This window comes from Tetrao urogallus (assembly GCF_951394365.1).
Source record: "Tetrao urogallus genome assembly, chromosome: 4".
Classification (NCBI taxonomy): domain Eukaryota; kingdom Metazoa; phylum Chordata; class Aves; order Galliformes; family Phasianidae; genus Tetrao; species Tetrao urogallus.
Genome location: NC_136817.1, coordinates 60,949,923 through 61,022,011, shown reverse-complemented (window position 1 = coordinate 61,022,011; position 72,089 = coordinate 60,949,923). Strand labels below are relative to the sequence as shown.

At 38.3% G+C, this 72,089-nt stretch overlaps 2 protein-coding genes across 2 annotated transcripts in view; one reads left to right on the top strand and one right to left on the bottom strand.

Annotated features, from left to right (window-relative positions):
• TRMT44 (tRNA methyltransferase 44 homolog) overlaps positions 1 to 12,099 on the bottom strand; it is a gene marked incomplete at both ends in the record, with an annotated part of 13,762 nt that extends 1,663 nt beyond the window's left edge. Inside the window, 9 exons of the mRNA XM_079534368.1 lie at positions 370 to 754; positions 1,273 to 1,456; positions 2,000 to 2,106; positions 5,896 to 5,967; positions 7,106 to 7,213; positions 8,811 to 8,879; positions 9,918 to 10,137; positions 10,416 to 10,533; positions 11,730 to 12,099. Coding sequence (XP_079390494.1) covers positions 370 to 754; positions 1,273 to 1,456; positions 2,000 to 2,106; positions 5,896 to 5,967; positions 7,106 to 7,213; positions 8,811 to 8,879; positions 9,918 to 10,137; positions 10,416 to 10,533; positions 11,730 to 12,099 — 1,633 coding nt within the window. The remainder of the gene's footprint in view (positions 1 to 369; positions 755 to 1,272; positions 1,457 to 1,999; positions 2,107 to 5,895; positions 5,968 to 7,105; positions 7,214 to 8,810; positions 8,880 to 9,917; positions 10,138 to 10,415; positions 10,534 to 11,729) is intronic.
• A 4,326-nt stretch (positions 12,100 to 16,425) lies between these two features.
• On the top strand, positions 16,426 to 45,738 carry ACOX3 (acyl-CoA oxidase 3, pristanoyl; the record flags this gene model as incomplete). Its single annotated transcript, XM_079534968.1, has 17 exons — positions 16,426 to 16,593; positions 18,584 to 18,817; positions 19,916 to 19,987; positions 21,257 to 21,346; positions 21,944 to 22,087; positions 22,799 to 22,887; positions 30,779 to 30,875; positions 31,270 to 31,452; positions 32,876 to 32,998; positions 34,508 to 34,628; positions 35,348 to 35,467; positions 36,109 to 36,222; positions 36,849 to 36,964; positions 39,650 to 39,824; positions 40,299 to 40,366; positions 40,971 to 41,057; positions 45,619 to 45,738. 17 exons carry the CDS (start codon positions 16,426 to 16,428, stop codon positions 45,736 to 45,738), a joined length of 2,121 nt encoding a protein of 706 aa, XP_079391094.1.
• Between the last annotated feature and the right edge of the window lie 26,351 nt (positions 45,739 to 72,089).

The following is a 72,089-nucleotide window of genomic DNA, read 5'->3' as shown; positions in this document are numbered from 1 at the left end:
CAAGGATCAGTGCTCGCTGAATGTTCCAAAGGAGGTGATCAAGGTAGATCAAGGTACTTCCAAGGAGGTAACCAAGCAGAGATGCTTCCCCTGTGGCTGCCAGCCCTTAAATGAGGTTAAGGTGGGTGGATCCTGGGTCCTTCCAGTCACACAGGTGAATTGCTTCTACCTATGCTTCCAAAGGCTGGCTACATTCTTTCAAGAGAATCATTGGCTCAGGTCGTAACCTAACTGTTCCTACACACTGTTCACAGTATTTCCTGAAGTCTATCTCACTTGCCAAATTTACAACCATAAATTCATCAGAAAATACATCCCCCACCAGCAGAAGCAACAGGCAATGGAGCAATGCTAGAAACACTCTCTCACCTCCTTGATTCCAGGTATTGTTATTTCCACCACACGTATTAGAACATGATCCTGCAGGGACAGCATTTAACAGCAAGTTTGCCACATTCAGAACAACACCATCTACAAAATCCCGAGGGAGGGCAGCACAATTTCTGGTTTGTTCTATTTTTTCTCTGGGTTGAAATCCAGGCATCCAAATTCCACTAGCAGTCTCCATCACATTTTCAGGGAGTTCTGAGCTTGCTCCTCTGCACACAGAGTGATCGTTATGATTAAATCCATCTTCTTTGTCACGTGCAACCACAGCACAGGTCTGACGATTACAAATAAACTGCTTTATCTGCTCACCCATCAAAGAATGTTCTGTAGGTGGATAGATCCTGTTTTTTCCAATAAGGCACACCTATCTTAGCAGAAACAGACACATCTCTATTTATACTGCAGCATTTATACAGTCTAATTCCTACATCAGAGTATTCAGTCAACAACCAAAATATGTTCTACAGGTTTCTACACCTAACTGCCAGATATCCATTGGAACTCTATGCTCATTAACATCTGAGGGTTTTTTTAAATTATTTATTTAGTTCTAGTTTTTGCTTTTAAACACTGGTGACACAGAAGAAACCCAGTAGCCAAGCCATAATACATTTTGCCATACAATCACAGCCCCAAACATTTAAATGATCTGACAGATTATTAAAAAAAAATGAAGCTGAACACCTCTTTCTGCTTTTCACTTTGAAATTCTTGATAAGAAAACCTACAAAGCTAAGTGCAAGTAACGAATATTGGCAGATGGAAAAATTAAAGCAGAAAGTGGAAGAGTTTTCCATCCTTCAGAGAAGTATATAGTAAATAACCATAAACCATTTCATTCTCTCTTGTATTTCAGATTGTAACCTGTCAGTCCAAAATTACCCTTTTTGTTGATGGAATTCTAAGGCAATCTTCTTCCACATGAAAACCACAAACACGTCCCACTTCAGCAACAAAATCAAGATATTCTCTGTACTGAGTCTTCTTGCTTTGTCTTCGGCTGTATTTTCCATGGAAATCAAAGAAGCAACATGGCAGCACAAAGTACCTACACGAATAGGAAGACCTACAAGAAGGACAATGAACTGCTAAACGGAAAGTTATTTTCAAGAACACACAAATTTAAGAAATAGCCTATCAGATAAAAGCATCGATGTAAAGTTTTATGAAGTGATAGAGCTTCAAGAAATTATATTTACGTGACACTACTTCAGGATATTTATTGGTATGTTATTTGCTATAGTAAGTTACTGTGCCAACTTTGCAGGAATAAATCTCTAGGCATCAAACTGCTACAGCAGAACAAGGAAATGCAGATCAACAGCAATTAATTTATTTTTAAACAAACTTCACATCTGAGAAATAAATACAAAATTCATTTTGAAATTTGAAAGCAGAATGCTACACTGAATTCTATGATAAAATAAATACAACTTCCATGTTTCTCCACAGGAAAACAGAAACATTTTGTAAAAAACAATCAATTGCCATCATAAGAAGCAAGAACAACTCATGGGGTTACAAAAGAAGCAGTCTTCACCAAGCATGCATAGCAAATAATATTTCTATTAAATTCCACCCCTCCTTCTTCCCCAGGACCACCAAATACCTGGCAGCAATTACAGGTATCCATGGTGTTAATTCATCTGAATGGTTTCCTATCAGCCAGTCAGTATCTGGAAAGAGATGACTGTCACCTGGCACGATAGAAGATTCCTTTAAAACAAACAAACAAACAAACAAACAGAAATTTATTGAAAGTTTAATTCTATTTGTTAATAAAGCACTAAGCAACCATGTAAAATCCTAAAAGCAGAAAAACACAGGGGGAATGAGAACCACAGAAGAGAACAGTATTTTCTACAATTTGTACTTTTGCCAGGCACTAGTTTTTTAGAGCTACAAAAGATGGATCTGGCAACAATAATCCACAAAATACTAGTCACAGAGCAGAATAATAAGTCTGATGAAGAAAACTGGCATCTTAAATATATGTAAACAAATATCATACATCACTTATGATTTCTTGCTACTTTCTTACTACATTCATTTCTGCTACATGTATTTTCAGAGTCCTTCTCCCTTTGCTATGTCTTACAGACCTAGGTCATTTATTAATCATAGCTTCCCTACTATCTTCTCCTCTTTCAAAGGCATTTCCTAAATTAAATCTCACTATACAGAATACCACGCTTCATGAATAATAGAACTAATCCAGCCTAACACCTCTTGTGTATATGTTGCCAGCGCGTTCTTGTCCAAGTGGTGTTAGAACTACCTTATGATACATGTGATATCAGGAGCAAATATAGGAATCAATATGTTAGGAAAGAAAGTTTCACTGGTGATCTTTACAGTAGCATTCCACTTGTGAGAATTCAGTGCACAGAACCAAGGAGACACCACCTGTTGACACCAAATTATTGACTCAAAGAATAGCTGCTAGTATCAAAAAATACCCTATTCTGCTATTCTTTAAAATTTAAAAACAAAAACAAAAAATCCCCACAACCACAAAACTCACCAAACACAGGACAAGTTCCTCAGTTCAAATTTAAGAAGCTCCGAAGTGCCTTTAGCATCGTAGCTTTAGTCTTTAGCATCTTAGCTTTAGCCTTTAGCATCTTAGTCACTCACAGGAATTCAAAAAAGTTAACAGGGAATTGCAGAAGTATCAGACAATTTCTATTCCATTCTTATTCTACTCATCAGAAGGCACTGGTTTGGGTGTTGTTAAGTATCAAAATGGTGCACTGTTGTATACTTTAAGCACCAACTCTATCATTTTTTATTTATGCATATAGATGTCCAGATAATATACATAACAAATTTCTTTCCAGCAAATTGGTACACATTAAAACAAGTGTTTGACTAAGCATGATAAACACTTGTCAAACAAGTCACTCCTACATTATATTTCAGTTTTGATTATTCAGTTTAGACATAGCATCAATGCTGTACTCTGCATTTTGACAGTGACCCATAATTAAATTTATATTCAACATATCTCACAGAAATTTGGCAATACAGAGTGACACTTGTTACGTTCCTTTATACTGGTAGTATTGGCACTGATTGCCAGGGATGGCAATACCTGAGGCCTGGAGCACCCTTCCTATGAAGAAAAGTTGAAGGAACTGGGCTAGTTTAGCTTGGAGAAGAGAAGGGAGACCTCATTGTGGCCTTCCAGTACTTGAAGGAAGCATATAAACAGAAGAGGGAACAGCTGTTTACGAGAGTGGATAGTGATAGGACAAGGGGGAATGGTTTTATACTGAGACAGAGGAGGTTTAGGTTAGACATTAGGAGGAAGTTTTTCACAGAAGAGGGTGGTGACGCACTGGAACAGGTTGCCCAAGGAGGTTGTGGATGCCCCATCCCTGGAGGCATTCAAGACCAGGCTGTGATGTGGCTCTGGGCAGCCTGGTTTGGTGGTTGGTGACCCTGCACATAGCAGGGGGGTTGAAACTGGATGATCATTGTGGTCCTTTTCAACTCAGGCCATTCTATGATTCTATGATCTATTCTGCAACTTGTGTTTTAAATTAAAATCAAAACAATATCAACTTCTGATGGTAAAAGGCTGTGAGCAGGTTCTTTCTCCTTCTGTGGGTACTGTGGCTGGAGAAGCAATTCAAAATCATCATTCCTGCTTACTAGGCCACTCCCTCCCACATAAGTTAGTAGTTTCTTCCATCTACATTCTGAATATTTTTGTTTCTATATGGCTTTTTAAAGTGTTCTGTACAAATTCCATTTTTCTCCCTTACACAAGACAAATAAGACCCACCCTCTTCATGCTGCAGAGCGGTAACTGTTGCTCAAGAGTTTTTCGTGTGCCAGGTAATCTGAGAAACTGTAAATAGTCAAATCCTAATATAAAATGGATGTACAAAATTCAAAGATTTCCACCATTCAAAAAAAGGGGCAGAAAAAGTATATATAAAACAAACAAAAAGAGAAGACACTGTTCAGTACGATCAAAAGTAACTTAATATAGCATAAAAGGAATGAAGGAGCACTACAGCTTCATGTTTTGGATTGCTTCTTGAAGCTGTTTGTAAGATCTAATTGCAGACTGTAAGAAAGGAATCTGGCAGTTTTGGTAACCTATACCTAAAATGACAGTGACAAAGAGAAGACTCCAACGAAATGAATGTGACAGTTCCACTTCCAAAGCAAGAAAGCTGCTGCTCCCTCTGTTGATCTGAACTAAGTTGTCAGAATTTGAAAACTTGTTGAATGAACTTTTAAGCAAAACTACTAGAGAACAGCTACAGGTTGTATTTTTATATAGGAAGCTCACAATCTTTGACAGAATTAGATGAGAAACTCTGGAAATTCAGAGAACAAGAAGCTAGGAACATCTCATTTCCAAAGGACAACTGTTCACCACATTAACAAGAATTACAACAAAATCAGACAGAGCTCAAACAAATGATGTTGTGCTCAAATTGTTCCTGTCCTCATAAAAAAACGGATGAGGAACTTTAAATACAATCCCTCTTTCAAACTGATTTTACTTTCCAGTTTTTTGAAGATTGTGATTGCAATGAATTACCACGAGGCCAGTACAGAAGACAGTCACAGAATCATGAGTTGGAAGAAACCTTTAAAGGTCATCTAGTCCAACTCCCCTGCAATGAACAGGGACACCTATAGCACTACTGGGTGCTCAGAGCCCTGTCCAGCTTGACCTTGAATGTCTCCAAGGACAGCACATCCACTACCTCTCCAGGCAACCTGTGCCAATGCCTTACCACCCTTATAAGGAGAAACTTTTTTTTTTTTTTACAATATCCAACCTAAGTCCAGTTGAAACTATTTCTTCTTGTCCTGTCACAATAGACTCCGCTAAAGAGCCTGTCCCCTTTTTCTTATAGCCTCCCTTTACACACCAGAAGTCTGCTCTCAGATTTTCCCAGAGCATTCTCTTGTCAGGCAGAATAGTCCCAGCTCTCTCAGCCTGTCCTCCTAGGGAAGGTGTTCCAAACCACCGATCGTTTTTGCAGTCTCTCTCTAGACGTGTTCTAAAAGGTCCATATCTCTTCTTTTCTGTTGAGCCTCTTTTGAGGTTCAGCACTTTTGTTCCAAACAGCACAGTGCAACACAAGATCAGAGTTACACTCCGAGTGATTCTGCTATTAATCCACAACTTTGGATATTAACATATTTTATCAAGTACAGCATTGCAAACAAAGCTGTCTGCAATTGTACTTCCAGTAAAATCAAGGATTGTCTCCTAGTGTTAATGTTTGCACAAATAATAGGAAATCACTGTTTTAAGCTGCAAATAAGCAAACTGCAAATATGCAATAACATGATACAGCATTGCTCTATTAATACTCCCTTATAGCTACCTCTAGTACGTATGAGTGGCACTATACCAAAGTCATATAATGCTTTAGACAATTGTCTACAATCCACTGTGTTTAATTATATTTTTTATCAACACAGTCTGAAGCAATGAACAAACAAATAAAGTTACATACATTTGTATAATACCTCTAAATGAGTTTCTGGTCCATACATGTCCCATATTTTTCTTCTCCTCACGTCAATTCCTCGACCTAAGTGCTGAAATATTTGACCAACAAAGTATCATTTTTAAGCACCATTTTTAGTAGAAATTCTCAAACAAATCTACATGTTAACACTGACTTCTTCAGTCACACAACAAAATACAGCTTCATTTCAGGCAAAAGTCACTAGTCCACACAGTCCTTGCTGGAAAAAAAGCCATCTGAACCACTGATTTATTGGAGTCTAAATACACTTTCTCTTGCACAAGCTGATATGAAAAGGAATAACAGGAAATTAAGTTATAAACAAAAAAATCCATTAAGTAACTGTATTTGAAGTTAAGAATCCTGTGTAGTAGTAATATTTACTGCAAATTAAATACTAATGTGTCTCATGAAATTTTCAGACATAATTTTTGATAGACAATAATGTATTTGTCAATGAGGTAGAAAAAAGAAACATCCACAGGGAAATACAGTATCCAGTATTAGACCAAATTTTTCTGGTCACACAAGAACATAAAAGTTTGTTTAATGAACACTTCCTCTGCAATTTTACTAGGTTTTCCCAGAAGTTCTAAATGAAATTTAGTCAATTGAGTCACTGAGTTCTGTTGAATCACAGAGAGCTTCTTTGCTGCTTTTGTTTCAAAACATGAGCTTCAAGAATCAGAACCTTGCTGCTGCCAAAAAAAGCAACACTACCAGAAACAAAGCTCATTGGTTAGACCTTTCAATATCAGAAATCTCTGAGCTGCATTTTACGTACAAAAACATTTTCAGGCTTTAATGAGTGGACTTCAGTTTTGATAAAATTCATTTAAAAAATCTGCTCTAAAAGATAATGCAAAAGAGGATCTCTACTTTAAAACTACCCATTTCTTTCTGATAAGTTTACAACAGGATTAAATTATACTGCTACTTTTCCTTTTCCTCCAATTTCCTTCATTTTTTCTTGCTTCAGAAAGATAAATAGCTTTCAGGACAACCCACTGCACTAATAAAAACAGCTGATTAATCTAAAGTTTCTAAAGCTTTGCTAAGACTTTTTCTTGGTAACTAGAGAGTAACAAAGCCTTGTTCTAATAACAAGAATTAACTGAATTTTGGCTACTTGCATGCCAGATTAAAGAAAAGCAAAACAAGAATATTGAATTACATTTTTTCATTATTGTAAAATGCACTCTATTTACCCCTTCATTGCTAAGAATATGCACCAGTAGACCATTTCCACATCCCAGATCTACAAATGACTGTTTCTTGGCCAATCCTTTTTCCTTTCTCTCTTCTTCCCAGAGAACCTAAGACAAGAAAAGAAAGCTTTTTTGACTTACACTCTCACATTTCCCTAGCAAAAAGCAGACAATGAATGGAAAACGCTGGGAGACAAAGATGTGACAGAACGCAGTTGCTGTACTTGCAGAGAAAGCAACTTGAGGAAGAAAGAAAAAAAAAAAAAAACAAAAAAAAAAAAACACAAACTCTAGAACTGCTTATGGAGAGAAGGAGATCATATTTTAGAGTATCAAGCTTTTTTTTTTTTTTTTTAAAAGTGCTAAGCAACCTTCACTCACTCCTGAGCATCTGGAAGTAGAAACTGATCAAAGAACACAGAGATAAAATAAGGTGATAAAACAGATGGCCCAAGAGATTAACATTGGGAAGAAAGGGGGATTAGCTAGCAAACTTCCAACAGTGTATGTGCAAGACTACATAATACTACGGAAGAGCTTATATCCACTGTATAAAAGAAAGAACTGATGACAATGCTGAAAATCAAAACCAAAATTCTTTTTATAATGAACTGGCTATAAACTTACGTGTGTGCAATTTCCCACCAACTTGGTAAGAATTTTTCATTTACTTTGCAAGAGTCAGCTGCCACAAATTCTGAATCAGTTGAAGGGATCCCAGAGCTTTCAGCCCAGTCCTGGTCCCTGCTCTGTAAATAGGAACTTACTCCCACATAATGATGCTATTTTGAACTTGTTATCTTAATAACTGCATGTCTGCCTGCAAGACCTGGAGTAGATCCCTGCTGTGTCTGTCAAAAACTTTTTCCCCTTCAATGATGAATGTGTAGCTTCTTAACACTTCCCTTTTATTTTTCCTATGAGTAACAAAAATTGTCAAGAATATTTACCTATGGAAATAAATATTTGGTACATTGCTGCTTATTAATATGCCAGTTTAGCTAGGGGAAAAAGTTGCAGAAACACCATAAGATCATCAGGTTGTGTTTATATTTTTAAAATGTAACAATCATTGCACTTTTGCACTCCAGGCTGTAAGCTTAAATCAGAACAAAAGCAAAAACATCAAAAACAAACAACCACAAGCACACACTCACACCCTTTTATCACACCTCCTCCTTTTTCTTTTTATACCTTCAGGTCAATCGAAAAACTGCAACAACTATAAAATGAAAATACTGATTTTCTTCAGAAAGCTTCTTCTGTTAGAAGACACAAGCTTGTAAATATTAGATGAAACAGGGTGGGAGAACTGACGTTCTTTACTCCAGGGAAGACTCCGGGGAGGCCTTATAGAGCTCTCCAGTACTTAAAGGGATTTACAGGAAAGATGGGGAGGGAATCTTTACCAGGAAGGGCAGTGATAGGACAAGAGAGAACAGCTTTAAACTAAAATAGGGTAAATTTAGATTAGGTAACTGGAAGAAGTTATTTACAACGAGAGTGGTGAGGCACTGGAACAGGTTGTCCAGAGAAGCTGTAGATGCCCCATCCCCAGGTCAGGCTGGATGACGCTTTGAGTAACCCGGTCAAGCAGGAGGTGTCCCTGCCTATGGAACTGGGTTGGGACGAGATGGTCTTCAAGCTCACTTCCAATCCAAACCATCCCATGATTCTGTGATTATTGAGCAAAACAGCTCCTTACCAGCAAGTAAGTGGCAATGGCAACATCTTCATAAACAAACTTCTCAGGATCCGTCACTTCAGGCCATACCTTCAGAGGAAAAATAAAAATAAAATCATTTTAAATACTTCAAGAAGTGCTCATTTAAAGAAGATGCATATCCAGAGCTCTTTAACGGGATTCTGCACTTGACAAGTTTTGCATTTTAACCTGATTAAAATATAGACAGAAAACAAATATAAACTGCAAGATTTTGTGATTCACAGAAAACAACTGCATAAAAAAAAAAAAAAGTCCGCTATTGTTCAATCAGTAAAGTTTCCAAGAATTTTAAGGCTCTCAAGTAAACTGCTGTATCTGTTCATTAGAGTACACATCATTTTGCTTATTCTAATTCTGACAGCAAAAATACTAACATTATTCCTATTAAACACATAAATAAAATTAGTATTCATAAATTTATTTTCAAAACATATGGGGCATAGAATTACCCTGGCACAACAGAACAGTTCGTTCTGTTCTCGACGTTTTACAAGATCATTTACTAATTTCTTCATTTATAGCTAGACTTTTGTCTCTACTAAATTATGCCACATAATATTTAAGATTGTCATCATCATTTTTCGGTGTTTCCAAGATAAAAAACTAAAAACACTGCTCCTCTGACTCAGACATATATATCAATGCACCTACCTTAAATAGAGTACTAAATGTTTAGCCTACTTACTACTATTGGTGCTTCCTGACCCTTTGAGGCTTTGAAGGACATACCATATTTATGCTTAATTGTGAAATTCATTTAGTATTTCCATCCACTGATCTGCTGCTAACTCCTTACATGAAGGCAAGCATTACGGTAAATGTCTGACTCCACATGATATTCAGCGCAAATTTGGCTCAGAATTCTGCATTTCCAGTTTAGTTCTTCCAAATACTATGAAAATTATTATTTTTTCCTTTACGTACACAGTAAAAGATGAAAAAACAACGCAACAAACTATACTGCGTACAATTCAAGTAGATTACTTTAAAACAAATAGCGACAGACACAGTTTCATAAGACAAGAAACAACAATAAAAAGCAGTGACAAGAAAGAATGAGGTCACCACATTTGTCACCTAACTTACCTTTACCATTTCCTTGTATTTTTCTTTAAGGTCTTGATAAACCTTGCTGTATTTTGCTACAGGAATGAGTGACAGCGTACTTCTGAACTCACTGCATTTTTGCTCCACAGACCACTTAGCCAGTTTGGACAAAAGTACATCTCCAAGCCATGATAGTTTGGGGTATGTTATTCCATCTGAAAACCAATCTTTTGAAGATGGAGCTATAATAGACACAGACCTTAAAAAATAAAATAAAAACTTTAATGAAGTAGAGTGTACTTATACATCTCACTACCTCAAATGTAAAAAGATAATAATCAAAACTGAAAAATATTTCTTCTACATTGATTTTAGTATTTCGTGTTTAATAGAACACCACGCACTCAGATCACACCACTAGTCATTTATTAATTACACAAATTATGAAAACCAAATCACCTAGATTTAAATATTAAAATACGATGTGATCCTTGCAATAATTCAGGATTTCCTTTCTCTCTCACTTGCAGCACTTACCATTCCTCATCTCTTATGTGTGTAAATTGGATTTGATATATATTGCACTTTTTAATTCGGTATTTTCCTTCGCTGTTTTCCTCCAAAGGCAGAAAGGTTACAGTTCCATTGCAAACATCTGAAAATATACGTAAATAGCGATATATCATTCCATGGTACTAACTACATTGTTCAGCACAAAAAATAAATTCATTTCCTTGCTATATTAACTGCAAACTATTGAGGACAACGCTTTATTGCTGCTTTCTCTTACCACAGTAAATCTGGAGTTCTGGGATGCACACTTCAAATTAACAGAAGCGCAACCTCCTGCAGAGGCTGAGGATGCTCTGTTCCTCAAAGTGTTCACGGCTGGGCTGGATGGGGCCCTGGGCAGCCTGGTCTAGTACTAAACGTGGAAGTTGGTGGCCCTGCCTGCAGCAGTGGGTTGGAGCTTGATGATCCCTGAGGTCTCTTTCAACCCAAGCCATTCTATGATTATATGATTGTATGTATCACTCTAACATTAGGCAAACTATCAGAGCAATGTTATCAAGTAATCAGTAATACTATCAGCAATTATTTTGTTTGGTACTGCCTGAGAAGGTCTGCTTTTAGGTAAAGTTAAGTGATGTAACATTTAAAGTTATGCTCACACTACTGATCTTAATGGTATCTTTCACCTGTGGAATAAAGTGCTTTTGCCCAAGGACAGAGTTTCAAAACTTAGAGGCTTAGGAAATGCTGAGATAAGCAGACTAACAGATGGCCATGCCCCTCAGTGTCTCTACCATATTTCAAGAAGCTATTCTGGAACTTCTGTTGCATTTCATTTTCTAACATGACCTATACAATTAACTCCTACACAAGGAAGAACAGAGTGTCTTTTGAAACAACCAATAAAAAAAAGGAGATGGCAGCAAAACACAAATGGCATCACACGCTACATCTCAATGCTTAATTTATCTTAATTTATTCTCTATTTTGTTCCTAGAGATAACTCTAATGGAAGTTATGCTGTGCCACACAGCATACAAAATGCATTCATTATTACTTTACACGCTAGTTACAGCAGTGCTTTTAGCTTCTGCTTATCCAAGGGGATTTCTTTAGAATAATGTTTCCTATTCTGAAAACTGCCTGCTATCATCAAAGCACTCTAAAAACTGCAAATCTCCAAAATTAGAATACTAGGTGGGTACAGTAACCAAAACACCCACGGATTCCAAAAGTCCAGACTTCCTACACTTCAGTTTGCAGCCATTTCCCCTTGTCCTATCGCCACTCAGTGCCGGTGCGGCCCCACCACAGAACAGAAACGCCTGAACAAGTCACCTTGCACCACCAGCTCCTTCACCGGCAGGGCGAGAAGCCCCGCGGGCCGCGCCCGGGGCAGCAGAACCCTCAGCACAGCACGCAGCTCCCGACCTGGCCCGGCCGCGAGGAAAGGCAGCAGCTCCCCACGCAGCTCCCTCCAGAGCCGGCCCAGCTCCACAGCCCCCGCCGGCTCCTCGCCGCTCCCGAGGTGGGGAGACGTATCTCCATCCTCTCCGAAAAACACCGCGCCCTCCGCCTCGATGGCGGCGCCGCACAGCCGCCTGTTGGCCACCTGCGGCTTCTCCAGCCACACGCGCACCGCCGCCCAGAAGCCGCGTGGCAGCGCCGCCCCACCGCCCCGCACTGCCGCCGTGCCCAGCAGCACCATGGCCGGTAGGAGGAGGCGGAGCGTCGCAGGCTGCTGCCGTCACTTCCCGATGCGGAGACGGCGACGAGCGGAGGTAAACGGCGTGTTAGTGCGCTCCTCTAATTAGCTGCCAGTCGGCTGGACTTGTGCGAGGTGTTTAGCGTGGCTCTGCCAAACCTCATCTCTTAATTGGAGAGATGTGGGAGATACTATTAGGTGCGGAAAGGGTTTGGTTGGATGGTCGCAGCCAGAGAGTCGTGGTCAGTGGCTCTGTGTGTAGGTGGAGGCCGAGCAGTGTCTCCCAGCGGTCCATCTTGGCACCGGTGCTGTTTAACATCTTTAACAATGACGTGGATGACGGAATTGAACGTACCTGCAGCATGTTTGCTGATGGTGGTGAGTTGAGTGGTGCAGCTGAGTGGTGCGGTTGACACCATAGAAGGAAAGGAGGCCATCCAGAGGGACCTGGACAGGCTTAAAAAGCGGTCCCGTGTGAACCTAGTGAGATTCAACAAGGCCAAGTGCAATTCCTTGCACCTGGGTCTGGGCAATCCCAATTACAAGTACAGAATGGAAGAAGCAGTCATTGAGAGCAGCCCTGCAAGGAATGATTTAGGGGTTCTGGTGAGTAAAAAGCTGGGCATGAGCCAGCAGTGTGCTCTTGCAGCCTGGAAGGCCAGTGATATACTGGGCTGAATCAAAAAGGGAGTGTCCAGCAGGGCAGCAAGATTTTCCCTCTACTTTGTTTTTGTGAGGTCTATCTGGAGTACTGTGTCCAGGCCTGGGGCCCCCAGCACAATAAAGATATGGAGCTGTTGGAGTGGGTGCAGAGCAGGTGCACAAAGATGATCAGAGGGCTGGAGCAACTCTCTTCTGAGGAATTTGGGCTTGTTTAGTTTGGAGGAAAGAAGGCTCCAGGGAGGGCTCTTTCACAGAATCACAGAATGGCCAGGGTTGGAAGGGACCTCAAGGATCACGAATCTCCCCATTTAATACTAGACCAGGCTGCCCAGGGCCCCATCCTATCTGGCCTTGAACACCTCCAGGGACGGGGCATCCACAACCTCTCTGCGCAGCCTGTTCCAGCACCTCACCACTCTCTCTGTAAAGAATTTCCCCCTGACATCCAACACAAATCTCCCCCCCCCTCAACTGAAAACCATTTCCCCTTGTCCCGCAGTTATCAACCCTTTCAAAGAGTTGATTCCCCTCCTGTTTGTAGGCTCCCTTTAGGTACTGAAAGGCTGCAATGAGGTCACCCCGTTGCCTTCTTTTCTCCAAGCTGAACAAGCCCAGCTCCCTCAGCCTGTCTTCATAGGGGAGGTGCTCCAGTCCCCTGATCATCTTCATTGCCTCCCTCTGGACCCTCTCCAACAGCTCCCCATCTTTTCTGTACTGGGGGCTCCAGACCTGGATGCAGTATTCTAGATGGGGCCTCAGAAGAGCAGAGCAGAGGGGAATAATCACCTCCCTACCCCTGCTGGCCACCCCTCTTCTGATGGAAGAAGGCTCTTTCCTGCCTTCCATTAATTGAAGGGAGCTTGCAAGCAGGTCTGGGACCAGCTTTTTGCACAGTCTGATAGTGACAGGACAAAGGGGAATAGCATTAAACTAGAAGAGGGAAGATTCACAGAGTCATAGAATCACCGACATTGGAAAAGACCTTCAAGATCGTCCCATCCAACCATCCACCTACCACCAATACTTCCCACTAAAACGTGTCCCTTTGTACAACATCCAAATATTTCAGGAACATCTCCAGGGACAAGTGACTCCTCCACCTCCTTGGGCAGCCCATTCCTGCACCTGACCACTCTCTTGGAGAGAGTATTTCCTAAAGTCCAACCTAAATCTCTCTGGTGCAACTTGAGGCCATTCCCTCTAGTCCTATTGCTAGTTCCATGGGAGAAGAGGCCAATCCCCATTTTGCCACCACCTCCTTTCAGGGAGTTGTAGAGAGCAATAGGGTCTCCCCAGAGGCTCCTCCAGACTAAACAATCCCAGTTCCCTCAGCCGCTCTTCGTAAGACTTGTGCTCCAGACCCCTCGCAGCTCTGTTGTCCTTCTCTGAACACATTCCAGGGCATCAATGTCTTTCTTGTAGTGAGGGGCCCAAAACAGAACACAGTACTTGGCCTTATCAGAGCTGAGTACAGAGGACGATCATTTTTCCTGCTCCTGCTGGCAGCACTATTTCTTATACAAGCCAGGATGCCATTGGCCTTCTTAGTAACCTGGGCAAGGTTAGATGGTTTGATGTTACAAAGAAATTCTTTACTCAGGGTGGTAAAAGCACTGGCACAGGCTGAGAAGCTGTGAGAAGCTCCATCCTGGAGGTGCTCATGGACAGGTTAGATGGGAGTCCTGGGCAACCTGATCTGATGGCTAGTAGCTCTACCATGGCACTGGGTTTGCAACTGGACAATGTTTTGGTCCCTTCCAGCCTGAACGACTGTATGATTCTGTGATAACGTCCAACTTATGCTGACTGCAATACCTCAGTATAGAAATGCCTTTCTGACCCCTTCTGTTCGAGGAAGCACATCTCAGCACACTTTGGTATTAAAAAGTACCACCTCCTGCAATCATTATTTTGCACTTCAACCAAAAAAATCAAGTCACCTGAATTTTGGCAGTTCAAATAGAGATTCTACAACTGAAACTCCGAAGAGGGTTGTCTAGTCTTAAGCTTGAATTACTGACAAATTACTAACTTCCAGATAAAAAAGCTTTTTAACTCAGCATTTTTTTTGTGTGAAATTATAGCAATTTTCAGTGAGTTCTAAATAGTCCATATTGTTATTTTCTGCCACGTCCTTAGGCTGATTTCAAAACGTCAGCAGAACTCAGTTCCATGGGGCTGAAAGCAGCATGGAAGTGATTCTCTGGGGCCATCTTCAGGTGTATTTCTTATTGTAATTGCCAGTTTTGATTTACTAATTAATTTTAAGGTTGCGTGCTTAGATCTAACTTGTATCAAAACATAGTGGGGAGGTAGAGAAAAATTTTAAATTTTTTTTTGCAGTGCAGGACTCTTTTCATGAAAGCACAGGTTTTAGCATTTCGGCAATCTCACTGATCTGCAATATAAGTAAAGTCTGACACCTTTAAATAAAATTGCAGTGTTCTGATGCCAGATTTTCTCTGTTCTGAGCTAGAAGCCTTGAACTTCTGCCTGATTTAATGCTTTCCAGTTCACTTCTGTTTGCTGGTAGGAGGTGAATGTCTGTTTGGCTGAAATGCTCTTTCCCAGTGCCTGAAGTTTGGTGTTGTTTTTTTTTGTTTGGGTTTTGTTTGTTCCAGCTTGTAACGCAATGGAAAGTACAGTGATAGTAGCAGGGTGGCCCAGTCCTTAAATGAGATCTGGGAAGAGGTGAATCCGGTCTCCATCCATTCTGGTAACTTAGATGCATTGCATGCAGCTGAGCTCCCTGGGTTGACCCTGCCTTCCCATCAGGTACTCAATCACTGATTCAAGCTGTGACTTAGCATTTCCACTACACATCTCATCACTGGAACTGCACCTGGAACCCATCTAGAAGTTGCACATGGAAATATTGTCCTGCAGTCCTCCTCTGCTGCGTTATTATTCTGTTCTTAGTAGGTTGAATGAAGCCAAATGAATGAAAGAGGAGTATCAAGATGATGAAGAAAAGGAATGACAGAAAAAAGTAGAATGCCAAATTAGCTGTTAAGGATGCTAAGAAGCATCCTTAGGAGGATTTACAGTCTTTGTACAGATTTTAGATAGTGGGAAAAATTCTATTGTGTTTCCCGAAAGCATGAGAAATTTAGCTTATATTGCAAAATGGGTCATATTGCCAAGTTGAAAAAGAAAGAAAGCGCCACACGAAAAAAAGCCTTAATATCAAAAGATTATTTTTTTGAGAACTTTGCAGATGTGCGAGAGTAGATGATTATGACAGTTCCTGAATAAATATCTTGTGGGTTTGGGAAGTCTGCTTTCATACTTACTTACTTCACTCAGTTGAAGGAAATGGAAATATATTATCTTCCCTGGATCACCCCTTTATTAATACAGAATATTAACCAGTGCTGTTCCTGCTTTATATTGTTTTAAATTATATTTAAAAGGTTTAGATCACATTTTAATAACAAAGACTATGTAATTTATCTACATTTGATCAAAGGCATTTTTTCCTTAGTTTATGCAAAGCCAACTGGATTAGAAAAATGGACAGCCAAGATTTTTGTTGGCTCTGCACTGCTTTACTCACACTTACAGCACAGAACAAGTCTGTGGGTTTAATTAACAACCCTTCTGATTTCTTAATCTGCAGTACTTCAGTGCATAAAGTAAATTTTCTTTGTTGCAGTTTGACTAACAATGGCACCCATACTGAATGTGAAAGAAGCCACTGGCAATCAAAGTTCCTGGAATACTTTGCTACCAGATTTCCCTAAGGGGCCTCTCTCCAAATATAGAAAGAAAGCTTCCTTCAACTGGAAAGAGATGGCAGTGTTCCTTGATGGTGAAGATATCATCCGGCTTAAGGTAAGCAAGCAAGACAGTAAGCATTTTTAATTTTGGACTTATAGAAGCAAATACATGATTCTCAAACACAGAGTATTTAATAATAGTCTTTAGATATGGAACATGAAGAAATTATTTTTGCACATCTGTTTTTCAGAACAGAACTGAATTTTTAAGCAAACTACATTGCTATCTAATAAGGCATGACCAGGTGCAGCATTACAGGACTTCCTTACTCTTTTCGAGCTGAGAGGAATCTGTATCTATCATATTTCTTCATGAGAGGCATTAAATCATATAGCTCCTGGTTTTTACTTAATCACAATTAAAATTTTACAATTTACTTAAATTCATCTGAGTACATCCTACTACCAAACGTTATTTCTGTCATTCTTTGACCTGACATAAGTTCCTACTATCTTTGTGTTTGCAATAATGCTTATGTGGTGTGCGTTGGATAGTTTTGCTTGCCTAACTGAATGAAAGCTATCCCTACTGAAAAAAAGATTAATTGCAACACAAAGCATGGTGTGGGAATGCATGACCTGGGAGATGGAGGGGGAGACAGAATGAACATTTTGATGGTGATGCAGCGTTTTGTGGATTTAAGCAAATCTTGTAGGTTCATCACAATTATTAAAATACTTGAAGGAGAACCAGAGACATTGTTCTGCATCTAACTGTTACACTTAAAAGAACGTGCAAAAAAAACCAACTGCTCTGTGTCTGAGGGAGTTTCAAAACCATATGGGCAAATTATTAACACAGGGAGATGGAATGACCCTAACTTTCAAAGAAGAACATGGGGAATCTTCTCTTATAGTTCTTTTTTACTGTAACATCCTCCTCAGAGAATAGGAGAGGCTTAATTGTTTTTGAAGATTTTACCAAAGAGAGTTTCCAAAATGACACAAAAGACAATTAAAAATATATGGATATCTTCAAGACAAAGAGTTCTGAGGTAAAAAATACACCGTAGCTTATTCTTGTGAGCACCCACATTCAGTTGCTACGTTCAGCTCTGGGGCCTCTAGTATAAGGGGCACATGGACCTGTTGGAACAGGTCCATAGTAGAGCCATGGAGATGATGAGGAATCTCCACTGAAGAGTCTGAGGGAGTTGTGCAGCCTGGAGAAGACTCCCGGAAGACATTACGGCAACTTTCCAGTACATGAAGGGTGCCTACAAGAAAACTGGAGAGGTACTTTTTACAAGGCACGTAGTAATAGAACAAGGGGTATTATTTTGAAATGGAGAGTAAATTTAGATTAGATACTAGGAAGAAATTGTTTATTATGAGGGTGGTAAGGCACTGGAAGAAATTGCCTGGAGGAGGTGTGGATGGCCCATCCCTTGACCCACCAAGGCCTGATTGGATGGGGCCCTGTGCAGTCTGCTCTGGTGGAAGATGTCCATGGAAAGGGGAATTGGAACTAGATGATCTTCTAAACCAAATAATTCTGTGATTTTATGATACTATCTAAGAAAAAAAAAATCAAAATTAAAACTTGGGAAGTTGTACATCCATATAAAATGGGTACATATTATGATTCTGTTAAAGGGAGTACATTTCTGCTTTCATTTGGGAGCAGCACAGTTGTGGTAGCCTAGTGACTTTACCATTATGACATATTTATAATTAAATGCTACCTCTGGAAGTTTTGGTACTTAATCTAAGTACAAGTGCCCTATAGAGTCCTGCCAGCAGCTTCATAGTGAAATAATGAAGCAGCTATAAAAAGTAGGTAACTTTTACCAAACCATTCTCTTACAGTCAGAATGAATCAGTCCCACACTTATATAATGACAAAGGAGCTTTTGTAAAGTCGAGTTTTCATGAACTGCATCTAATGATAGACAATTTTAATAATTTTTTAATCTGTGAGCATTTTGCTTTATAAACTTAAATCAAACCATTGTAGCTTAAGGCCTGGTATTATCCTAGATCAACATTAACTTGTTAATTCTTTTGTATTAACATTCTCAAACCACTGTTTTTCCTTCCTCAAGAGCAGAATCTTCTCTGCTCTAGAAAATGATCCTTTTTTTGCACATCATCCTGGAGAAGAATTGAGCCGTGAGAAGTATCAGGAGTTGACATTCCTGCGTTGTAAAAGACTCTTTGAATATGATTTTCTTACTCAGCAAGAGATCATGGAGAACCCATTGAAGATACTGAATTTGGTTATCTGTATAGGAATGTATGATTGGTCTCCATGTCTCCAGTTTTTCTTACATTGTGGTGTAAGTACAGCTGTAAAAATATTTTTGAAGTATCTTATAACACTCTTATTTGTTCTGTTGCTTTTCTGCCTATTTTATTAAAGCAATATATTTTCCCAGCCCATTGTTTTCAATAATCTAATTCAGTTTAGCTGTTCAGATCTGTGAGGTAACTTTAGTAGATCTTTGTCAGCTAGTTCTCAGTTGGAATCCTGTCTGATGAGTGGAACAGCATGGGCACAGCTATTATTTTGACAACTTCAGTACCACCTTCTTTTGTCCCTTCTTTCTCCTCAATGGCAATAGCAGTGAAAACTAGATTTTATGGACCCTATTTGGTTGCTGTGTCTTCACTACAACTCCATATACAGTTGCCTCAGCCCCCCTAGTGTGTTGGTTCAGGGCAGAATACAGAAGTAACAGAAATCTGTGTAAAGATGATCACTGACATCAGTGGATGGGGTTCTGTTCATCAGTTCCCCCTTAGATTAGTCTCTTAGAAAGAATACTTAACATGGCTATTCAAATAATATTAGCTGAATTATTAACACTCATTGCAGGGCAGGAAAGGTATAGGATTTAGAATTTTACTATATGAACGCCCATCTAGTAAACTGAAGGTATCTCTAAAAACAATATTCTTGTCTGGTCATGAATCGAATACCTTCAGTTCCCAGCAAACTAGAATATTCTTAAAGTTTTATTTTATTCGAAAAGATATCCACATGCACAAGTGGAAAGTGAGCTCAGAAAGCATTTTTAAGAATTTGTAGTGAAGGCTTGATCAGATTTGAACAGTGAAAATTTGCTACTGCAACAATAGTCTTTTTATCCCAATAAAATAACATTTAGTCTTTGCTCTCATTTGTCAGTGTTATTTCCTCAGAGGACATTCAGTCCTCTGTAAAGAGGCTAGGAAAAGATCAAGTCCTGACTTACCTCCTCATGGTATAGTCCAAGTAGCAGTTTTCTACTTGGCCTATACTTGGCCTTGTTTTCTACAAGCCTACTTTACCTGATCTCTTTAATGAACATCACTGCTACAAATTCTTATGCTTATATATTTGTGTTTTCCATCACGAGGTCACTGACTTCATTCATTATTTTCTGTATTTACAGGTATTTGGAGGTACAATTTTGAGTGCTTCAAAAAGGTTTGCTGACTTTGTGAAGAAAATTTATAACATGGAGGTAAATTTCTTTTGATAGCTTTTTAGAACTGGGTATTTTCATAAATATAACCGTGGAACTCAATGCATCTTTGTAATATTTTTTATCTATGTAGATATCTAGTTGCCAATAAATAACAAAGTAAAGGAAGACTGAGGAGCACATTCAAGCACTCAGCCCTGACAATCTCACTCCCAATTGTTATGTCATTTCCTGAATCTGTTTTAGTCTATCCAAGTTAACATGGAGACAAATTTTGGAGACTTCTCCCAAAAGACAATATCGATGACACTATCCCAGTTCTTCTCTTCCCCCTTCCCCCAGTCTTTTAACAATATCATAGCAAGTTTTTTACACTCCCACATCATCTGCATCATACACTGTGCAGCGCATATCCTCGGCGAGAAATACTCAATAGCAATGCAATAAACTTGAAAATATTAATTTCTTAATGCCATAGAAACACCACACAGAGTCCAAAAGTGATCTAGAACTGAGTGCCCTGCACAGTAAGTGCATCCTGTCTGACACAGAAAAGGCCAATCCAAAGCAGAATGCCAGTCAGCATTCACTGTCTGGCTTGATCCTTAGGCCTATACAAGGTACACACTTGAGTGCAGTCAAACTGAGCTTCATGCTTCTTCTATTATGACGTTTTTTATCTTTTTTTTGTTAGCCATTCACCTTTGCTTATTTAATCTTCTGAAATTATCTCTCAGCTCATAAAGAGCAGCCTATTTCTACCTGTTTTTTTTTTTTTAATGTTTTCCAAACTTTATAACCTAAGAGTATATACTGTGGGCCAAACCAGTCTAGGATAAAGTGATGCCAATATGCACAATTCATTGTGGCTTTAAGCCCAAATGGAAAAGAGAATCAAGTGTATGCATGTAAGGCTATGATACAGATTTAACCCTTGCTAATATTTTAGACTGCTTGCCTTTGTAAAATTAAACAGCTTCATTCTACTTTTCCCTTGACTTCAGAAATGAGAACTGTTTGTAATGAAAGCAAACTCACTCATTTTCACTGCGCAGTATTTCTCTCAGTCCAGACCTGAAAATTGTCCATCTGTGCCTGTCTAAATAAGTCAGCCATCAGCAAAGAAGAAAAATCTTTTACCTTACTGCAGGCAGTGTAGGTACTCCCAGCCTTAGGGTTGTATCCAATTGGCTTCTTTGCAATTCAAGTTACTATCTAACAGCTGAATTTGCAATTGTTTGCAAATTTTATGGTTTTAATTGCCCTAACTAACTAGTCTTGAATTATGCCTTATATCTCTTTATTTAGATTTTTGGATGTTTTGCTCTTACTGAACTCAGCCATGGAACTAATACAAAAGGCATACGGACCACTGCCACATTTGATCATAACACTCAGGTTAGTTGTTGCTGCACAGTAGTAGTGCTCAATGCTGTTAATTGTTGTTTTTTTTTACATTCAGAAAACAGAGTACTTGGAATCTAAAAATTGGAATGTTAAAGCTATGTCTACATTTCAGGATACATATATTCTACAGAATAGATGCTGTTCCTGGTCCCCTAGTTGTCCAAACTGGGAAATACACTGTCTTTCACACTTTAAGCAAGCTTCCCATCCAGAGAAAACTGCACAGGAAGGAAATGGTCCCTGTGCAGATTGCAGCACAGTGTGGACTCAGCTCAACTTAACACAGACCCAGGGAATGCTTCAGTCCATCACTTTGCTTTATTATGATAACTACTTACGTAGGCAATTTAGAGGCTGAAATTTAGGCCTTACAATCAAGTCATGAACTAATCTGCTCTAAATTTTTCTTAGCCACATGTATTCTCTCCTAAGTTGCACACTGCAAGAGAGATCTCAGCTACTGGGGCAGGGTACAGAATGAAAACTAGGTAGTTAATGGATGTTTTCAAAACATTCTTCATCATGAAGAATAACTCAATAGCTTTTATCATTTTGATGATTTTACTTCTCTTTATTTTGTGGCTACAGGAATTTATCATCAATTCTCCTGACTTCGAAGCTGCAAAGTTCTGGGTTGGAAATATGGGGAAACATGCCACACATGCAGTTGTGTATGCCCAACTCTACACTCCTGATGGACAATGCCAAGGATTACATTCCTTTATTGTACAGGTAGGATAGAAACATGGTTAATCTTTTGTCTTTCTGTGGGGCTGAGGGATCTCAAAGATTTTTTGGTAGTGCTGTTTCATAACAGCATACAGACATAAGAAGTCTGACCAGCATTTACTTTAAGTAATGCCTTCAACATTTATTACAAATGCAACAAAGGTTTAAATGTTCACTGTATTTTTGTGGTGGTTGTACAGCCAATTTTATGTCAATTTTATGCAGCTGGAAAATACAGAATAGTTAAGAGATTATCACACTACCAATACAATTAAAATAATCTATGCCATATGAAGTCCTAAAACTCTTGGCTTAAGGTGAAAAGTTAAGTTGTAGACAGTAAAACAGACTGAACAGAGTTTACTACAAAATCAGGGAATATCTCAAAGTTGAACATTATGCAGAAGTTTTGTTGGTTTCTTCTATATTTTTTTATGCCTAAATGAGGTTTCAGTTCTTGTTCAACCAATGTTAAAGTTTATTTAACACAGTAGTTTAACTGGCCTAAGTAATTTTTATTACGGGATCCATGCCCTTAATGAAAGGATATGTAAGTATGATTTAAATCCAGGATTGTGTACTTGAAAAAACAAAGAGCTTCCTTTAATGTTAGTAACAAAATACAAGTTGGAAATATTTTCACTGTTTGAAAAGTTTAATCAAGAACTTTCATTGTTCTCAACTGAAATAATATATTCTTCCACTTCTATGCAGATTCGAGATACGAAAACTCTCCTGCCAATGCCAGGTGTGATGGTTGGAGACATAGGAAAGAAGATTGGGCAGAATGGGTTGGATAATGGGTAAATCAATCCATTTGTATGAGGAAGCACTCTACAGTGTATCATGTGTAGTGGTGCAAATATCCTCTGTCAATTCTGTGCTTCTGAGACTGTAAAAGAGCTGGACTAGCTAGTGGCTTTAATTTATTCTTATTTAAGTTACATATGTATATACACAGATATATATATATATATATATATATATATATATATATATATATACATTCACACACAGCAATTTTGAAGAACCTTGAAATTCAGTATTTTCTATTCCTGCAACTTCAGATTTTTCATTCCATTTACTTTTTAGAATCTAAAGTACTGCTGATAACTCTGTGAATGTTCCCAGGCAGTCTTACAGTCATAGACTCTGCAACAATAATACTGAAATAAAACCACGAAGTTATGAACTAAAGTATGTCAGCCTCTAAATTCATCCTTATGTAAGCTCTCAGTTATCTTGCATGTTGATTTCTAGCCCGCAGCAAGGATAATGCAGGTCCACAGGCAAGGTTTATTGTTAGTAAAGATATTAGATTAGTCTGACCCAGCAGGGCAGAATCTTAAACCCAGGTCAAAGACCCATTAGCTGTCTTGTTTAAATCACAGGGTTCCTGGACTAATCCTGTCCACTGCGGAAAATAATTTTTGTGTATGGTTGAAATAAAGAAGTTCCATGGCTTTATTTCTCAGTTATGGTTTGATTGGAAGGAGGCAGGGAAACTGAGGTAGATTTAGGTATATGAACAACCAATTTTTAAAATTAATATTTTAAACTCTCTGCTGTTTATATAGCTCTGGGCAAAGACAGAGATTAAAGTAGGAAAGGGAGTGGGAGTTTATGTCAATTTTTTTTACTTCCAATTTTCTTTCATATGTCAGTTCAGTTTGTTATTCAGTTATTGTTCTACATTGTATGCCATTGAAGTAAACTAAGTGTAGACATATTAAAGTATATTTCTTTGTAATGTAATGGCTTTGAGTGTCTTTCCAGAAGGATGTGGGCGTTCTCTAGGTTTTGTTGCCTGTACCAGAATTCTCCCATTGTCCCAAAAGCCTATAATGTAAAAAATGGAACTGAAGTTTATATGTATACAGATAATTCTCATCAGTGCTCTGTTACATGAAGGTACATATGAAAGGGAAAATAAAACATGCAGAAAAGGAAGTTGTAGAGGAAAAATGTGAGACGGTGACTGTAAAAGAGGTTCTAGGGTTTTTGGTGGGATTATTTTGCCTCCATCTGTGTTATGAACCTGTAGCCACCAGATGGCACAGCAGCATGGGCTTGAGCATTCCAAAAGTAGTTCAGTTTCATATTTCGGTAGAAAGAGTCAAATTCTGCTCCTCATTCTCAATTTGCAATATTGTTTTAAGCACCACATAAGGAAAAGAGAAAAAGGAAAATTTTGCATGTAATTTATATGCTCATGTTTCTCTCATAAAGCAGGTTAAATTAGATCCTATTATGCTATGACTTAAATTGTTACTTTTAGTCTCTACGGCATGCTGTTTTTTCTGTTTGTGTGTGAAGTCTGATTCAATTACTATAGACACTTCAGTGTAACACTCACGATAAATGGTCAGAATTTAATTCTGAGAATAGGGAATTTAAAAGAGATACCAGAATTTGTTCCTGTACTTGGAGAAATTTATGCTGTTTTTCAGTGTGGATACACAGGTATCCTAAACATGCATAGGGTGCATGGGACATGAGGAAGAAATTCCCCATGCTCAGAAAATGACATTAATTATATAATAATTATAAAATTATTTAAAATTTTATATTTTATAAAATATATAGAAAACTATTTAGGTGACTATAGCTGTCTCTTCTGGTTTTAGAAAACTAATTTTCTGGGTTGTTTGGCTGAAGGGTGATTTACAGCTAATGCAGAACATACTGTTTTCAGTAGGAGAAAGAATTTAAGAAGTAATGTGGGAGATTTTGAAGTATATACCCCGACTGACTGGCCTGCTCCTTCAGAATCTGTCTTTCTCAGCATCATTGCTAGAATATCCTAAAATCACATACTTTCCAAATCAATGTAATTTCTGCTACCTATTGAAAAAGACAAAATCACTTTAAAGCACTTTAAAATCTGTTCCTTTCTGTCATTCAAAAAACGTTTTGTAACATATGTATGCATGATAAAAGACAGAAGTACAATTTTTTTCTTATGGTAAATTTAGACTCTTTCTGTGTTTTGTTACCAAAAAATAAATCAGGCTGCCACCAGAGGATGCAAGTGCTTCAGTCTTTATTTTCATAATACAAAGACGTCCAGCACTTTTTGAAATGCACTGATCACTGAGGTCCCAAAATTGAAATATCTGGGGCAAAAAAAAGAAACAGTTACTAAAAGCTCCTGAGTATTTGGAAGTCAGGGGCTTTTCCGTAATATGTGTGGCAGGTATGAAAGGAGAGAGACCTAAGACAAGAGCTTTGGTAAGTGCTGATGTGCATTTCTGTTTCTCCTGTTTGGTTTTGGGGCTTTTGTTTTGTTTTTGTCTACTGTGGTTCAGTAGCACTGCCAATATTATCCATTACTTCAGTGCACATCAGTAAGTGATTGGCACCAAATCAGTGGTGAACCAATTTCGTGTGTGGTTCTAACTGCTGCTTTCCCCATTCAGAAAGAGAAGACAGCTAAGTGAGTATGAGGAAAGAGTCTGAAAATTAATTCTCTGTTTCTGAAGTAGTGCTGAACATACCAGTCTGTGTAAAGCAAGTTGTGAGCTCATTCAGCTGCATCTGCTGCTAGCAGGCATACAGTTTGTTGAGTGTACAAAAAATATTGTAAATGAAGAACAAGTCAAATTAAGCTATCAAAGGTACAGCAAACTAGTGCCAAAGAGAAAGCTATTTATTCAAACTGATTTTTTTTTTTGTAGGGGAAAAAAGGATCTTTCTGGACAAAGGAGAATTGTTAGCATTGTGTAATTATAATGATGGACTTCAGAAAACTGAAAATTTTTCACTAGCAGTTTAACATTTCATATACAGTTAACATGCGATCTCTCTGCACATACAGCCTGCAAAATCATTCAGTTGTGCTCTCTAACAATGTCTGAAGCCAGATTCAGTGTTCTGGATACTGGAAAACAAACACAGCACCCAAGAGGGAATGGGTAAACGGGAATTGTTGGTCAGAAAAGCAGTAGGTGATGTAAAAGAATCCCTACTGGAAAGAAACTGTATTCTGGGCTTTCAGAACCTGCAATTCCTTGCATGCTAGAGAAGCCATAATGCATCATACATCCTCAAGTCCTTTGTATTAAGTCTTTTAAATGGTTAATTAATTTATTTATCGTGTGTTCAGTAGTATTTCAGTTTCATTGCCAGTAATTCATAAAGATTCTACTTCTGCTGTTTTAAGCATAGACCAAACAAAAGCGTGCTCCTTCAAAGAGTTTTTGTATGGATAAGTATTTATACCCTTAAATCTTACTTAGATTTCCTAATGGTTGCGGTTATTTTACTAAGAAAGTAGGAGCTGTAAATATTAGAGCCTAAATAGTCTCTCAGAGCTGCATTTTACAATCCAAAGTAGAAGTTGGTGAAGATAAGTTGTGCACTATGCTCCTTTGGGTTTTTGTTTCTACTCCCACACTGCCTTTTCCTTTGTGCTGGACAGGCATTTGTGTAGCTGTGCAGTGGACACAGCTAGGGCATTGGAACTGTCTGAAAATTAATCTGACAAAAATACAGTCTGTTTTCAAACAGATCATTTGTCAGGTCTGGTTCACTGCAAGGCCACGGAAGAGACTGTTCCTGTACAGGAAAAGGGACAATACAGGGATGTAAATAAGAAAGCAAGTGTAGAGATCAGTCCTGCTTCTCAAGCAAGTAATGCTTGTCTGTATTTTTTATTGCCTTCCAGTTTCTGGCCAGAGTCACAAACAATTGTGTAAAGAGCAATAATAATGAAGCAGCTATGAAATAAAAATAATTGTTAAAAATGCCTTATCTGAATTCATTATCATCAATCTTTGTGAGCAGTGCCACTTTCAAAGTTAAACCAAATATTTTGCGAGACATATCTTGTATATTTGCAATTTAAGTCAAAACAGTGACTTTGCATTATTGGTATTTCCCTGTTTTGCCCTTTCCACCTAGTTTCTGGAGTCAAGGTGAAATATTGTGTGGATGCATACAGTACTGTGCACATTGCTAAGATGTTACAATGCTGAAGAGAACTGCCTTATCTCCTCATTTTTGTCATTTTCCAGTACCTCAAAACTGCATAGCCACAGCCAGTACATTGAGATGCATATCTCAGTAACAGGCACTGGCAGTACTTAAGGGAAAAGGGGGATTCAGATCTGGTCATGCACTTGTTTTATCAGCAGTAGAGCTAAGGCTTCAAATCTGCAGTGCATTTCAGACAGCCTTTTTTGTTTTCTTTTCCTCAGCAGAGCTGTGTCAGCTCTTGACTTTTGCATGAGTCTACACATTCAGAACTCCTTGCCAGACTGGCACTTAAACTCACTCACTTTATGGTGAGTGGGTCTTAGTGTCTCCGTGAAGTCTATTAAGATAGGATTAGGAGGCCTGTGTTGTTTTAATACTACTATTGGGCATTTCTGTTGCAGACCTTCATTCTTAGATTAGGGTCCTGTTTATAGAAGCTGGAGCTTAAATTCTGCCTTGCAGATTTCCCCAGCTTGTCTGTAATTCTGCTCATCTCTAACCTTTCTGTGAGTTTCAGTATGGAATATGCAGTGTTTTCTTTCTCTTCTACAAGTTTTTCAACAAACCTTTTTAGTATTATTCTTCCCAAGGTTTACTGTGTCCCATAAACAGCCATTGATTTGTAGTCTTCCATTCATCTGCTTCCTTTTTGTGCCTAGAAGGATGGAAGAAACTGTCGGTGTACCATCTCTAACAGAGTCAATAACACAAGCTGTCAGGAAATGCATTTGTGTGGGTTTGAAATTCACCGAAGCATATTTGAGCTATTTGTACCATAGGTAACAGCTTATTAACTGAGTACTGGCAAGAGGAGCTCATGGCTTTTCCAACTGCTCTTTTTTTTTATCAGCATTACTGCACACCAGATGAATTACTATTGCATGATTTAAAGTCAGGAAGATTAACTTTGCTCGAAATGTTCCCTAAACTACTGGCCAAAGAACCCAAACAAAAATGCTACTATTGGAATAGTTTTTAACTCTGCTCTTCTAATCAAGGTAGAAATGTATGTAATACAGTTGTTTTACACGTGTATTAGATTCTGTAAAATTTCACATTTCTTTAGAGCTCTCTGAAACGTATTTGAAGAGACAGCTATCTGTCTTTCCTGCAGAGGGGTCTTAATCTTAGAAACACTAATTGCTATGTAGAAGAGGCCCTAAGTAGGGCAGCTTTCAAGCCTATGGTCTTGTCATCACCACGTGAAATGTAGCCATTTTCCAAACTTACTGGTACTTGATATCCCCATGACTGTATGTACATTTCCATTATTGTAAAACATTTCTACTTTTTCTCAATTATTTAAGGAGATTTTCCCCTGAATGCGTTGACAGATGTGGTCTGTGTCTGTTCACTATGCTTCCTAGGCTAATAACCATTAGAAATGTAATAGTTGACTTCATTAAATCTTACTGTTTGTTTTTAATATGTTCCAATATCAAGTTCAAGTTGGCTGGAATGTCTAACATTTTCAAATTGCAAAGTTCTTGGAGAAGGAGCATAACAGCAGTTGGCAGTCAACTCATAAGGTTGCCTAACTCCCAGGTCCTATAAGGTTCTGCTTTTATTTTCAACACTCATAGACAATAGATCATATTTCTTTATTTGTGAGAATTTTCTACAGGATTTTTAATTGCTAATTCTGTCTCAATCCTTGGCTTCTCAAAGTTTTTGGCATTGTACATGCCTCTAATTTGATAGCAGCTTACAGAAAAAGGAAATAATAATCACTCATGGCCATTATCAAAGAAAAAATCTGAACTTTCAAAAACTGTCTTAGTATATGAGCTAATTTTCACATTCAGAAAATAGGTTGTTATATAATAATTGGAAATTTAGTATTATGGTTCACTAGCTATGGAAAAAAGTGATTATAAGAAGAGTATGCCTTTTTAAATCAAAATGATTCTAGGTAACAATAAGCTGCAGAAGTAGCTACCTTATGCATATGTCTGATTGTAAGCATTTTCTAGTAGTTACTGTCTGCCTTATTGTTTGAATACATTTGTAGCTTATAATCTAATGCTTAGTTTGTAAACTCTTAGGAGCAAGCTCCTCCTTGTTCTGCAGATGCACAACTAGCAAAACAGAGCACTGAACTAGGAGCCTAAACATTTCCATGCATATTCACTTGAAATTAACGTAATGAGTAATAATAAAAATAACCCCTCAAGTTCTATCTAATGGGCATGCTATTGCTTAAAAAGTAACAGAGTTGCTATACATTTTTATATGTGATGGATTTTATTTAGTCTATAGAGAGTGGAGAGAGTGAATTTAACCAAATGATCTTTTTTGAATGAGACTTTTTACTTTCAGTGATAAGCAGAAATATTAACAAAGGTGGATGTGATATTTTTTGTTAATGCTGAATTTGATTGTGTTATGAAGTTGTGTTGCCTCACTGAAACATGCACTTAACAAAGCACTTCTTAGAATGGGTAAGTCCAGTTAGGATAGCCTGCTCTTCTCCGTGGCTAAGTCTGAAAATACTCTGTATCTCTAAGGCTGAATAAATTCAGTATGCAGATATGTTTCCTTGGAAACAACTTGTAATTTTAAAGCATGTGCAGCAGTGCAGCCCGTATGTAATTTATTAATGTGAAAGACCTGGATCTCATGGGCCTTATTAAGTAGATCAGTCTGTATTGGCAAGCAAAAGGAATTTGCTTTGATTACAAATACAGCTTTTCAAGTGCTATTAGATGCTGAGATATTAGTGCGTGGAGCAGATATTACTGCTGTTGAGCCAAGTTGTATTGCCCATTTGGGTGAGACGGTTCATATGCTTTCTTCCTGAAAAATATGAATACTTGGGACATTCTGCCAGTTTTAATAGCTGATGCAAGAGTGTCACAATTTAGAAAAGACAATGTCATTCATTCCTTCTTAATATGGTACATTCTGGGGAATAGGAATTCTAGTTTAAGTTTAAGCAAAGAAAGGGTCTCCATTCAGTTCCTTCTTATTGCACTAATTCAGCTGGGTCCTTGTTTGTATTACAGATAATATGAAAGACCTTTACAGGTCTGTATTTTAGAGTCACTACAATGTAGTGTCTCTGTTCCAAAGTATGTACTGTCTCCAGACAGCACCTCAGTATGCCAGTAAACCATTTGGTTCAGCTGAATTTCCTGTGGTGAGGAATTTTTTGAAGTCAGAGTTGTCCAGTCTAGTTCTGAGCAGGAGAAGGAAGTTGAGTTGTTCAATTTCCCAAGCTTTTTAATAACTGAAACTGAGATAACTAACTTTCCTATGTTCAAACAGACTGAAAGTTCATTTCAGGTTTGTAGGTTGTTGGTGAAAGTATCTGTTGCACTGACTTCATATACGGTCTCTAATAAGTAACTTTGAAGTAACTTTACGTACTGTCTCTCCCCTTGCAGAGTATACATTGCTCTTCCATTAGTTGTTCTTTTTTACTTATTTACTTACGGAGTTGCTCAGAAGGCTCCCTCAGTGTTCTTTTTAAAGCATCGCCTTAAAGGTTAAGAGTGATGGCAAATCATTTCCCAGCTTGAACTTCCTCTACTGCCCTGAGTATGAAAGCCTTTGTTCTTCCAGGCATACTTTGTGAAAATTACTTCCCTGGTTTGATGGATTCACTGATAAGTACTGTACAGTCTTGTTTTTGTTGTGACTTTCTTTTTCTGTAATGTAGACATTCTACTCTACTCCAAGGTAGATTTTAAGTTACTTGTGTATTTGTTTGACCAGGTTTGCCATGTTCCACAATGTCAGGATACCTAAAGAAAACATACTGAATATAACTGGAGATGTGTCACCTGAAGGAAAATACTCAAGTTCTTTCACGGTATGAATCAGTTTTGTTTCATTAATATAGTTCATTAAATACACAGAGGTTGAGCATACGGCCTTCATAGGTTGGGATGTGCTTGATACCTTGACCTAAATGGCTGGTTAAGCAGTTTGATGTGAATGCTGATATTCAAATTGTCCTTCAGAGATGATTCAATTCAGCTAATTCGTTTTATTTATTTCCTGCTATTTAAACTATATTGGCAGTCCAATAGTAGCTTAGAGAAACTACTTTGGATTTTTTCTGAACAGCTTAACTGAATGTGTCAGTAAATAAAAATTTCCCAGTCCACTGGGCTTCTGATCATTCGACCAGAATTGTATCTTTGAGGCAGGCAATGAAGTATTAGCATCACCATTTAGTTTTTGCTTTTTATTTATTTATTTAGGATGTTAAGGAGCGTTTTAGTGCAGCTCTTGGATCCTTGTCCACTGGCAGAATTCTGATCACAGCAGTTTCTGCAACCAATCTAAAGCTTGCCTTATCGATAGCCATTCGCTTCTCTGCAACTCGCTGTCAGTTTGGACCGACTGATGAAGAGGAAATACCTGTTATTGAATATCAAACACAGGTAAAAACTTCACACTTTGCATCTGTAGATTTTTATGTATCGACACACAGACTTATTGCAAATCAAAATAGCAGTGCTGGAGTTGGTGACATTAAAGTTGTCCTTTTCATCTGAAGTGTACATCTTGTGCAGTTTTGAGTGTTCTGTCCAACTCAAGACCTCCTCACACTGCTTTTGGCCTGATTTGGCTTTCCAGATAAGTTCTTGGAATAGCTAAAATACAACAAAATATGAATATCTAGAAACATCTGTCTTCTAAAACAATAACCTTTTCTGAGAAAGACTCTTCTTTATGCACACAAAAAAGTATTGATGTAAAAAAAGTATAAAAAAAAAGTATTATAGTGTAAAAAATCTCAGTGCATCTTTTGCAGTTACCCTCATTTTCTCTTTTTTAGACTTTATTCTTTAAAGGCATACAAATCAATGACATTCACTGTGGTAATATCTCAAGCCATCACTAATTTTGAGAAGATTATAGCCATTATTTTTTTCCAAAGATTATGCAGATGAAAAACACTTTTTGTTCTGAAAAACAATAAAACAGGAATAATAGTAGTAAATTGGGAAATACTGAGAGCTCAGATCAATTGAAAGAGAAAGTTCACTATATAAGAAGTTTTAAAAACAAACTTAGCCAGTTTGTGCATGCAAAGTGAGTGCTTTTTCTTTTTCCCCAGGCTTTGCAGTTAGTCTTGCAACTTAGGAAATTTTCACAGCTTTCAATGAACTTTAGCAAAAGCTGCTTTCTTTCCATCTTATTTGAATGAACTTGGGGCAACATCCCACTTCCTTAAGCCTCTGGTTTGCTCAGATTCATCCTATTCTGTAGGCTATGCTTGCTGAACCTCTCATTCCCTTGATGCTATACCACAAAAGCTTCCTTAAGCAGCTTCCCTTTTCCTTTATGGACTTCCATCTGATTTACACATTAAGATGTTATTTTGTCTTCTGTCCAGCCCTGTGCTTTTTTTCACAGAATGCAGCAAGCGCTAACCTACATTCAGCAATTAACAAAGAAGTGAAATAATTGCACCCTCCATGATGTTGATACTGAAGAAACATATGAATCATGACGGGCCCCTGGCATGCCAGACATTGTATAAACACAGAGAAAAAATATGTCGTTGGTCCCCAAAGCTACAGTGAACTTTTGCACTGGTTTAACAGGATGTTTATCAGAAATTCGTAAAATTCATGGACTGAAATAGTGTAACTGTAATTTATTTATAGACTAGTTACACTAAATTATGTTTATAAAGACCTATTGCTAAGTTGTCTTCACTATAAAATACAGTTCATCAATTTGAACAAAGTAAAAATGAATGTGTTGTTTCAAAATTATGAGGTAGTTATGTATATAAAACTGTAAAGTATATATGTTTATCAACTAATAATCAAATCTATTTAATTATTATTCCAGCAATGGCGTCTTCTTCCATATCTGGCTGCTGCATATGCCTTAGATTATTTCTCCAAATCACTGTTTGAGAACTTTGTGGAATTTTATGCAGGCTTGTTGACAAAGCAAAAGAGTCAGAGACAGGTGAGATACTTAAACATTTCCTCTTAGTTGAGTTCTTATTACAACAGACTGGAAACTCTTAAGTGAAGGACCTACTTAGAAGTCTTAGGTCATTTTACAGTCAAGAGTGACATCTCAGAAATATGGTAATGCAAAGTGATGGATAAAGCTGCATTTAGAAGAGCACCCAAATGAGTTTTGATGGATTGGTTAAAGTTTTATTGGTTTCACTGGTATTTAAGACTATGCTTCCTTGCAGAACTGTTTATTGTAATTATATGATAATGTAAATTCAGTTTATGACTGTTGTGAATATGGTACTGCAGAAGGTATTTATCAAAACCTTTCTGAAATTATGCTATTCTTAATTATTGCACAGACTATGTAAGTCTGGCTGAATTTGCAATTCATACGCTAGCATTAGGAAATACTCTTTTGGAGAAATACATTAAGATTTTTGAGTCTTAATGCTGAATTTCTCAGCCACACTCAGTCCATCAGAAGTTACTCCTTCATAAATGAAGTAGTTTGATCTATTGGTCTCTGTGCAAGGACTGATTCTCAGCCAAAATAACTGCAGAATGAATTTTTTTAGCATATAAATTATATATATGTATTTAAATCTTGACAGTTTTAACTGTTAGGGCCTACACAGTGGCTGTGTATTGCTAAGATAATTTAAACATTCATATTTTTCCTGCTAAAATAAGGTCTGTGATGGATTTCTGTGCTAGTGTTAGGTATTCTAACAGAAGAAGAGTCTGTTTGATTGTTTAATGTTATTTGATTGTTTAATATTTTATCTCTAGAGATCTCCAGTCCAGTCATTACTGTTAGGCAAAATACTGGCCTTCAGAGAAATATTGCAGTAGAAAAAATCTGATTCTTTTTAACAATTTTAACAGTTTAATCCTTATAAATTCCTTTTGTTCAAGAGGGGATAAAAGGGAAAGAAACAAACAAAAATGGAGAATTGCTCTCAAATTGTCTTTGATAGCATTTCATTTCACCCAGCATTTCCAGAAACACTTTGCAGTTTGGAATTTCCAAGCATTCTTTAAAGGAAGGCCATCATTAGTAGTGTAAATGCAGGCTACAGTAATTCTCTGGAACTTTGGGGGGGATCATTACAGTTTTCAAATTCTTGGCAAAAGTGGTGCTTAAAAGATCAGTGAAGACCATGGAAGGCAGTAAATAATGTAAATATGCCCTTGTTGACCTGAGAGAAAGGGATTGTTTATATCACAGAGAGGCAGAAGCTTTCTCTGGACATGCTACCTTCAGAAACCTGCCACTCCATCTCTGGGAGGTTATCAGTGAGCTGTCCCATGCAGTGCCATGTCAGTAGCACATCCCAGCCACCTACCCATATGTCCATTCCCTGGCACAAATGTTTCCTGTCCTATATGAGAATGTTAGTATCCAAACACTTTTGTGGGAGGTTACTCTGGGGGGAAGCAAAAGGAAAAAAATGCACTTATATAGATCTCAGAAAAATTATTACTGACTTGCAACTTGATTTTCACAAAGGCTGATTTGGGACGTGAGATTCATGCCTTATCTGCTGCCAGCAAACCACTGTCTTCTTGGACTGCTCAGCAGGCAGCTCAGGAGTGTCGAGAAGCTTGTGGAGGACATGGTTACCTTGCCAGTAAGTCACAAACTACTGCATGCACTGATCAGAAGGAGAATCTTTACATTCACATGTAATTTGACTGGTGTTCAGAGAGTCATGGAATAGTTTGGGTTGGAAGAGACCATTAAGATCATCTAGTTCCATCCCCACTGCTAAAGGCAGGGACACCACCTACTAGAACAGGTTGCTCATAGCCCTATCCAGCCTGGCCTTGAATGCTTCCAGAGGGGGCATCCACAACCTGTCTGGATAACCTGTTCCAGTGTCTTACCACCCTCACAGTAAAGAATTTCTTCCTAATATGTAGTCTAAACCTGTGTCATGTTGTCTGAATTTTAGGAATATGTTTAAAAAGGGCTTTTTCCATTATATCTGTATTTTAACATTTATTTTATACCTGACAGTAGAAAAAAAAAAAAAGGACTAAACCTGTGCAGTATCTGCACCAGCATTTGGACAGAAGAAGGGTCTGTATGAATCAGTCTTAGTTCCGAAAATAAAGACGCAAATTTTACTGAGGAGAATTCCCCTTCTAAGATGAATGCCAAACATTTCTAAAATCTTCATTTTCACAAACTAAACAGTGAAATTGCAAGCTCATATGTTGGTAAGAATGTCTGTACATACAGGAACAGACAGCTATTCTACATTTTGTCACAGAATAGTTATTTAATCCCTCATAGTTTCCATTGATATATAACAATGTATTAAAATATGCACTTTCTTTTTTAAAGTGAATCGTCTGGGTGAAATCCGGAATGATAATGATCCAAACTGCACATATGAGGGAGATAACAATGTCCTGCTTCAGCAAACCAGCAACTACTTAATGAGCTGGATGAATTGCATTAGAAGTAAGTTTTGATTCTGGAATCATGTGTTGGACTCAGCAGTGAGTAAATAATGGAATTAAGAGGTATTTTCCAACTGAAAGCAACTGATAGTCATTTAATCATTTTGTAGAGCATAAATAATGTGCTGCAGACTCCATCATATGATAACATTCACAAATACACAGAAATGTGCTGCAAGAAATGTCCTTAGTCTTGCAGAAGCTAGCTAGATGTTTAGCCATCCCTAATTATGTCAAGTAATATCTTATTTCTTTAGAAGTGTAGTTTAGTTCAGTGAAACTACTAACATTGCTGAAAGTCATATCAGCTGACTTTGTAGCAGTCTCCTCTGTCAGTACATTTTGTAGTTCTGTAGATAAATGATTTTGTTTTAGTTTCCTAGCAGTGTTTTTCACTGGCTAGAAAAGTTAGAGATAGGAATTGAATCTTACGAGGCTCATAGGCAGAGATGTCAGTTTGTTTCTTCAGCACGTGTCTACCAATTTTCACTGGCCTGGATTAGGCCATAATAAAATGAGTATTGTATCTTAGTTGCATGTGACCTATCAAGAGGATGCATGGCTTTATAGTGGGCTTTTAGTTTGAAAGAGTCTGATTTATTTTCTTGTAAGTCAGTTTTATTTTCTTTGTTTTTTTTTCAGATAAAGTGTCTTTGGAATCTCCTCTTGGAACAATAAACTTTTTGCAAGACTACTCTCATATCATTGGCTGGAAATTCAAAGCCAATAGTGTTGATGATTGCATGGACTCTTCAGGTAGCCTTTTGGTGTTGTTCAATTCATAGTATATCTTAAATTCCTTTCAGACTCAGAGATTTGAGATTATTAGGCATTGTCACATTACTATTTGATGACTTTCTTTTTATTAAATGTATTAAAATGCATTTCATTTTAAAATAGAATTCTAGAATAGCATTTGTGATCTAGGCTTTTTGCCACTATACCCTTGTTTTCAAGTGAAGGGGTAGGCTCACAAAATGTAGGCTTACTTCTATTTTTGTATTTTCAGAAGAGACTAAGTACCTCTAGACCTTAGTCTTAATATAGGAAAGAATATAACAAGGTAAAAAAAATTAATGAGATCAGAAAATACTTGTGTCAAAACTGAACTGTGTATATACCTTGTCTTTTTGCTTTGGTTCAGTTAAAACTAGTGTATGGACAGGCATGATATGTCATCACTCTATCCTTACAATCTATCTTACTCAGCTTTTATTTATTCCAGCTGCAGTAATAGGCAAAGTGTTACATTAATGGATTAATTAACAACACCTTCACGTTTCATCTCAGATGACAAATGAGACTGCAATAGAATCTGCATGTGAATTCTAGCATTTTAAATGTCAGTGTTAAGAAGTTCGGCTTTCTTCTCTTTTGCACAGTTCCTTTAGCAGCATATAAATGGCTGGTTTGCTACTTGCTCCGAGAAAGTGACCTAAAGCTGAGAAAGGAGAAGCAGTCTGGGCACAGTGATTTTGAGGCAAAAAACAACTGTCAGGTAGTGCTTATTCAGCTTTCCTATTTTACTTGCTTATTTTCATTCACATTTGCCAGATCCTGTTGTTTTTTATCTTGTGTCATTAAGTAAAATTTCCTCAAGCACAAGGCAGCAAATCATCTAACTAATAATATGTAATTCCTGTCCATTTGCATTGTACTGAACATGATAGAAAGAGGACAGTTATGGTCAGCAGAAATTTTCCAGTATACATTTCCTTTCAAAAAAGTTGCAGGCGTATGCTAGGTGATGTATGTAAGTATGATATCACAACTTCTGAAAACTAAATCTACTTCTGTTAAATCTACTGTGGCATCTGATTATTACATCTCCATCTGCTCTTGTGGCCAAATACATACTGTAGGAAAGAATCTTGCTCTGGCAGGTAGGTAAACTAGATGACCTAATAGGTCATTTCCATCTCCAATTTCTATAGTGCAAAGTACTCATGAAAGATACCAGACTGACAGCATTGGAACCTGAAAAGGAAACATTGACAGTCTACAAATAGCAGATCCACTCTCTCACCAGAGAGTTTTAACAGCTAGTAGTGGCTTAACTCCAAATTTCAGTTTATATCCCTAAAGTCCCCAAATTCTTCTGTTACCTCCATGAGAAACTGGCTTGCATCCAAGAAAAGAAAACTTGCCATTTGTCACTGAGTAGAGAAATCTGTTCCCTGAAGATGGGCAATGTGGTTCACCTTAACCTGCAAAGCTCATTAAAAGCAGTGGGAAGGAATATTCAACTCTTTACCTGTAAAAAGCCAACCTGCCTTCAAAAAGGAATGGTATCTATAAAACCAATGGTGGAGGTAGCCCTTCCTATTCTAGCCCTTGAAGCAGCCTATTAGAGGTGCCCTTTGGGGTCAAATTCAGAATGAGAGTTGCCTTCTGGTTGAAGGCAAAATAAGTTCCAGAAATTCAAATCTGATTACTTGTCACCTGGCCAACTCTTTTAAGGCTGATGCCAGATTCAACATGTAGAGAAAATGGTCTGCACAGCAGTATGAATGTTATTCACCTCAATTCTCTTTTATGTTCATTGTGCTAAAATGTAAAGAAATGTAGGCACACAACTGCTTCTCAGATAGGCTTTGATACAGCCCAGGTCATTATGTTTTCTTTTCTTCCTACAGTTTGTCTCCAGGAAAAAAGGATTTGTCATTTTAAACAACATACCTCAAAAACATTCAAAAATTATTTCCAAGCTGTGCTTTAATTCATATTTGATTTTAAAATTTCTGAGCACGAAGAAACAATTCTCTGTCAGCCCAGTGTTTTCTCTTGGTATGGTAGATCTGGAGGAGATTCCTAACCTATGTCCCAAGGCAGAAAGGGAAAAGTGCTTTATATTACTTCCCTATGGTGTCTCACACTGGCTGGAAGATTACCAACCTCAGAAAGTAGGAAGATCCATTTATTTTCAGCCAGGATCTGGATAGAAACAATACAGAAATGTAAGTAAAGGAGGAAATAGAATTTGTAGGAGAGAAGAATATGGAATTAATTCTTAATGCTTCATTTGGAATATTGAGAACTATCTCAGTCTCATTAGAGAATTTATATTGTAATGTTCTGATATAAATAAGTTCATCTAGTAAGGGGGAAGTCATCCCTAAGCTTGCAGGGAGTAAACATTTGCAATTCAAACTTGCATCTGAGATTGAGCGTAAGTATGCCAGTGTCCTGTTATCAAGAAAGAGACAGTGATCTTTGGAACGTTCCTTTTAAAATCTAACAATGAATTTAAGTGTAAAGATGATGCAAGTATTTTTTAATAATAAAAAAAGGAAAACTAATTGAATAATTCTAAATGATACAAAGCGAATAAATGAGCTAAAAGCAAACATCACTTCATATTGCTGCAGCAATCAGCCACAACAGTTATTCTGTAATCCACTTCTGTTCATCAAGTTGTATGTTTTCAGTCATCATCTACTTCATCATAGGGCATACACCATCATACCGTAAAGGTATATAAAAGTAGACAAGTCTTTCTATGTGAGTGCAATCACTTAAGGTTATATACTTCATATTAATAGTGACTATGAAGTTGACTTACCTTTCTGATCAGATAGTTGGCAAGGATTAGTTGGATAGTTCCTTTGAAACATATTGCACTGAATCCACTCTTGCTAACATGATCAGATTTTATTATTTAAATGAACTGTAGTAAGTTTTCAAGGGCTTACTGAACCCATTATCATCTTCATAAATTTCTAGATCAATGTAATCCTACTTTTATTATTCTAGAGTTACATAGGTTTATTAATGACCATGAACTTAGCAGATCTGATTTTTCATGGTCTTCTCTCTAACGTAGCTACTTGCTCCTGTTCAGACTTGGTGCAGCAGGCACTGCCAAAACACTGTTTATGTTTTAGGTGTACAGTATGTGCTCTCTTTAGATTGATAAGAGAATGGAAATGGAAAACAGTGGAAAATTAGGATCTCATTTCTTAGGGGCATTTCATTTGGCATTTTATGACTAAACTTTGCAAAGAAACTGTGGAAGGGCTTTACTCCTGGAGTTTCTTTTTAGACTTTATTTAATCTCAAATTGTATCAGCAGATCTAAGTCAACAAATCTCCACTGATGTCATCACAGAAACACTATTTTGCAGCAGCTGGGAATTGTTTCCTTGTATTCATTGTTCTGTATCCTTCTCTGCTTTTTCCTAAGGTGTATTACTGTCGATCATTAGCCATTGCTTTTGTTGAACAAACAGTCTTACAAAGATACCATGACTACACTCATGATCCCAACATACCACCTACTCTGCAGCCAGTGCTTAAGAATCTCAGTGCTCTGTATGGACTCTGGTCTTTAAGTAAACATCTGGCTGTGCTCTATCAAGGTGAGACAACTCCCTGAGTACACTGTTCATGTCATTTTGTAATAGCCCTAAGATTAGAGACCTTTCCCCATGTTGTATTTTAGCAAGGGGAGGGACACATTATTAGGATTTAGATTATAGCATTTTCTTATTGCCCACATAATTCAAAACATTCATTCTGGACAAAAATTTCATGAGCAAGGATCTGGAGCTAGACATTAATCCAGAATACTGTCTTTTATGTTAGAGATGATAGAGGACTCACAGATTTTATTGTGACTAAGTGCATGGGGCAAAAACAGAGGATCCGAATTTCTTAGCCTAATGGTTTTGCAATTATCTCATTAACAAAAGGCAGTACATGCAATTACATAGGAGCATCTTTTCAGTCTCTCAAATACTGAATGGATAAAGTCCTTAGTAAAAGGGTTTTTATCAGTGTAATCTTAATTGCTATTAGCTTCTTTGAAAATGTTACTGTGAATATATTTGCAGGTGGCTATGTTTCAGGTGAACAAGCTGGTAGATTTATTCAGAATGCTATTCTGGAGCTTTGTAGCAGGGTAAGTATTTCAATATTGTTTCTTGTGCTTAAATAATAATATAGTATATGAAGGAGACATAGCATTTCTTCCATACTTGGAAGAGTAAATTAGGAGGTTACTGACTTAAGAGTTTCTGAATAACTTCATATAAGAGAAGAATAGTAACTGATTGACTTTAAATCAAGTCCTATCTTATTTACTGGGAACTAAAAAATAATATAACTTAAAAAATAATGATATTTAATTTGTTGCCGTTGGAACGACTGCAAAATATTGTGATTCACTTCTATTTATTTCACTATTGTATTAACTCATGAATTGGTTTTGTCAATAAAAAAGCTTTTAAGACTACACTTTTTAATGTGTAAAAACAGCACAATATTGGTTAAAATATGCTTTAAAACTCCTAAGCAAAGGAAGAAAACATTTAAAGTATAGCTTCTTTTTGACAATTACAGCAAGGAAAAAGAGCAAAGTAAATTGTGTCATCTTACTGTGGCTTTCTCTCAAGTTACCTCTAGCTGGTACTTTATGAAAATAATCTTTATGCTGCTCTGTGGTTCACAGGTAATTATAGACTACTGCAGAAATTGCCAAATGTGTGTCTTTTCCTTTTAAACAGTTGAAAGATGACGCAGTTGCCCTTGTTGATGTCTTTGCTCCTCCTGACTTCATTCTCAACTCTCCTATTGGTAAAGCTAGTGGGGAGGTAAAACTTCTTGCGTTTTATATCTATACCATTTATTCTTCTGTTATTCATAAAGGGAATGTGCACAAAGGGACATAAGCAAATTTCTTATTCCTCATTTTCTCTTGTCCTATTTTCTATTCTAATGATATAATGATACTAGGCTTTTGCTGTCTGCTTCAGATGGGAAACTTTGGGCTACAGTGTTTTAAATATCTGACTTCTTTTGGTCCAGAAACAATTGTACTAGGTAGCTTTTTCTTTTTCTTTTTCCTTTTTTTTTTTTTTTTTTTTTTTTCCCCATTCTGTACTATTTTTCAATAAACAATGCAATTCCACCAACCTATGCTAAAGCCAAAATTCTCTCAGCCACTGACTGTTATGACTTCGCTTGGCTTTAAGGTATATCTCTGAAATAATGTTATCTATCTGAACCATATTTTCTGCTCAGGAAAGTCTTGAGTTCCTAAGAAGAGTTCTGTCTTGGACTTCTACTTACCAGATTCTGGAGATGAGTGAGGTCCAAATTCCATTTTTTTTACTCAGGGAAATTTGTGAAGCTGATCACAGAACACATGGCTCTTCTGAATGCATACTTAACCACCAAAAACAAACAATCTCATAAATGATGCTAGAGAGCTTTGAAAGGAATGTATAGATATTTTGAACTTCAGTGGAGGAAATCAGAGTGGTCATGGTAGTTCACACCTGTGGAATTTTAATTGAATCATCAGAGTGTTTTTCCCAAAACACCTGTGCTTTCAACCAAAGCTTCTGCTCCTAGTGTTGAACTGAAGGAGGGCTAAATCCTTTGACCTAAAGTCTTTTGGGAAATCTCTTTGGCTATTTACATGCATCTTCAGGAGTTCAAAGTGCATATAGATTCCCAAAGAAAAACTATCTATCTGATTTAATCTTGGGTATACCTGTAAATCCATCAAGAATTAGCACTTGTGCTTTCAGAGCATTCTTTGGAATTTCTTTGGAAATAAACTGTTCAAGGTGCTTACAGAACAAGGCACTGCAAACATCCTGTCATCTTCCTGAACTGTCACTGCAGAGACTTCTGGTATATAGGTTGCATTGAACAAGCAGTTCCCTAGTCAGTGTCCATTTATTTGTGACTTTGAAACCTGTCTCCACTTGAAGAAGACACTGCTTTGGAGTAATCAGAATGGAGAGTGTGTGGTCAGGCACTCCAAGTACAGTGCTACCTTTGCAACAACAGTTCTCAGAGTGCCTTTGGTAAAATGCATTTTTCACATACCAGCTTCCTGACTACCTGTCAGGATGTGCTTCCCAAGTGTCATACCAGCTTCCTTCCTGTATTCTTCTCAGTGGTTCCACAACTGAAGGAAAATTGGAAAGTAGCACCAACACTTTGCTTTGTATTCCTTTGTATTCCTGCCTTTGAGGAGAGGCAAACTATAATCACACTGAATGCATAAAAACAGAAGAGAAAAATGTATAAATGGGAGTATTCAAGGTAGAAATGTTTCTACTATGGACTATGCATAATTCTGAAGAACTTCAGAAGAGAGTTCCACCTCAGCATAGTGACTTACTTGTCGCTTAGTTATTAGCCTATAGGAAGGAGCATTTAATGATAGATCTATTCTTTCAATTATTCAATTATATTTAAATATTTAAAAATATAATTATTTTTCAAGACAAAAATAAATTTGTTTGTTTGTTTGTTTTACTTGATTTGTGATAGATTCACAAGAAGTCTGCATCTCTTCCTTACTCTCACTGTTTTACTTTGCTTTGACCATCTAAGAACTACCTGTCAGGAAGTGCTTCCCAAGTGTCATACCATGCAGTATGTGGCAGTTTGGTACTAGCCAGTACAAGGACCAGCATTATTATAGAGATCTCTAATTTTAATACAATAATTTTAATACAAACGCGAAAGAATGCGTTTTATCAGCACCTCTCCTTACTTTATTGACTATATAAGCTATCCTCTAGTTCTGCCATATCCATATCCTTTCAGAGGGGTCATAACCAGACCTAGAAGCAGGATTCAGGATGTGGTTGTACCGTGGATTTGCTTTGCTAGGTCACAGTGCCTCTCTGCTTTTTTTTTTCTTTTTTTTTCTCTCCTGACATATTTAAAGATCTGTGTTCCATTGCAAAGCCTCAGCAAACCAAAATTCTTGCTTACTGGCCAATCCTATTCAGCAAGCCAAGCTGTGGGATAACTGTTATGTAGAGACTGATGTCACAGTACAGCAGTTTGGTTTAGCATGGAGAGACCCTGCAGAAAATCACTACAGCCTGGGGAGACTGCCAGGAAGTTTGAGAGGATTGCTGAGTCAAGTGTACACAATGCTTTTCAATACTCTTTGTCTGTGTCTTCATGTCTAAAGTTGATCACTGTTCCCATGGTGATCAAGAAATACAGAAGGCAGCCCAGATGTTAAAGAGATGCTGACCTAACAGAACAATTACTTTGGTAACCCAGTCTCTACAAATAAAGGAGGAAGGGCTTGCTCTGCATTTCAAGCCACCTCAACAAAAGGACTGTAATTATCCCTGGAAAGTTTTTTGTCCTTTCTGTAAATTTTTGAGGCTTAAATTTATGAACACTCCCAAGGTAATTCTGAAAGGAGGAACATCATACGAAGACTAAGGATGTCTGTATTGGCCAAAAGCCTGTTTGTGCCTGATAGTATCTCTCACACAGAAGTTGTGGATGCTATAGCCAACAATATAAAATATGGGGCAAACACACAGTAATCTGTTCCTAAGATCTACGCCCTTTCTAGCAGTCAGCTGGAAATTGCTTATCAGTAGCTGATAAGGCTGTCATGTAATGGATTTGACTTGTCTCTCTTTAGGTTATTTTGTGCACTGTAACAAAAAGTTTGGATTGATTTCTTCCACAAATACAAGAGCCATGGGGACTTATTAATGTTAGGGATTAGTATTAGGAATTTGGGACTGTTTTATTTCTATGTACATCACTGAAGTTAAGACAATTTGTACACTTCTTACAGAATTTCTTTAGTTTATTAAATCGATTGTGAAAGAGTGATGTCAATTTGCTTTAGCAACCGTGTATCTTCAGCCCAGCAGCACAGCAGTTTGGGATTTTTGAAACCATCAGCCAACTGTACCTGCACTAATTGCAGTACAGACTTTGAACAGTGTGAGACAAGCAGATAGGACTGTAAACACTACTGATTTCCTATTGTACTAAATACTTGCTGAAGTCTTTGCAAAATTATTGAGTCATATTGAGAAGGTAATTCTGAGTAGTGATGGCCAACCCATATTCTGTAGAATTCAGGAAGGTTTGCTGAACTGCCTCTGAGTCCATGGCTTTTAACTTTTGCAAATATTTTCAATTCTAATTTGAAAAAGGCTACCAGCCCTTCAGTCAAAGATAATACTTAATAAAACTCCTGTCTCCTGTCTAGTGTTAGTTCCCTATTCACAGCTATCTTTGCAACTTATCAAAAATGAATGCAGTCATTTTAGTACAAGTCCTGGAGTGATTTGTGCCACAAGCCACACATAATAAGCAGAATAAATGTTTCCAAATTTACAATGGGCAGCTTTTAGTACTAAGAATTCAGATTTTATTTGAAAGGAGCTTCAATAATCTGGACAACATTTCCCCCCGTAGAAGCCTGGACAATCTCAGCTTAAATATATTATCTCCATTATTTCAAATTTAATTAAAAATTGTTAAATAATGAGCTTGGAATGGATGAAATAGTTAAATTTAGCCAATGTAACCATAGTGAAAATGCATTTAATATTTAAATGTTTTGTGTTAATATTTATTTAAATCACCACAAATACATAGGGCCAAGCCTTCTTTTCATGTACATGAGAAGCTTTCCACTTCGCATCAGCGACTGCTTTTATGCTACATACATTAATGTGGGATTGTACTGTGCTCAGCCCTACTGCTGAAGATACAGCCATCTTCCTTCTGTAATGTAATTTAAAGTTTTAAGCCTAAGTGAATTATGACCTGCAAAGATTTCTGAAATCACATTTTTGCAGAATTGACTTCTTATGTACTTTTTAGAACTGTTCCACATTAAATTTCAAATTGATGAAGAGTGATGAGCTAACAATCTGCTTATAAGAGAAATTTGTTATGTTCAGCCTGAGCAGTACACATCTGGAAGATAAGTTATGTTACTTTTCAGAAATGTATTGAAATAAAGGTAAAAACAGACATGTGTGAGTGCTTTCAGACACAGTCTTCAGGTTTGGACAGAACAAAGATTTGCTTAATTTAACCTTGCTTACAACAGAAGTCTACTTTTGATAATACGACTCATGTCAAATTGCAAATAAAAAATTGTAAGGATTACTGTTGTTAGTCCAAGGATGGTGTAAATGACTTATACAAATACCTGATTCTCACAGCACTTGGAAATTCTGAGCTTTATCTTTGTTTTTACTCTTCTCTGTACATAATTATTCACATTCATTGTCTAGAAAATCATTCACAGTCTCATTTTAACCAGTATGTTTGATAATCTAACTTCCAGAAATTTTCCTGGTTTTATTTTCTGTGTAAGTTAGTCTTCTTTTTTTTTTTCTTTTTTTTTCCCAGTTATATAAAAATATGTGGGCCGAGATCCTTCAAGGCAACAAAGCTCTGAACAGACCTTCATGGTGGGCAGAATTTTGTATTAATAAACCTGTTACAGGAAGGCTGAGTTCAAGACTGTAAACCAAACAACTTGAAAGAAGCTGGAGGATAGGTCTGAGATGGATACCATATTTCAGACATCAGGAGGAAATGAGTCTGTGTGTCAAACATTGAAAGAGATTTTCATCAAGGAGTGCCAAGTTTTAAAGTAACTTTGAAATAAAGTCCAACTTGTCTCAAGGACTCTCAACATAATAATGACAGGAGAGGGAGCAACACATCTGCAGACTGCTCATATTTACTCAAATGCAAAGAATGAAGATTTACAGTGATTATTTCTTTGAAAAGAAATGTTCCAATCATTCTCTTGTCTTCACAGGCATATTACAGAAGTTAGATAATTAACAAACATTTCCACTAGGGTTAATGAGCAAGCCGAACAAAAGTACTTCTTTCAAGATTCTAGGATAATATTATTAAAATGAAAGGGAATCTGAAGGAAAAAAGGAAAAAGGCATCAAGAACACCAACAGTGAGAAACCTGTAGAAGGGGATGGGAATCATTTCCCACAGCTGCTTTAAGTCCTTGAAGCACTTCTAATTTACTTCATATGCTCTGTGTTAAACGAATGGATTGTCCTTTCAGTGCAGAAGAGGATTGGATTTTTAGATACAAGTAATACACGTAATTGAACGTGACTCATACATACATTTTAAAATGTAAGATAGTACAAACAAAAAAATCTCGTATATGTTCTTTGCTGATTGTAACATTTTCTCTACTGCAAAACTAATGTCAAGCTTGGGATACAGTGACAAACAAATCACACCTATGTTTTGGGTCAGAATATACTCCGATGGATTGTAATAAATATGGCGTTACAAGAACACGTGACAGTGATAGGCTTTATTGAATGTGTTGGGATTTTTCTCTTTCAGCTATGCGAAGTCTAAAATAATTTTAACTGTTATGCTTTTCTTCAGAAATGGAACAGACTAACAAAATTCTGAAAATTTGAATATTTTATGCTGTGAAATATATTTAATAAATGCTATGAAAAACTGGTTCCTATTTTCCTTTATTATGTCTATGAAGTGATGTGGTTGTTATACCTAAATTCTATTTTCCTTTTTTTAGTAAACAATGATATCAATCCAAGGAGAATATTTGTTAGTTTGTTAGTTGAGTGTTATTTATGATTAATTCAGGCTAACTTTCGGCTTGGGCTGTTAAACAAGTGTGAGTTACTTGAGTGCTGAAGTTCACTTGAGCAGAATCAGACTCTTTATGGAGTTTTAAAGTTCAGTATTTGAAAGTTTTAAGTATTTACACAGTAATCAGGTAGTTCTGTAGAGACTTCTGCAATTCCATCCAAATCTCACAGAGCAAAGGCAGCATTTCTTGAATGGAGAATGAATTGAAAGGACAGTGTTATCATTTCTCAGAATACCTCAAGGTGCTAATTTCTCTGAAATATTTTGTTTTTCTAAGAATGTCCAATAGGTGGCATCTTCGGAAATAGATCACTGCAGCTAAATTCGATTTTATAGGATCATGGAGTCGTTATCTTCACCATTTTTCTGTATCTCTGGGAAATCCTGCAAGTGTCTACTTGAGTTTGTGCAGACCTGTGCAGACCTGGAAGCAGGCAGAGCACATCATGCCAGTATCCAGTGTGAACACCCGGATTTCTGACAAGGGGCAAAAGGGGGAAGAGATGCCCCACTGCTGAAAATGGGGAGACCAGCAGCATTGATCTGCTGCTACACATTCTCTATTGTGGACTGATCAGCAGCATTATTCAACAGTGTTACTCATGAGCAATTTCACCATCAGCTCTGAGCTCTTTGTGATGCAGTCTCTTCCTGCCTCTTTCCACATGGCTGGGAAGAAGAAAAATAAAGTAGCAGAGCTGTATAAAAACCTCACATACAGGCTAGAAGTCTATTTGTGAGGCCTTTGTAGCCCAGAAGAAAAAGAGCACGTGGTACATTTTCTTAATCCAAAAAACTGAGAAACCAGCTGTGCTGTAGTAGAACTGAACTGAAGACACAGCGAGCCCCACAAAACACAACAGGAGAAAGAATCATATTGCCTCTGTAGAAATATATCCCTAAGCAGTTCCTGCTAATTTCATTTATGACTGTTATTTAGTCAGTGACCACAAGACCTGATGAAAGCTGAGCCTCTCTGTGCTGATTAGGCTGTACACAGGGTGACAGGGAAGTGTGCTGTTTGTATGAAAAGCTCCTAACTTTGACTAGAGCAAGCACTGCATGGAGGTCATCAGCAGCAATATGATCATGGGCAGCTAGAATTTACTCAGTAAAATGTGATGCTTATGGACACTAATATGAGCTGTGCAAGTCTTCCAGACAGCTTGCACCAAATTAAGAGTTTCAACAGAGTCCTTGAATATCCATCCATACAGTTCATGGAAGGAGTTGGCCACCTGAACATTTTACCACGCTCTGGATGACAAAGTGCCAAAGCTGGAATAAGTGAAGCAGGTGTACAAGGGAACCATAGGGAGCTGCTCTTTGTAACACCCCACATCTGTGTACCCCCACGCAGAGTCTTTGCAAGCCAGGTGGTCAGCAGCTGCTGGGCTTTATATGCTGCCAGCAAAGGCTAACTCCGTTTACTCACATCCAGTACAAAGCCACAGTGCAGCAAGAGGCAGGCTTGTTCTATGAGCTCAATAATTATCAAAGGCTTAATATATTTTACATGAATATCTGGAAAAACATTCTTTAATCAGTGATTACTATGAATTTCTGACTTGTATGTTAATCCAGGTCAACAAAACCAGATAAGAAAAATATCCTTTTTCTCTGAAGTCAACAATAATCCAAAGGTTCTAGAGGTCTCCTGTATCAGCTCTTTCAGACCAGATGAAATTATGTGAACTTGCTGAATTGCAGCATGGATGAAGAAAGATGTAATGAAATTTGGCATTCCGTTCTCTTCCAAGTCATAGGCCAATAATTCAACACCTACCACAAGATGTCATTATTATATGCTGTTTGTTCCTCTTTATAGGACATTAAATAAGAGACCTCTGGCTAAACAGAAAAGTCATTTCCTTCCCAGTTCAAATGCCAGATAATATTGGATGTAACATTTTAACTTGGTTAGGGAGCTGGGTCAAAGGCTATCAAATAGCTTCAGCCCAGAACAATTTGGCTATGGGAATCTGTTCTTTCAAGCTGCCACATGAAGGCAGGCAGCTAAGTCTGTTGCCAGAAAGCTGAAGCCAAGCAGATGCCTAAAGGAGTCCTGAACTACAGCTTTTGCTGTGCCCACTGTAGCCCGTCTCCTGGAGGTGGCATTTCTCTTCCTTGTGACTTTGCCAAGCATTCTGCACACCAAGAGTATTTCAAACTGGTTTCCTTTGTGTTGTGATTTTTGTGCTGATGTGACTCAACTAAACCCAAAATGTTGTTTTATATCAGTGAAAAGCAAACTGTTTGTGTGCAATAGGACACTGAATGCACACTCCACCCTTGCTGATGTGGCATGATACATAAATAGACATTTCACATTACATTTTGTAGTAGCAGTGGTGTCAGAAGTGGTGACTAGGGAGTAAGATGGAATCATACCAGCTTCAGAGCTGCAGATCTGTAGATGCAGCTTTCCGCAGGTGTTTGTTGCCTGCACAGAGGCATGGACACATGCTGCTGTTTCTATCTGTAATCCTCATTCCCACAGTAGTAAATGTTTTATCTTGTGTTCTGCAGTATGGTAAATTTCCATGCTGTTTGCCATTATTAATGTATTTTGTTTTCTGACCTAAAGTGTTTTCAGACCTGAGCGGTGATTTAATACTAATAACATGCTGCTATCAGATGCATGAACATCCCAGAGCCCGTACTTCCTCTTGGAGAGCTGAACTCCACAAGTTTTGGTAGTGTGTTGTTATTCCTGACTCTCATTAGCCTGAGATCAGAATAAGGCTCTGGATCATTTGAGCTCGGTTCAGTGGCCTAAGCAGAACTTAGTGAGCAAAGGGAGATCACAGCTTGAGGCAACCATGTGATGCTATAATCTGAGGCAGATGGATCCAGCCAAAGGAAGGTCAGCCATGATCACAGCAGGCTGCCCACAACGGTGTCAGCGGGAACAGAAGCATCAAGCCTCCTTCTTCCCCAAGCAAGTCAGGCCACCAGTTTATCAAACACAAGCAGAACATTTCACATCATTTCCTTAGATAGATAGCTGTAATGTTTGATGAAAGCAACAATTTTGCTGGCTACTCTGCCTTTTTGTCTCTCAGAATTTTGTATTAGGGTTGTACTTGTTCAGTATTTCCACAGCATGAATCTCTCTTGAACAAACCCTATCACAACTTCCTTCACTGTGTTTGTTAAAGAATAGGCCAGTGGGTGTGTGGCTAGAACAACTTCCAGTGGATTTCCTGAAACGGATTTACTGACATAAACTTCAGTATCCAACATCTGCTGAGATTTGCAGAAGACTGCAAAGATGAGAATCTGTGGTAGATCACCTCCTATTGGCCCACACTCCTCCTTCCTCCCACAGGGTGCCCTTCCCAGCTCATGTCACCCACCTGTTACCTTCTCTGCATTCATAGTTTTGCTATAGACCTACTTTTTGCCAAATCACAAAATATCGTGATTCTTCCTTTTCTGCAAAGAATATCTATAAGTAGCAACTTATTTGATAGAGAAGATGCCTCAATTCATGATTTTTTTGTTTAGAGGGGCTATTGCTTGCAAGGTGTATGCCACAGAGAGGTAACAAGGAGTTAGAAAATAGCCTAGGTAAGGACCAGCACAGAGCTCTAGTGATAGCAATACAATATATGTAGCAATACAATAAATATCAATCCAAAAGTTCATACAAAATAGGCTTTGTTGGACAAAACTGATTTCATTCTTAAAGAAGTTTCTAGTTGTCTTCAAAATCTTTTTTTTTTTAAATATATTTGACATGCAATGTACATATACACCTCTAAGGCACTATAGTTAGTGTCACATCACATTGTGCTTTAAAAAAAATCAGAATTCCATATATGAGTAGCACAAATAATTTGGATTAAAGACATCCTAACTGACAAAGTCTCAGAAAGTCATCAGTGAGGAAATCACTGTGTTGCTGTAGGGACATTATTAAGGACAATTCTAGACCTGCTACTGCTTATTATTTTCCTAAGTGAGCTGGAAGTATGTGTAAATTCACTTTTATTAAAATGTGCAGAATTGGTGGACTGATAAATAAAGCTGTGAACAGACTTGAGATACAGCACAGTCTGAATGGCCTGGTGAGTTTAAATCAGCCTTTTTGCTGATCCCACTATTGCAACAGCTCCCTCAAAAAATAGGGGTACAGATAGATTTTGTCACTCCAGGTCAGATAAGGCTGAGGTAAGGTGAAGGACTTTGTCTCCACAGTGGCTGACTGCTCAACTGCTCCACATTAATGTATTTGGGAGAGAAGTGTGTTTACAATTTTTAAAGGTTATGGAAGTGTCGCAAGAAGTGTGAGAAAAGATGAGATCCTCACAACTGTTTTTCTTGTCCAGCCCATGTCATCCAGACTCAGACCCATAAAAATGTAGGTCTGCCTGGAGAGTAGAAACTGCGTGGTGGATACTGAAGTGTTATTTACAAGAGCGACTCAGGGCAGTCAAGGTGGGCACGCAACTTGCGGCACAGTAGCGAAGACATATGTAACACTTTTTAGACATGGCTAACGTATTGAGAGTGGTGTGGAGGAGGGTAATTTTGTCTTTCTCTGGACTCACAGATACCAAATTCCAGACGACCACTTCCTCAGTTCAAACACCAGCAAGGGATGCAAAAAGGAGCAACAATATTGACTTCAAAGCTGGAGAAAAGTATAGTACAAGGGGAAGGAGGAGGAACTCAATGTTTAGCACATCAAAGAGGAGATTAAAATATGATGTGATTACAACATTAGTGGCTTGTCCAACAGTGGAACAAAATGTTGAATGTCAAAACAAATCTAATTTGTTGTCCAGCAACTAAGAAGAGGTTTAAGGAAATGGTTTACTTTGAAGGAAAGTGTGTGCATATACACACATTATTTGGGACAACCAAACAATGGCCTATGGTTTTGTTACATACTGTACAGAGTAAATCTTTTCAGAGCAGCTGGTGCCGTTTGAACTGCTGTCTCTAAATGTACTTCTGTGAGTGACATTAAATAATGTGTTTTTTTTAGCCCACACAAACTTTTGGCTTTTTCCATCTAGTTTATCAATGATGAGTGTTAGAAAAGTTCAAAACTGAGCATTGGCTGAATTACACTGTGTGATGGAGGAGCCAGGAAAAACATATCTCCTGACAAGCATTCCCACTTGTAAATTTATTTTTGATACATATAGGGTGGAATTGGGTTTTTGTGCTTGTTTTGATTTCTCTACAAATTCTTGTTGAAAGAATGTCTTCCAGCTTCAGAGGAACTGCATATTCTGTTCCAATCCAAAATTATGGACAAGCTCCAGGCCAGGAGTAGCACAGTTTTCACATGGTGTAGGAACGCTGCCTTCATCACCTGAGGGAGGGTAGTGCCATCCAATCTTTGACAAGATCATAAAAGGGAAGAAACACCCAAATGTGAGAAAAAAAAACACACCAAAAACAAGAAACCTGCAGCCCAGCTATTTGTTCAACAGAAGCTCTCACAGGGCTGAGCTGTGCAATGCAGCAAATCGAAACAGGTATTCTTTTCACAGTAGTTGCATGGAGCACTGTTTATCCAAGGCACAACCCATAGGTATGGATCCATCCAGAGCTGCTATTTGGTTTCATGTGTGGGCTTCGTTCCAGGGTGGCCCAGAGTCAGTCATCAGATGGTGTATCACTGTACTATATGCTTCATGAGTGAGAAATTCTCTTAGGTCAGCATGATGATACTGAGAGCACAAGTTCAAGGAATGTCCTTCTGTGTTTTTGGCTCCCTTCTTGCTTTGGGTTTCATTAAGGTTTTTGTTTGAACCGTAGAGAGAATTAAAGAAAATTTTACCTTTCTATCTACCAGAATGTCTGCTTTGACAAGCAAAGAAATAGAGACAGCATAACCTAGCCATGTGCTATCCTCCTCAGTCCATTTTTCTGGTTTCTCTTCACTATGAGTCTAGTTCTGCAGCAAAATTTGGACCATTTGCAGTTTCACTTCTGTTGCCAGTTCCCTGTTCACTGTGGGAGGATTCCATATGCAACCAGAGGATGACTTTCCTGTGTGTTAAGAAATAGTCCTGGCACTAAACTGTTTGAGTCATCTCTCTGTTTGCTTGACTTCTCCCATAATACTGTTATCCAAATCTTGATTCACGAGCTAATCTTGCAAGACAGGATTTAGACATTTTGAGAAAAAAGTTTATTTCTTTTTGACCTAAGAAAGATTACAGTTGAAAACGAATATTTTACTTCGAGTTTAGAGAGCAAGAACTTCTATAAAATGTATGTTTCTGAGATGTTCAACTTACGACACGATCAATTATTGCTTGTTTTATCTTGTGTTATCTTGTTTATTCTTGTTAATAATGACGTGTGTTTTACCACTTCTCAGAACCATCACATTACTTCTGTAGGACAGAATCTTTCTCTCCTGTGCATTCAAATTCCCATTCAGATATAATAGATGAAAAAGAAACTATTAAAAGTTCCCATATGGATATTTATAGATGTTCCCACATCACAGGATTTCAGGTGTCTGAAGATTTCATCTGATCAAGTACTGTTCTTCAAGACAAGATTGACTGCATCTGTTTAAGTCCTTAAATCTGACCTTTTCTCAAGTACAGAATCAATATTAAATTGAAATTAATATTCTGGAATAGTCTAGCATGGTTGTTATTGTAGAAGTCTAGTATTTTTTTTCATCACGTTTTTGTGAGATTCTTGGTGTAGAGAGGAGGACTTGCTGAAATGCTTGAGAGATGAAGTTACAAACAAGTCCCACCATCATAACTACTGTACAAAGCTCTCAGAAACAAGTTGCCCATTATCTTCAGACCACTGCAATATAAATAGAGGGCAAGAAATAATGTACTATGAGCAAATCAACATCAATACTGGATAGCAATATGTACAGCAATGTTAATATTCCAGCTGGTTCCAGTTCCAATTTTGGCCATGTTTTCCTTATAAGCTCGGTGTCATGGGAGTTTAAAGGTGAGATATAAAAGTAGTTGATGGGACAGTTCTCTGGAAATTTTCTGAGACCTTCCTAATTCAGAAAAGAAGGTTATGAAAAAATAGGTAACCATCACTTGTCATCAAGGATGGCATTGTAGAAGTTGGAGTATATAAATTACCAGTGAATGAAAGATTTCAAAATTAGGATTAGGCTATGATGAATCTTGAGAGTGAAGACCAAGAAGTGACACTTAATCTAGTATAGAAGACATTGGAAAGATACAGAGTACAAGGGATAGTGCCAAGGTCTTGTGCTAAGAGAACGTGCAAATAATTTCTTGTGTTTGGCATGGAAATCATATGGATAGATCTGCATTTTTCAAGGCCAGAAGGAAAGAAATAATGGATACATGAAAGATTGAGTAAGTTTTACTGTGTGAGAGAGACAAAAGTCAACAGTTATTGCATGAAACTCCTTAAAAAATTGTTGAGTGCTTGGACATAAGGTCCATACCGTCTGACAGTAGGTATTCATCCACAATGGAAGTCTCTACTTTAAGTAATTACATCTGTGACATTTGTTTTTCAGTTATTTTTTGCTTCCATATGTATCTAGGCAACACCTGGAATAATATTATTCTCTAAAAACATCTAACAATCCAGTGGTTCATTGCAGTATGTTGCAACATTCAGAAGATACAGATTTCATAAACACATGGACACACATGGACACACACCAACACGCACTTATTTACAAGCCAATCTGTGCACACATGTACAGACAAAAAGTGGTAAGTTGTTTTTAAGTGCTTGTGTGAAACTGGCTTAGCCAAGTAATTTTCCCTCTAGCTGTTAATTCTTATTGTCAGAATTCAGCTAGAAATGAATGTGTAAGGTTAGGCATGTGTATAACTGAACCAAGTGTTTTTTAACAAGGATTCATAATCCTAATTCATAATTATCAGAGTGATTAGCACCTTATTAAAACATTATGAATGGCAACGAGATAAGGAGCTATTTGTAATGTGGTTTTCACTAACCATAAATAAAATGAAGGTTAATAAGACAATTATCTCAAGAGTAACACTGTAAAAATGGGAGAGGGAACTCTCTTATTACATTTAAGAATTGCAGCAGAATTGCAAGCATAGTTTACATTTTAAGTTTATGAGAAAATGTTGGATCATCTCATTGGTCTAATGAAGTTGCAGTTCTACTTTTGAATAGTAAAGTCACGGAGGGGATTTAGTGCTGCTTTAACAAATGCATCCGACAGAAGACATTATACTTTCAATTACCTCAAGATGGCCAGAGCTCAGAAACAAGCTATTTCATTTTAATTAAAAATCAGAGGACCTAATAGCAGTGGTATGCCTAAATAGCCCAGGGAAATCATTTGTTGTTTTGTGGTTGCTATAAGAAAACTCAGAACTGTATAATGTCCGTGGATTAACATATAGTGATGTAAATTCAAAATGCTTTTAAAAGCTTGAAGCTTTCATGCAAACTGCATTTTTATGCATACAGCTATTCTAATTGCTTAAGCACATTTCAGTGTGTTCTAAATGATTACTATACACTGTTTCCATGTTTCAAAGACAACCTCGCTTTAAAGCCCTTCCTTACTACACAGGATATGAATTAAACTACAGTGTGCACCTATGCAAACTCTACTAATCTTATACACGTTACAGTGGGAAAGCAAGCAAGTCAACATATAATCAAGAAAAGGAGAGGGGAGGGGAGGGGAGGGGAGGGGAGGGGAGGGGAGGGGAGGGGAGGGGAGGGGAGGGGAGGGGAGGGGAGGGGAGGGGAGGGGAGGGGAGGGGAGGGGAGGGGAGGGGAGGGGAGTTTTACAACTCCTTGTTTATTTGACCTAAAACTGTTTAAATCTGACAAAAATCACATGTATGTGTTACTTCTGAGCAGCCACAACATGGATTTTGGAAGAGCAGATCATAGTGCTTAGAAGACAATCTGGTTTTCCTTCCATACAAGAACAAAGCGCAGGACACGGTCTGAAAGCAGCATCTCTGGCAGTGTCCTGGGCCTGCACCTGCCATCTCCAGTGGCCCAGACAATAACAGCATCTGTGGAGGCTCAGGCTGAAACATCTGCATTTTGCTGTTTACACAGTTCACCAAATGTTACCAAATTACTGAGGCAGTCTGTGATTCAGGAGAAGGGCTTCTGGTGAACGTATGGGAAAACCTTTTTATCTGTGCTGCTGTTTGACCAGAAGCAGTTTTATGATTGCATTGGATTGTTTATGCAGCAATGGGACAGCTGACACAGCTGTTTTCTCCTCCCACACTGTGAAAATGCATTTTATTTCTGGTTATTTTGCCATTTTCGTTATTTTTATTAAATACATTTTACCATACTGCATTCCTGCCTTTTGGGGAGAGTCGCTAAGTACGGAAAAAAGGCTGTGTTCAGAGCTGCCACTTTGCACTGCTAAGTCATGCCCTCCAAGGACATTACAGCAGTGGCTCAGTATGATGGAGCAGGGCTCTGCCTTGCCTATCGCCTCGCCTAAAAATATTCCTATCTCCAGGAAACAACATCAGATAAATAGCCATCCATCTGCTGCCAGCTAGCATTTCAGTCCCAGCAGAAAAGCCAGAAGACAGCCACTGTGGCTGGACAGCAAGATTTGTGTTTTGCATGCAGTTTTGGTCCAATTTGAACAATTACCATGTTTCTTTCTAATTTCCCACAAACTACTCCTCAGAAAATCAGTTTCAGAAGCGCTGTTATATGCTCTTCCAGGCATTGCATTCCAGAATCCTCCTACTCCTTTGCAACTGACCTATTCTTGTGTCAAAACGTTTCAAAAGCTTTATCTCTGCACAGAATGTGCACATAAGTGAAAATTATTTGGGTCTTGTCTTGCCTCTTGTGAGCATTTTTGCACTTCCAGCCCTATACAAGCTCACCTCCCTTTCCCAGACAAGGCAGGTGGCAGGGCCACATCCGTCATTGTCACCTGTAGCAGCACCTATAGCACAGTACTGGTGGGACACCCGTTCATGACTTTATTTCTTTCAGCAGGGTTTCTGCTGTCATAACCTTAGCTCAACCTCTTACGTGCCCTCCAGTGCCTTAAATTCCCAGCATGAGGCATTTGTCCACAAAGTCACATAATGACTTTGTGGGGTCTTCGTGCCTCAGTTACACACACACATATATATATATATACAGAGCCTATCCAGTACAGGAGGACAAAAGATTATTATTTGATGATGAAGGAGTGCAACACAGTGCAATAGGTGCTGCCATAGGCATCTCAGAGTGTGCAACCTGCTTGCAACACTCTCAGGTAAAATATCTGCAGTGCTGCACTGAGCGTGTCTGGGATGTGCTCACCGGGAGGCAAGACTCTTCAGTGTGGTATATCACTGGTTTCCAGTACTTCAACTTGTATTCTGCCTCAGCAGTCCTCACAGCTGGCCTATCCAAGAAGGAAAAGCAGGAATTTCATTCACCAAGTTAAAGTTAAATTGATGCAGGCTTAGATTTGGAAGGACACCTGCTGATGTCTCATAGTGTGAAGAGCTGAGAGGTAGCCCATACCACCTCAGGTACACTGCCCATGCCTCAGTGCAATTTCCCTGGCATGGTAACATTAAGCTCTCTGCACCTCGACTCTTTGCTGAAACTGCCTTTGATATAGTTTCCCTAAAGAGAATGAGTAGCATCATCTTGTACACACAAGCAAACAATAAAAGCTCAGGAAGAAGCTGTCACCATTTTTCTTTCTCCTTCCATACACTGTGAGTAGTGGAGGAAGAACCAAGGAAGAACCTCCTAAGTGTCCCTTTGCATATTACAGATATTCCTCATACTATAACCTCTACAGGTACATTGAGCTGAAATTATATCCCCACACTTAAAAATCTAAGTACTTGAAAATCTGTACCGCATGGCAATGAAAGCATAACCATCACAAGAGCACTTTTTCCAGCCTCTTAAAGTAGCTGAACATTGGGCAACGAGTACATAAATTGATATTTTCTATGGTAAGATATATTTTTTTTTATCCAAGATAAAGGTCAAACACATCTGGAAGACATAATAGCTGTGTCCTATAGAGACTACATCAACTATCTTGTTGCCAAAATTTACTATAAACAGGCACAAAGGGCCAATCTGCTGATTTTCCCAGCTGTCACTGGTTTATTTAAGAGGCTAAGTCAGTTTTCAATTATCATTCTGTTAAGAAAAATGAAATCTATTGTGGAAGCTCTGTGCCAAATTACCACTGCTGCATGCTACGTTTCCTTGGATTTTGAAAAGTTCTATTTCTGTTGTCCCTTTATCTCCTTGGATTGTTTATGATTATTAAATGGTCCCTAAAATCTTTTACCCATTTCACAGAAAAAAACAAAAATATCTCTTTGAAATAGTTGTAGCATGGAACCTGCTTTAAATGGGACAGAGAACATCTGTGCCAGTTTAAGCTATCCATATATTGAATATATGAATATTCATTCTAACTGAAATTATGCTACTCAAAATTGTTTAGCATAACTATGGGTGAAAAAGGTTGTCATATGCAAAAGAGTAAACATAAGAAATTTTATGTATTATAAATAAATAAGCATGCTTCTATGATATGTTTTTATATTGAAAATTGGAATGAGACAATGCTATCTTAGGGGAATAACTTTTTCAAAACAGTATTTGAAATCTGAGCAAATCAGGTGAATCAGAGCCTTATCTGTCTGGTCATATATAATGGAACTGAAAATAGCAGAGGAAGGATCAGAAGGGAAGATCATGAGCAACAATATATGTGTCTAAAGTTAATACTTGGATGTAGTATGGTGCGAAAGAGACCAAGAATATGCCCAGGCAGAAACTGCCATTGCTTTTTTTGTCACTAGCAATATTATTTCCCTGGGGAGGTAAAGAAAAGAAAGTTATATGAAGAAGGTGACATAGGGGAGTCAAATTAACATTTTCTTGTAATTTCTTCCACACATTAAATGAAAAGATAACACTTGATGAAAAAGTTACCATATGTGTTTGCTAGGGATTTACAGCACATCCCTGTGCAATTGCTGCCCACATACTTCATCATGGCTTCAGCTAATTTTTAGACTGCTGTCTTACTAATTGGGCCCTTAGCGGACTTTTCTTTGGCTCCAAATGTAATTGATTTACTGACAATGTAGACATACAGAATGCGTGAACACATGTATACATAAGGAACAAACTTTCTTCTGCTTATAAGTCAGCATCTCCATAGTCTCTGGTTGGCTACACTTTGTCATAAAAAGAACAGCTACGTGTAATGTATTTATAAAGTTCTTTTTGTGCCCTTATTTAATAGACTAGAGAGAATCAAAAAATTGTGAAAATGAACAATCAGTTCCTTCATTTACACAGAATCTCAGTAGATCAGTAGAGGTGGAGGATGATCAAATGTCTGCCTTATAAGGTGACTGAGGAAGAGTGATTTGTTTTCCTAGGAACCCTGAGTTATTGAAGATGATGAAGTCTGGCCTCAGACCCAGGAGAAAGGGAAAGAGTGAACCAGAGTGCAAGGGGAGAGGCTTGGATGAATCAGCACATCTGGGACAACAGCAAAGTGATACCACAACCAAGATGTTAACAGGGATTTGGTGAAGTAACAGGTGCACATTAGTCAGCATCTATCAGGAATATTCACAAACAAAAGTCCAGGCAGCTCCAGAATTAATGGGCTTCTCTGAACATGACTCTGTCTCCTGAAAAACTGCCAAAATTGCCAATTCTGTGGAAAGAAGGAGATCTTCCTGAACGTTCCTGAAATACTAAGCTGTGTGATGCAGTCAACATGCCTGAGGACAGGATGCCATCCAGAGAGACTTAGACAAGCTCAAGCAGTGGGCTCAGGTGAACCTTGTGACAGTTACAAATCCAAATGCAATGCCTTGCTCCTGGGTCATGACAATTTCCCACTATCAGTATGGGATGGGAGATGTAAGGATGGAGCCCAGCACTGCTGAAAAGGACTTGAGAGTACTGCTGGATGACAAGTTGGACATGAGCCAGCAATGTGCTCCTGCAGCCCAGAAAGCCAACTGTATCCTGAGCAGCATCTAAAGAAGTGTGGCCAGCAGGGCAAGAGAGGAGATCCTGCCCTTCTACTCTCTGTTGGTGACACTTCACATGGAGTACTGTGTCCAGAGAAGGGCCCCAAAAATGATCGAAGGAATGGAGCACCTCCCTTATGATGACAGGCTGAGAGAGCTGGGGCTGTTCAGCCTGGAGAAGAGAAGGCTCCAAGTTGATCTGATAGCAGCCTTTGAGTATTTAAAGGGGGGCTCTTAAAAAAGAAGGGGACAGACTCTTTAGCGGGGTCTATGATGATAGGACAATGGGAAATGGTTTCAGACTAAAAGATGAGAGATTTAGATTGGGTAAAAGGAAGAAGTTTTTTACAATCAGGTTAGTGAGGCACTGGAACAAGTTACCCAGAGATGATGGATGCTCTGTCCTTGGAGATATTCAAGGTCAGGCTGGATGGGGCTCTGAGCACCTGATCAAGCTGTAGATGTCCTTGTTCACTGCAGGGGAGTTGGACTAGATGGCCTTTAAGGATCCCTTCCAACTCAAATGATTCTGTGATTCTACTATCCTATGTAATACCTTGTCAAGCTGCAAGCTGAAGAACTTCCACGTTGACCTACAGTCACAAAGTGGTTTGGCATCTGACCCAGCCTTTCCTGGCCTTAACTATTAATCAGATAGATGTATATATGATCATCTTCAAATTCCTTTAGAATCAGAATGGAAACAGGCATCTTTTCATAACATGTTTCAGATATGGAGTGAGAGTTTCCCTACTGAGTGGGAAGATCTAAAAGACTAAGAAAGGCAATGATTAGCTGGAGTACCTGCTAGGTAAGCCACCTGTAAATCTACATTTGCACTTCAATCTACATTTGCATGTCTCCAGATCTGCAGCCTCAGTGAGACCCAGAAATGAGCCTCTGATATCCATCCAGGGCCCTTGTCCTTTTCAGTCGTCATGGGATGAAAGAGCAAAGCATTCTACTGATAGAGGAGCTTTTCTCTGCTCCTGAACTGCTGTTACTGAGCGAAAATATGCACACAAATCAGAGAGTGAGGAAGAAGATGGAAGCAATAGCATTTCAGATTAATTTGAGTATGTCTCAATGCGTGAAACTTTAGGTGACAAATAATATTGTTTGAGGGGTTATTTGTTTACTGAAGTCCTGTACTGAGTACTGGATCTTTTTTTTTAGTTTTAAACTGCCAGTTCACTAGGACACAATCTCTCATCCAGAGTCTAACACAAGAGAGATTAATCAATTCCATTCCTTAGAATGACTCTTCTTAGAGAGACTTCTTATCAACAGAAGACAAAAGCACACAAATCCAACCTGTAACTGCCACTGAAGGGTACTATTTCAGACCACGCTGCACCTCTGCTGGTAAATTAAGCAAGTTCAGAGTGCTGTCATGCACCAGCGCCAGCTGGCACAGATGGGGCTGTCTGCTCATGAGTTTGCGTCACCTCCAGGATAGGGCAGCTGTGAGCAGAGTATGGGCACAGGAGGAGCTGGGACACTGCTGGGGAGCACTGCCCAAGGCAACAAAAAGAGGTTTCATCAGTAATTTTCAGAAATGAGGCAGCCAATGGCATACGAGCTTATTCTTTGGAAGCATCGACATGGAATGAAAACCTCTCTCTTATACAAAGAATTAGTGCTGTCAAATTCCCTGTGATCATCAGAAATGTGTGACAGTGAAGAGGACTGTCTTTCATAGTCTGTAAATGTGCTTTGACTTTAGAGCTGGAAAAATATCCAGTACTCCAGATGTGAAGCTAATTGAAAAATATTTTCTGTTTGTATTTATTTATCCAATCTGGTGGTGTCCTTGGTTGCCCAGAGGAGCTACTGAGAGTAGTTTCTACTGTGCTGGTGGTTAGAGTTAGGTTACACACACTTTCAGAAATTCAGCTCTCTGCCACTAATGAATTGTTCAGCGTGGCTTCAGGGTAATGACGCAGTTAGCAGAAGCAGGCCAAATCCGTCCCAGGTGAAACTCCACTGATGTCAATGGTTTTATTCTCGATGATGCGTTTGTTCCAGTGCGTGCAGAAAACATGTAGAAAGAGGAGACTTGCACAAGGACTTACATGGATTTCCTTTGCCTTTTCTACTAGTAATCCTACAGCACACTGAGTGAAATGTAAAATTGCAACACTTGCGTTCACAGCAACAGTTCCTTTCCTTGGACCAACTCAAAAGTCCAGTCTATTAACAGCTGTTATCTTTTTTTTAACTGTGTCCTTTACAATTGCACTTGCAGGTGTATAAAATAGGAGTTGTTCCATTCCCTGACCACATGCTATTTTTTGAATGTGCAAAAGGAACGAAAATATTTAGGTTTTTTTCTATTACTGTCTGTTTCATGCACAGATTTTTTTCAGCCAAACCCATGTCTAGGGCATGGCAGGCCAAAGGAAGAGTGAATCTTGCCTTCATCTCCCTCCTGAATGGCGCACTGTGTAAAACAACATAACAGGTTTTTCCTGCCCAAAAGACCCTTACAGTCCCACCCATCAATTATTTACAGGCAGGCTTTTTGCAGTGATGCCACTATGGCTATGAGACTTGTATCCTAAGGGGTAAAAAAGAATGTACAGACCAAAATCAAAAACACAGGACAGCCATTTCACCCAGCAGATGCAAGCAATCTGTGTCAGAGTTCCCAAAGCATTCTGATTCAGGGTTACACCATTACTTTTTCCAGAGAATTGTATCACTGTTCCCCTCATAGCAAACAAAGCTTTGGTACAGGTCTTCCCAGGCAGACAGGCTCTCTGGACTGCCTGGAACATTTCCTCTTTACTATCACTATCTGAGACTGATGAAACCCAAGAAAATCGTAGTCCTGGTCAAGATTTTGTCCAGAGGCCACCAGTGGGGGGTTAGCATCATAAGTAAAGAACCATACTTCCTCTTCCTATTGCTTTCTAAGTAATAATGGCAATGGGGGCAAATTTATGACTATCTGTCCAGTATACTTGATGCTAATCCAAAAAGTACAACCTTCACTTTTATTATCCCTGGAAAAAAAAAAAGCAGTGTTTTTATAATGGATCTGCTTAAGTGCGACCTCTTAAATTATCTCTGCTAGTGGGTTGTAGCAACAGTTCTCCAGCTGTGCTGTTATTCATCAGTAACCATAGAAATTAAAGCGCTGCCAAGTATGTGCTCTTTGTTTTTTTTTGAAGAGCTGGAAGATGATGCAGTGATGTCTTTGCCCCTCCTGACTTAATTGTGAACTCACCCACTGGCAGACCTGATGGAGAGGTAAAGGCTAAGCTTGCTTTCATTGGAAAACTCAGTTACCAGCAAGCTGAGGCAATAACACCAGTTCTGTTGGTGCATTTTTCAAAAAGCCTGCAGTTAGAAATAGGATGTGGTAGAAAGTCATATCCTGTTATTCAGTAATTGTAGTCTTTAATGAAAATCTTTCTTCTTTGTTTATGTTGTTGTTTTGTTTTGTTTTTTAAATTGAACTGAAGCAGTGCTTGTACTTTTAGCCAAATGGTTTATTTTGGAAATAAAAAAATTATAAAAACCTCTCTTAAAGGAATGCCTCCAAATTGATTATTGCTCCACATAAATTTTTGATACTAAGTTTATATGGGTTATTCTACCACCAGAGAGGGACTTTTTCACTTCTGGTTTAACTGCCTCTGACCTGGCATCTGGGCTTTTTCAGTAGAGAAAGGAACACTTAAATTAGGCAGGACTAAACATTGTAGTGTTAAAATGAGATTAATTGTCTTTCTCCCATTATAGAAGGAAACAATTATCTGAGACTAGACTCCTAACTTCTAGACAGATACAGGCCTGTGACTATTAGCCTTACTAAGCAGTGTTAAGCCTAAGAAGCATTGGTACTTCAATTTGCATTCTGCTGTTAACTGTTTTGCCATGCTTTGTATCACCCAATGGTAGCTGGCTATCCGCAGGTCGTGTCTTACCCAACATGCTCTTCATCTTTGTTGAGTAAGTAACATCTGCCCTACAGAAATTGCTTCCTGTCTGCCCAGGAGTATTAAGAGAAGGTATCTGCAAAGAAGTGCATCACAAAGATTTCTGCAGGAGCTTTTCAAAGCAGGAAATCACACATGGTTTTCTAGCTTGGACTGGCAGCAAACAGATATGCACCAATATAAAGTGTCCCTGAGCACTTGAGATTAATATGGAAGGAAGCAACTCCTATGTCTCTACAATCAGAATAAAGGTAACAGCATACAGGACTTGCTTAACACAATTGAACAAAAAGACAATAAATTGGCAAAAATGTGTGGTTCTGTCTGCCAGCATTTCACCAACACCCAGTTTGATTTCTTTCTCACAAGTGTTTTGTCCGGGGGGCAAAGTCTGTTTTTAGATTTTTAATCATAATTATCAGATTGTCCATGCTGATGTGTACCAAATGTATTGGATCACTGAAATGCTTGAAGTTTGAAAATAAAAAAGAACTCACACACAACACTTCATATTGGTTCAAATAAGGAAATGAGTATAAATACCACAGTGAAACTGCCAATTCCAAATTCCTAACAGTCTATATTTAGCTCCTACTCTTTCTTTTTCAATTATAAAACATTTCTTGTTGAATACACACTGCCATCTCAAATGCTGTACTCTACATAGTTACTTGAAGCCCCGTAATTTATCTCTAGTTTTAGTTTGCTCAGAGATAAGGGAATGGCTAAGGACAGCAAGCTATTGATTCCGGCTGGTGTTTTTACAGGACCTACACAGTTGTTACTCGAGAGATTTCTCTCAAGAGATCCAAGCGTGGGCTGATTTCCATCAAACAATTTATCCTACAAAGGTACCTGTCACAACTCAAGCAACTCTTCCCAGCTTTTGGGGAGAGGGGAAGAAAAGGGCTCCTTTGTAGAGCAGAAGTACTTTTTCTCAATTGACATTTGACTTATTAGCTGGTAATTTGTGACTGTGAAGGGAAGAATCAAGAGGGTCACACCTTGAATGAGAGACATTTGATTTTCATAATAGGCCTGAACATTAAAGGAGTATTAGTCTGTTGCAATCTTTATCCCAACTATTCAGATTTTCATTAAAAACTTGCTATTCCCTAACTGCACATTTGAAATAGAAGTGTTTCCATCCTATCATAAACCTAAATGTCTTTCAAAAATGCTTGGCATATGGTGCATGTAGCCTGCTGTATGCCACAGAGGATTTCAAAAGTACCTGTGCTCAAGAAGAGAAACAAGGAGTGGAAAAAGAAATAAAATTCAGTCCTCTTGGTGTTAAATAGCAGTGGCTGCAATGGATAGAACAGTTTTTCTACTTGCTAAAAATGCAGTTCAGTTTTGTAAGTAGAAAAATTTCTTAGCAGCTGGTATAGAGAGTAATTAAACTGATGGAAAGTTTGGCTAGATGATGGAGATACAGACCCAAGCTGTGAGCTTTCACTCAGATTTATGCCAAGATGTGAAGGTGTTTGGGCCTCAGAAACCCAATTCAACACTACTGGAGTGTTTTAGCTTTACCACTCAGCCACGTGCATGGGGCTTTTCCAAGTTCAAGGGAAATTAGACTCATCAAACTTGAACTTATCCAGTCCAAATTTGGCCAGACTAGGTTTGGCTCACTTGGCTGGTGTAATTAGATGAGCTCTCATAGGATGAAGTTAGGAAAATTTAAACTGGAATACCATTTCTACTGCTAGAATGAAATGGGATTCCTGTGTCCGAGGTCTTTCCAATCTGGACCACACAAAGTCCTAAGTACTTCTCCCAGGAACAATCATCCATTGGCAGGAATATGGAAGGGATGAGGTAATATAGCATAGATATCAAAACCTCTCTTGAAGGTACAAAAAGGGAGTTATATATCCCCAGCACTGAGCAAAAGATAGGTGGAAAAGTTAAAGGACAGCTCCAAATAAAGTCAGATATAATTAAGTAATAAAATAAATTCATATGTGTGATGTACAAAACTCTTGTTTAGCTGCTGTTAATCCTGGCAAGAGCTAAGTTTTGCTGTTAGCTCAGCTTTTCTCTATAAATGCTTCCAAGTCCAGGTGATGTATCCTAGTGGGGTGAGAACACATCCCTTGTCCTCCAGTGAGGCTCTCAGAAAAGTCTGTGTGAGGGCTCTGATGCTCAGTGGTTTGCAGTGCCTATACGTGGTGATAAATGTTCTTTACCTCTCACAAGCCTCATTCTGTGTTGCAAGACCAATATGTGTCTTGCAAAAGACAAAGTTTAATAAATTCATTAAGAAGTTTGATTTTCAGTCTTAATTTAGCTACTCCATTAAATAGGGCTTAAATCTCCTGTTAGAGCTGCAGACAGGATCAGACACAGCATTATTGTATATCCAAACTCAGTCCTAACTATTAAACTACTGGAGCATGTATATACAAGCTGACTAGGAGGTAGAAGATAAATGCTAATGTCTTAATGCTTATATGAAAGTAACAACAGTTTCTTCAAGTAAGAATAGTATGAAACTTACAATACAAAATGATCACTAGTGTATCTTGGGGAAGAATTATTTAAATCAGAAGGCAATCCAATTTGATTAGAAGCATTTTGGAAAGTAGCATTGGGTTGAAATAGCCACACATCAAACAGCTACTACCTCAAACAAAATGAATGGTTGAAGAATAAAACCCTGCATACCAGTATGTCACATACAGGATACGTTAACAAAAACGTCATGAATATTTCAGGCAGTATGCAATTGGGTAGCAATGAACAATTCACCAGAAGGCTGTGTTGCTATCCAGAGGGATATCACAGGCTGGGGAAGCAGACTGACAAGAGCTTCGTGAAGTTCAACCAGGAGAAGTGCAGAGTCTTGTGCCAGACTGGGGAACAACCCCAGGCACCAGGAACATGCTGGAAGCACCCATCTGGAAAGCAGCTCTACAGAAAGTAAGTTCTAGTGGACTCAATTCATCATCACTCAGCAGCATGCCCTTCTTGATAAGAAGGCTACCAGTATTATTGGCTGAAGGAGGCAAGTTATCAGCAGCCAATTAAGAGAGGTGATTCTTCCTCTACTCAAAATTGGTGAGGCCGCATCTGGAGTGCTGGGTCCCCAGTACTTGAGGGGCATGGATATAATGGAGAAGGTCCAACATAAGGTAACCAAGATGATGAAGGGACTGGAGTATATCTGCTATGAGGAGAGGCTCGGATCATTCAGCCTGCAGAAAAGGAGGTTTGAGGAGATCTCATCAATGTCCATGAATATATAAAGACAAGGGGAAAAGAGTATGGAGCCAGGCTCTCTTCAGTTGTGCGTTGTGATAGGGTAAGAGGCAATGAGCACAGTGGAGTACAGGGGGTTCTTTTTGAACATCAGGAAAGGCTTTACTGCATGGGAGATGGAGCACTGGCAGAGGCCATTCAGAGCTTGTGGAATCTCCTCCTTGGAGACCTTCAAAAGCTGTCTGGGCATGGGCCTGGGCATCTTGCTCTGGGTTGCCCTGCTGGAGCAAGGGATGAGTTAGAGGGACTCAGAGGTTCCTTTCAACCTCCATCATTTTGTGGTCCTGACTCCTATTTGAGTCAGTATTTAAATATAGAATTATTTTTAAAACAATTTGAAAACTGAGAGATCAGCGCAGCAATATATTTGCAGCAGCACATCTCAAAAATAGCCAGAGAATGAAAAGAGTCTTTCAGGAATATGAAATATCTTTTTAATAAAAGAAAAAAACATGGAGGGAAAAAAAAGAAACAAAGAAAAACAATACTGACAACTTTATTGTGACCACAGACTTTAACTGAATGCTGAATTTGCACTTGCAAAGATATTTGTTTTGCAAGATATAAAATTTATTGTGGTCTGTTCTGAACTACTTATGACAATCACATTTGTTTTATCAGTGTTCAAATAGCATCTGATGTCGCTGATCCCTTGGAAGATATTTGTTTTGTAGAGCTTATCCAAGTCCACACACCCAATGATGTCTAGTAAACTCCTTCTACTCGTATGACAGACTGATTTTTCATGTGGTGCAGCAAATTCCTGAAAACATACAGCAGACTGGAAATCATCCTAACTAAACTGCTGCTTCTCGGAATGACACGTACTGACTGACTGAACTATGAAGGCCTGAAAATATACAACCACATTTTGTAACATGCTGTCCCAAAGCCATTTCTCCAAGGATTTTTTGATATCTCACATTCATTCCATCTTGAGTTGAAAACTGAGCAATATAATGAACCATGGAAGCACAGGCATTGTCCATGCTGTTATTAAGAGGCTGAAGCAAAGCCCATGACAAAGAACAGAGAAGCATCCATAGATCTCAGTGAACTTTGAATGACCTTGAAAATCTGACACCTGTTACTGCTTTTTCTCCTTCAAGGACTCACGATTTAAAAAGAAATTAATTTGGTACATGTCTAATGTATTCACTTCTGAGAACAAAAGTAAGGTCACTTCAGGCATTTCATAGCAGTAAAATTCCTATTATTTTATAAGATGATTTTCTCCCCTCACAGATGTACTTTTGCCCAATTTCCCTTACCTATTAGTTGGTTGTCTGAGTTGCAAATAATGCCATGGACAGATAGGCAATGAGGTCCAGTCATTATGGATTCTTTATAGGTGTCTTTGAGCCACATCTCTTCACTGCTTCTCTTTACACTCATGATCTTGTTGCTTCTGGTCCTCCTCTAATGCCATGTATTAGTGCAGAAGCACAGCTGGGTGAAAGCTATGCTTTCACAAGACAGTACTGACCTACAGTTCTGCAAGTGCCAGTTCACATCCATGTGTTTCCTTTTTCATCTTAATGTCCTTGATTCATTATCCTTCAGCTGGCTATCTGGCTGCAAATGAAATAGAATAGAGTTTTGTTGACTGAAGTTCATTGTTGTCTTTTCCCTAAAGAGCTAAAGCGTAAAAGATTCAGCAAAACATGGCTATGCTTGTTTTATCCAAAATCAGATCACAAACAACGCATCTGTAAGTACTAGTGTCAGATTACCAACATCAAACACTTGGCACACTTGCCATAACTTGCCTTTGAAAGCACTGCACAAAAATTGAGTGTTTCCAATGCCTCTTTTGGAAGAAAATCATCTCTTGAAACATGTTCACTTGAGGATTGTTCCCCAAATGTAGGGAAGAAAAACATGATTTATAATTCATTCACAAAAAATGTTCAGATCTCTAAACATTGAGGTATTAGGTGGGTGTCATTTTGGTGCACTCTGAAGAGATGAAAGACTTACACTTGCCTAGACGAAGCACTATCCATCTTCAGCTGAGCCTGGCAATGGTATAAACATAGCTATGCTTATATGTATACATTTACACTTGTATATATGATTTTGGCCAGAGAAAGAATTACAGCAGAAAAAAAAACTTGTTATTAATATACATTTTTATCTCTCTCCAAACCAGCATTATGCCAGCATATATACATTGGAAAAACAATAACATTCTTAAGCAACCCCAGTCTCATGACTTTAAGCATTGCCTGATTCCTTTGGTGAGTACTCACGTAAATTTTAATCTCTCTACTTATTTCAAAGATGAAACATATAAAAACAGATTGCTCTCTGTTTTCTGCAGAAAGCAGTGTATGGTATGATCCATTTAATGCCTTGAAATAACATTACATGAACAAAAAGAAGTTGGATTTGGCATGCAACACATTCATAATTCAGCTTTTCATTGTATCAAATCTTCCATTATTTTTAACAGCAAATTGATGTTGCAGTCCTTGCCTAAAGTAAAATAATCTTTTAAAATAATGGGATATTTCAAACAGATATTTAAGGCAGGATCTGGTTTGTTTTGCTACATTTGTTGTGCCTAGAAGCTGAGGAAAGTCTTGATCAAATGGAAGCCAGCAAGAGACTTCCCAGTGACCTTTGGATGTGTTGGCAACTATTCCATGGGGCAGGTGCAAGCAGGTGTGCATGGTCAGGAGACTTCCCAGGGCAGAGCAGGCAGAAAGGCCCATCTCACCCTCCCTTGCTTTCTCCATCCTCAGAAATATCTTTGCATATTAAGATGACTCCTAAATCATTTGTTTTGCTTATTGTAAGATCTGCTTAAATTACTAAACAAGGAAGCATGAGCATAATGTTCAAACCTTCATTTACTATTGTTAGGAAGGTTATTTTCTAGGATTTTTTGGCATCTTAGAAAATTTCTGCTGCAGCTGTGAGTACTTCTATTTGAACATCTGAAATTCCATAGCTATCAGCACATTAACTCAAGCCTTGGTGACTCGTAAATCTTTCTCAGCATTTTATTTCAGGAGGTCTGAAGGTTCAAGCATTAGATGGAAATTACATTTTGCAAAGAGTGGAGTGGCATGACTTAAAGAGAGGCAAATGTTTTTTCACTTAAAAAGCTTCCAGGTACATTCTAGGGACCATTCAGAAAAGCAAATATGTGTTTTGAGCAAGACAGACTAAAACAGCAGGTCTTTAACAGAAAAAAAGGGAGACATTTTTATCATCGGTAACGACATCAAACACCAGAGATATCCGAAGATCCGAGACAAGAACACATTGTCTAAAAATCCGAACTTGAAGGGAGGCACAGGCCAGAAACAGCATATACCTTGCCAAAAGCTGGTGACAAGCAGACCCACCCACCCAAAGAATGCTGTTCCAATTCCCACTTCTTCAGATTCACTTTAACACACCCTGCAGACAGTGGGATGGCTGCCTGCAGGAATTTGAGGCTATGATGGGCTATGTGAGCCTGCTTTATAAACATCCATGTTTGTGCTTTATAAACATCCATCCCAAGTTGACCTATGACATAGGTAGTCCCTGGACATTGAAAGCCATGGACTACTCATGCCTGTTTAAAGAACCAGTTTTGGGCTTTTTTCCACATCACTATTGTATGAGTGCCTTAACTCATTCTAGCACAACCCCTGTGGGCATCCACCCTTTGGATTTGTCTGACATACTGAGTGAAGAGGAATTGTCTTGGGCTGCATATAAAATTTATAATATAGTTAATGCATATAAGTAATAAAGATTCTTTTATTTTTTATATTTTTTTACTAAGATGTAGAAAAAAAAGAGGGCAACAGAAACTTAAAACCAACAGATAGGACATCTGTATGACTATTTGCTAGGGATGCATGGACTTGAAACTTCCCAAACTTTAAAGAACCTAGATCAAATCTTCTGCTTTCAGTTCCAACATCGGCCTATACACTAATTGCTGCATTGCCGTGTGGAGGTTCGATCACCATAAGAAAAATTTTTGGCTGGAATTGGCCCAGGTAGACCCATCACTCTTCTCACAAAGCCCCTTAAATGAAGATGAAGACGCCTCTCACTGACAAATATCAACACCATCAAGGCACTCATCTAGGTAGATAAGATAGTTATGTATTGTTTACACATAGGCATCAAGTAACAACAGACAATTTTTCCACAGCTTTTCTCCACAATCGAGTGTTTTTTCAATAGCTCTGCACAGTGCAGTACTCCATCACAAAACCCAGCAGCAGCCCAATGGTTTGAATCCCTTCTGATGAGCCAACTTGCACTTCGACGTGCTCTTGCTCTTTGAAAGAAAGTATTCACAAAAGATTGACGGGAGCTGCAGATGGGGAAGGCTTCAATGACCTCTGTGAGAACAGGTATGTGTAAACAAGGATGGCTGAGTTGGCTAAGCAGTGGAAGATTTTCACCCCTGGAGTACTCTGTCAAGGATTTAAAAGAGATTTCACCTCTTCCTTATGATTTGCTCTGCACAGAGTTGAAACATGTTCAGATCAGGAGGAAACATGGGACAGGGACCTCATGACAGAGACTTACAGAACTATTGCAGCCTGAGAGCCCTATGAGAACTCAAATGCTGATCTGCTATCAGGATTTTGAAATAAATCCATATTTCCAACTCTAGAAATATAGACATCTAGAAATCTGCGCTGATGGGAATCCAATTTCTGTGAAAGATATGGAGAAGCTCCAAGAATCTATGTTTGGGATTTAAGTACCTTTTCAGACTTCGCCCTTTCCTCTTTATCTCTGACACTGATGTTATTCACGGCTTGCAGATTTTTACAGCAAAAGTGACATAGTCTCCTATGTACAGTCAATAAAAATTCTATCAGAACTACAAAAAGCAAAAGTCTTTTTGTTTTATTTTATCTTAAACTATGAACAGGAATTCTGTGTTATTTAATGGACTACCCCACAGTGCAGGGAATTGCTTTTGGTGTAGGTGGAAATATAGTCCCAAACTCCTCCATTTATTCAAAGCAAACTGTTTCCA